This window comes from Anomaloglossus baeobatrachus, chromosome 8 (genome assembly GCF_048569485.1).
Source record: "Anomaloglossus baeobatrachus isolate aAnoBae1 chromosome 8, aAnoBae1.hap1, whole genome shotgun sequence".
NCBI lineage: Eukaryota > Metazoa > Chordata > Amphibia > Anura > Aromobatidae > Anomaloglossus > Anomaloglossus baeobatrachus.
Genome location: NC_134360.1, coordinates 186,377,964 through 186,450,052, shown reverse-complemented (window position 1 = coordinate 186,450,052; position 72,089 = coordinate 186,377,964).

The window sequence follows — 72,089 nt, the reverse complement described above, 5'->3', positions numbered from 1 at the left end:
GGCAGATGGCAGAGCAGGGCCACAGGCGACGGAGATCCAGTCGCGGGAGACCTTATGTGGACCGCAGAAGTGTTGTAGCCTGCCAGTGTCGATAGCGGGAATCCGGTCCAGAGGCCGTGTACAATCGGGGTACCTGGACCCTAGGGAGAGGACCGCTTCAAGCACCTTTCCAATTCACCAGCAGGGGACAAGATTCCAAATCTTGTCCCACTAGCAGCCCAGATAGATCAAGACGGAAGTCCAATGAGGGGGATAGGGCATCTGTAAGTGCCTGCTAAAATCCCAAGGGTCAGATATCGCGGACCACAGCTCCCACAGCAAACACACCGGGAGCGGACTCTTCCCGTTTCATGCGGACTAGTCAACACACAAGACACTAAACTGAAGTGCAGGAGGAAGGACCCCCTGTTCTGTCCACCGGTGTGCGGGACCCGAGCACACCCCTCCGGAGGCTACCGGTATCCGGTCGTTGGTTTACTATCTGGACTCTGTGTGATTTATTCAAAAACAGTGAGTACACCGGTATCATCTGGTCCAGCCCTGCAGACTGCGTCCCATCACTCTACTCCACCTGCACCTGAGCCCCGGGACAATGCCTCCCCTACCCGTGGAGGGGATACCATCCTGCTGCCCCACTCCATCAGTCCCGGGCACCCCATACCAAGGCAGCGGCGGTGTCACCAACAATCACCGCGACCCACGGGTGGCGTCACTGACACAACCTCCCCAATATATATATATATCCCCCTTTTCACTTGCAGGTGACAGATGAGTGCTCAGGCCCCAGATCTGGTTTCCCCTTGAGCCACCGCAGCGAACCGGATCCGAGCGTCCCGAGCAGCCCTTCCCCCTTGCCGCGGTCTGTCCCCTACCCGCAACAAATTTAGATTGTGAGACCCAATGGGGACAGTGTTGCTTATGTATATAAAGCGCTATGGAATTAATGGTGCTATATAGATGAATAAATATTATTATTTCCGATTCTCCTATACACAGGAGTGCTTGTGCTTGGCAAACAACTCCTGGATTCTCTATAGAAAAGCCGCCGGCTGATATATTGGCCAGAAACCTATCTCAGGAAGAATAATGCAATCAGCAACACAAAATCAGAGATGTACTATACTATCACCATATCTCCTGACCCGCAATCGGCTGGTACCCCCATACATACAGTTGTGCTCAAAAGTTTACATACCTCGGCAGATTTTTTTGCTTTCTTTTTTCAGAGAATATGAATAATAACAGAAAATCTATTTTTCCACCCATGGGTAGTGGTCGGGTGAAGCCATTTATTGTCAAACTACTGTGTTTTCTCTTTTTTAAATCATAATGACTGCAAAAAACATCCAAATGACCCTGATCAAAAGTTCACATACCATGGTGATTTTGGCCTGATAACATGCACAGAAGTTCACACAAATGGGTTTGAATGGCTAATAAAGGTAACATCCTCACCTGTGACCTGTTTGCTTGTAATCAGTGTGTGTGCATAAAAGCTGAGTGAATTTTTGGGATCCAGACAGACTCTTGCATCTTTCTTCCAGTCACTGGTGTTTCTGGATTGGGCAGCATGTAGCAGCTGACAGGTTCACTTTAAAGTTGTATTATTAGTCTATAAGTAACAATATACTGAACAAAAATATCAACCCAACACTTTTGTTTTTGTTTGCATTTTTCATGAACTGAGCCATAAGTTTAAAGACTTTTTCTATGTTTTTCTGCTGTTTAGAGAATAGTGACAAGTTTTGGTCTGGAGCCTCACTTTTCCATCTTGACTCTTCATTTAAGCAAACTTTCCTTTCTTTTGGTGTCTCATGAGTTTATATCAGTTTTGTTGATAGCAGCTCTTAGCAGTGCATGTCAGCTGTAGCTGCTTTGAGCCCACACCCCTTTAGGTTTAAATATTGAGGCTTTCCTAGCAGTCCTTGCTGTTGATAGAATTCTTTCTATTCTGGCCATCCTGGTGGAAGTTGCTGATGGAGTATTGCCCTGTGCCCATCCAACTTCTACTTTGGAATCTGTCTGCAGCCATGGATTTTGGTGCTTGCATCCCTCTGTTTATCCCCCTGTCTGTCTTTCCTTTTCCCTCCGTGCAGCGGTGGGACTAGTGTCTTCTGCCAGCCATCTCACTAGCCAGGGATGTTTGCAGGGCTAGTGAGGGATTAGATATTTGGCTCGGTGATGAGTTGAAACACCCTGTATAGGAATGCTAGGGTTCTCAGGTAACAGCTTAAGGTGAGTTCAGGAGTAGGAGGTGTCCCCTCACCCTTCTACCTAGCCATAGGGTCCACCATTGTTAGTATCCTTGATTTCCTCCATTTGTTTGTGGTGTTTTTTGTAGTGCTTCAAACGCCCATTGGTCTGAACGTATGTGTCATGCGATGCATATGGACTTCTCCTACTTCATGCATGACAGTTGGACTCACTAGCGATCAGCAAGTTAACTTGAATTTTTTGGGAAAACCCCTTTAAATTAAACGAGCTAACCTTTTTCTGATTACAAGATATATGTACTTTCCCCATTTTTCTTATGTATAGGTTTGGAAATTGTTCATGTGTCAGAGGGGACTGCATTTCCATTTTAAACCAGGTTACCCTGTCTGCAGCTCCATAAATTTTAATAAATAGTTAATAAAGTAATTCAGATAGGAAGTGTGCATAGATTAGACGGCTGTGGGAAACATGCCAACATCGCATATCATGTTAGAAGTGTGCTGAGTATTGTCACACAAATTAACTCCGACAATACTGTGTAGGATATTTGGGATATGCTGTAATGGTATTACATAATTCATCAAATCCCTGTGGGATGAGGAGGACAATTTATAAAACCAGCAGTGAGTGCTCAGGGTGCATTTTCATATTCTCTTTCTAAATCACAAAATGATCTTGCTGAGCTTTTTCCTACTTTGACTTTTATTTCCACCTTTAATTTTTTACCTGGCCGAGAACTGTTGTTCTATTACCAGAGGGCACAAATGGGAGGAATTGTCTGGGCTAAATTGCAATTAGGAAGCCCTGAGTGAGGCTGGCACCAGTTAACTTGGGATATTGGAGTGAAAAGGCCCATAATCAGCCTTCGGTCATGTAGAACAATGCATAAAATTAAATTGACATTAATGAATAATTGTGTAATGAAAATGGAAGAGGAGAGTTAATTGCATGTTACAGTGAGTGTAATGCCTAGATAACCTTGCATTTAATGCTATTCTTAGCCTGGCTGCCAAGACTTCTACCGAGCCTCTCTCAGCAGGAAGTCATTAAAAGCTGTGAGCAGATAATGCCGGCTCGGTGAAACCTAAGTGGCAACAATATAACAAGAGTTTCTTTCAGACCTTACTGTTTCCAGAAAAAAAGGGCATGTAGGGGTAATTTGTACACATCTGAATGAAAACAGGAGACCAGTCCAATCTATTTGAAGCTTGTCCACTTCTACTGGAAACTATTATCAGGGGGTTATAAAAACCCAAGGTCAGTGCTTATTAAAGACTAGCGTTTACCTGCAGCGCTAGAGGTAGCGGCACCCAGCTGTCTGCTTGCACTGACATACTTTTCCTAATCTTGCAGTGCTGCAAAGTACCACTTGACCCTTTTTGGTTTTGAAGATACATGAAGGGCAATCCCATGGTCATAACATTCCATCAAACCCTTTTTTCTCTTTTTTTGGGTAAAGTGTTTCCTGGCTATCTACGCTAAGCTATAGTATAAATTAAAAATGTTCTAATCATTTAAAGTGTCTTCATCTAAGTACATGATTTTGGCTTTGCATATCCTTTTTTTTTTAATTACAAAATTAATTGACTAGGTGGAGAAAACTGATCCATCTGTTATGGTACCTGGGACGTAATATGAATGCTACGAGAAAGAAAGAAAGATATAAAGATATACGTCTGCAGTGTACAAGGCCTATTCAACTCAACCATGTGAACATACTAAAAATATACATATATATAGACTAGTTGTAGCACCCGGCATTGCCCGGGATAGTAACTAAAGGCCCCATCACACGCAGCGATATCGCTTGCGAGCTTACCCGCCCCCGTCGTTTGTGCGTGATGGGCAAATCGCTGCCCGTGGCACACAATATCGTTCGGAGCCGTCACATGGACTTACCTGTCTAGCGACGTCGCTGTGGCTGGCGAACCGCCTACTTTCTAAGGGGGCGGTTCGTGCGGCGTCACTAACCGGCCACCTAATAGAAGCGGAGGGGCGGAGATGAGCGGCAGTAACATCCCGCCCACCTCCTTCCTTCCGCATTGCCGGCGGCTGCAGGTAAGTTGTAGTTCGTCGCTCCCGTGGTGTCACACATAGCGATGTGTGCTGCCTCGGGAACAACGAACCTGCAACCTCAACAATCAAAGGTTTTCTGAAAATGAACAACGTGTCAACGATGGACGATTTGGTGAGTATTTTCCATCGTTAACGGTCGTTCGTTGGTGTCACACGCAACGACGTCGTTAACGATGCCAGATGTGCATCACAGAATCCGTGACCCTGGCGATATATCTTTACATATGTCGTTGCATGTGACGGGGCCTTTAGTCTCTGTCTCTCTCCCACTCTCCCTAACTATCTCTCTCTATGTCTCTCTCCCACTCCCCCTCTCACGACCAAAATCATGTTAACTAATACATAAGCTGTTTTATATTAAGAATGTCCTTCATTGAATAGCAACCAATCAGAGCTCTTATAAAGACCTGTAGCAAAATAGAAGCAGAGCTGTGATTGGTTGCTATAAGCCACCTGATAAATACCCAGGCTAACTGTCAAAACAGACAATATATTACGGCAAACATCCAAACAGTTTCTGTGTGTGTGTCTTTTTCTGTGTATGTGTGTCTTTTGGTGTGTCTGTATCTTTCGGGGTGTGTCTTTCTCTGTATGTGTCTCTTTATTTGTATGTGTCTTTCTGTCTGTGTGTCTCTTACTGTCTGTGTCTCTTTCTGAGTCAGAAGAAACAACGAAAAAAAGTATATATTCAGCTCACCTATATAAGTGCATGGTAATCCTGCTGGAGTGCAGCATGGTCCGCTGTGCTGGCCAGTTCAGCTCAGAGTAGAATTCAGATAAGAGGGAGGAAGTTGGACCTGGCACATGTACAAATAGTGAAAAAAATTGTTCTTTATTTGAAAAAGTTAAAAACACAAACACACCAAACGCAGGGTCAAAAAAGAACATGGAAAGCATGACATGTTTCGGACTAGAGTATTAAAAACAAAAAAAGTCCTTAGTCATATTTTTCTAATATAGAAGAATTTTTTTACTATTTGTACATGTGTCGGGTTCAACTCCCTCCATCGTCTTTTTCTTTGTGTATCTTTTTGTGTGTGACTCTTTCTGTGTGTATGTGTCTCTGTGTGTGTCTCTTTCTGTGTGTGTCTTTTTCTGTGTCTGTGTCTTTTGGTGTGTGTCTTTTTTCTGTGTATGTGTCTCTTTCTGTGTGTGTTTGTGTGTGTGTGTCTTTGTGTGTGTCTCTGCCTGTGTGTGTGTCTTTCGGTGTGTGTTTTTTAATGTGTGTGTCTCTTTCTATGTGTGTGTCTCTTTCTGTGTGTGTGTCTTTCGGTGTGTGTCTTTCAGTATGTGTGTCTCTTTCTATGTGTGTGTCTCTTTCTTTGTGTGTGTGTGTCTCTTTCTGTGTGTGTGTGTGTGTGTCTCTTTATGTGTGTTTGGGTCTCCTTGTGTGTCTCTTTCTCTGTTTATAATAAGAGTCTATAATAACAGATTCATTCCCAGCTCCATTGACTTTAATGTAAGCAGGTTTTTTGTCGAATAACTATAAAGCATGGGGTTCAATTTTCACCTTAATCTATGATGTTCCCTGAATGAAATGAGGAGGCTGTGCAAAAGTTCGTGATTGTAAATGCGATGGTGTGGAATCCTCTAGCGGACAAACACACACACATACAGTACAGACCAAAAGTTTGGACACACCTTCTCATCTCTAGAACAACTGTTAAGAGGAGACTTTGTGCAGCAGGCCTTCATGGTAAAATAGCTGCTAGGAAACCACTGCTAAGGACAGGCAACAAGCAGAAGAGACTTGTTTGGGCTACAGAACACAAGGAATGGACATTAGACCAGTGGAAATCTGTGCTTTGGTCTGATGAGTCCAAATTTGAGATCTTTGGATCCAACCACCGTGTCTTTGTAGAAAAGGTGAACGGATGGACTCGACATGCCTGGTTCTCACCGTGCAGCATGGAGGAGGAGGTGTGATGGTGTGGGGGTGCTTTGCTGGTGACACTGTTGAAGATTTATTCAAAATTGAAGGCATACAGAACCAGCATGGCTACCACAGCATCTTGCAGCGGCATGCTATTCCATCCGGTTTGCGTTTAGTTGGACTATGGAGAAACGGGGCTCAGTGGGTGCTCTAGTCCACTTCTCGTGGTCTTCATCCCTGCATGTTGGCGCTCTTTTGAGAGCCAGCCCTCATGCAGGGATTGGCTGGCAGACCACTGCAATGCCACAGCCCTGTTAGTTGTGGAATTGCAGTGATTGGCCGGCCCGCACAGCGTGACCGAGCCTTTATACCGGCCGGCGCGCTGTGCTCTGCTCATAGCCATCCAGACAGTCAGTGCAGGGAGAGTGTCGCTGCTTCAGGGAAAGGTTTGCGGCCCTTTATAGCTATTTCCGTAGCAGGGCTGCAAACAGTGTGACCAGAAGTCCTTCTCAGGACTATTCTAGTTGTATACAGGCAGGCAGGGTATAGCCAGGTCGGAGTACAGTAGCAGAGTCCTTCTAGGACTATTGTTGCTGTATACAGGCAGGGCAGGCAGGGTATAGCCAGGTCGGAATACAGGCTAGTGACCAGAAGAGTCCTTGTCATTACTATTGTAGCAGTATACAGGCAGGCAGGCAGGCAGGGTATATAGCCATTCCTAGTGGTGACCGTATACCAGCCTTCATCATATCTGGGGCTGGTGTACACAGTCTAAAACAGTCCAGATAGTGTCAGAGTTCTCATTAATTTTTGCTCCTAAGACCTGTTAGGTTCTTAGTGCGTCCGTGCTTGCATTTAAAAACCGCACGTGTGTGCCTGTCGGTGGCAGCGTACAGGTGCACTTGTGTGCGTTTTTACCAAACTATTATATAACGCACAAGTGTAGTGTATAATACACGTCAGTCAGCAGTGGCTGATAGTGTCAGAGTTCTCATTAATTTTTGCTCCTAAAACCTGTTAGGTTCTTAGTGCGTCCGTGCTTGCATTTAAAAACCGCACGTGTGTGCCTGTCGGTGGCAGCGTACAGGTGCACGATTTGCACAAACTTGGATATAACGCCCAAGTCTAGTGAATACACGTCAGCACAGCATTGCAAAATGCGCAAGGGCGTTGGCAAGGAACAAGGAAGTGGACGTGATGGTGGTGCAGGCAGAGGCCGAGGTCGTGGGCAAGCTCTAATTTCGCCACAACAAAGGGCCACATCTAGTCGCTCGCACGTCCTGTCTCAAATTCTTGGGGACCGCAGCAGTACACCGCTCTTGAACCAAGACCAGTGTCAACAGGTTGTTAGTTGGATAGCGGATAATGCTTCCAGTCAGATTGGCACCACCACAAACACTCTGTCTTCCACACGGTCAAGTGTCAGTAGCCGTGATACTGCACCGCACATTTCAGAACCTGATCCTCCTTCCTACCACAAGGCTGAGTACACGTCCTCGGACATTAATGATCCCACACTTGGACACTCGGAAGAGCTGTTCACGTTTCCATTCGCACATTCTGGCCTCTCGCCAGCTCCTGTTGAAGTGGGTCATGAGGAGATCGTATGTACAGATGGCCAAATATTTGAGCAGCCACGTTCTCACGAAGTTGGCAACGTGTCTCAACAAGGGGTGGACGATGATGAGACACAATTGTCAGGAAGTCAGGAGGAGGAGCAGGGTGCGGAAGAGGAAGACGACGTGGTGGATGATCCAGTAACTGACCCAACCTGGCAGGAGGATATGCAGAGCGAGGACAGCAGTGCACAGGGGGAGGGAGGCGTAGCATCCCAACAGGCAGTAAGAAGCAGGGTGGTGGCTCCAGGCAGAAGTCAGGCAACCGTTCCCCGGAACAACAACACGACACAAGGTGCCTGTACAAATGTTAGGTCTTCCCGAGTCTGGCAGTTTTTTAGGTTGGCTCCAGATGATTCTAAAAAGGCCATTTGCAACACCTGCCGTGCCAGCGTCAGCAGGGGTACCAAAACTAGCAGCCTGACCACCACCAGCATGATCAGGCACATGTCAGCCAAGCACCCGACTTTGTAGGAAGTACAACAGAGTCGAGGAGCAGTGCTTGCTGATGTCACTGCTACGTCTTCGCTGGTTGTGCATGCGAGCCAATCCCCTGTCCATGCTGCCTGCGAACAAGCCTCCTCCGGTCCTGCACCTGCAGTTGCCTACGCAGAAATAACACCATCATCAAGCACGTCCTTGTCCCAGCGCAGCGTTCAGTTATCCATTCAGCAAACCTTTGAATGCAGGCGCAAATACACTGCCAACACCCCACATGCCACAGTTCTAAATGCTAACATTTCGCGACTGCTTGCGCTGGAAATGTTGCCTTTTAGGCTGGTGGAGACAGAAGCATTCCGCGACCTGATGGTGGCAGCTGTCCCACGTTACTCGGTCCCCAGCCGCCACTATTTCTCCCGGTGTGCCGTCCCCGCGTTGCATAACCACGTGTCACAAAACATCACACGTGCCCTGAACAACGCTGTTTCACCCAAAGTCCACCTAACCACAGACACGTGGACAAGTGCTTGTGGGCAAGGCCGCTACATCTCGTTGACGGCACACTGGGTTAATATTGTGGAAGCTGGGACCCAGTCTGAGCGAGGGACGGAACACGTCCTTCCCACACCAAGGTTTGCAGGCCCTACCTCAGTCAGTGTTTCACCCACACTCTACAGCTCCGGAATGTCATGCTCTTCAGCCTCCTCCTCCTCCTGCGCATCCTCATCCACTGTACCCTCCACACCAGTCCCAAGCTGGAAGCACTGCAGCACTGCCTCGGTGAAGCGGCAACAGGCTGTGCTGAAGCTAATCTGCATAGGTGACAAACCCCACAATGCAGAAGAGGTGTGGACAGCTCTGAAACAGCAGGCAGATCACTGGCTCACACCTCTGAACCTAAAGCCAGGAAAGGTCGTGTGTGACAATGGCCGGAACCTGGTGGCGGCTTTGAGGCGAGGCCAGCTGACACATGTTCCATGCGTGGCCCATGTGCTCAACCTCGTGGTTCAGCGGTTTCTAAAGTCATACCCAGAGCTGTCTGATCTGCTGGTAAAAGTTTGCCGCCTGTCTGCACATTTTCGAAAGTCACCTACTGCTTCAGCCGGCCTTGCCGGCTTTCAGCGCCGTTTGCATCTTCCGGCTCACAGACTGGTGTGTGATATCCCCACGCGTTGGAATTCAACTCTGCACATGTTGGTCAGGATATGTGAGCAGAAGAGGGCAGTTGTTGAGTACCTGCATCACCTAAGTCGTCGGGAAATGGGTCAAACTCCACACATAACACCTGAGGAGTGGAGATGGATGTCCGACCTATGTACCATCCTCCAAAACTTTGAGGACTCCACCAAGATGGTGAGTGGTGATGACGCCATTATTAGCGTCACCATACCGCTACTCTGCCTTCTAAAACGGTCTCTGCTCAAAAACAAACATGATGCATTGCAGGCGGAGCGCGATGAGTTGCAGCAAGAAACAGTAGTGGGTGTGGGTGATAACACACAGCCCAGCCTCGTCTCATCACAACGTGCAGTGGAGGACTATGACGAGGAGGAGGATGAAGACATGGAGCAAATCTCCGGCCAAATTGAGGATATGACATGCACACCAGTCATATCCTCGGTTCAGCGTGGCTGGCCAGAGGACAGGGTAGATGAGGAGGAGGAGGCGGAGGAGGAGGAGGAGGACAGCATGTTCAGTCATCGTGTTGGTCAGGCTACTGAAGTCCTGGCTGTTAAGAGTCTGGCGCACATGGCTGACTTTATGGTAAGCTGCCTGTCTCGTGACCCTCGCGTTAAGAACATCTTGGCCGACAATCATTACTGGTTGGTAACACTGTTAGACCCACGCTACAAGGAGAACTTTATGTCTCTTATTCCCGAGGCGGAGAGGTCAACCAAAATGCAGCAGTTCCGGAAGGCCATAGTCACGGAAGTAGGCAAAGCATTCCTCTCACAAAACGCTAGCGGCATAGGTCAGGAATCAGTGGACAACCAAGGCGTACAGCCGAGAGAGGCACAAGTCCAATCCGCCAGAGGTAGGGGAACAGTCTTTAAGATGTGGGACTGTTTTCTCAGCCCCTCACGTACCACAGCCCCTGAGGTGCGGGGTAGTGCCACAAGAAATCCTAAGTTTGCCCAGATGCTCAAGGAGTACCTTGCAGATCGAACAACTGTACTCCGACATTCCTCTGTGCCTTACAATTATTGGGTATCCAAGGTGGACACGTGGCATGAATTGGCTCTCTACGCCTTGGAAGTCCTGGCCTGCCCTGCCGCTAGCGTTTTGTCAGAGCGTGTTTTTAGTGCCGCAGGTGGAATCATTACAGATAAACGCACCCGCCTGTCAACTGAAAATGCTGACAGGCTGACTCTGATCAAGATGAACAAGGGTTGGATTGGGCCAGACTTCACCACACCACCAGCAAATGAGAGCGGAATTTAAAGTTTGTAACGGGAATTTACCATGTACCTCCAGTCACCCATGGGTACACACTTCTGGACTTTGGATAATCGCTGGACTGCTCCTCCTTCTCCTCATGCGCCACCATGATGACCGTTACAATAGTTAGGCCTTTGTTTCAGGTATACCCCCAGTGGTAAATTTTTTCGCCCATTCTTTGCAGAATGGACATTACAACGACAGGAGACCCGCTCCTTTGCAATGGGAACAATGTTTTGAGGCCCTCATGCACGTCTCTATCCAGGGACAACGTGGAGCCTCCCAATTTTTGGCTGCCCTGCCAAAGGGCTATACTATAATACACCCACTTCCTGACAATGGACACTTAATGTTTTGAGGCCCTCATGCACGTCTCTATCCAGGGACAACGTGGAGCCTCCCAGTTTTTGGCTGCCCTGCCTAAGGGCTATACTACAATAGACCCACTTCCTTACAATGGGCACTTCAGGTTTACAGGCCATCATGCACGTCTCTATCCAGGGACAACGTGGAGCCTCCCAATTTTTGGCTGCCCTGCCAAAGGGCTATACTACAATAGACCCACTTCCTTACAATGGGCACTTCAGGTTTACAGGCCATCATGCATGTCTCTATCCAGGGACAACGTGGAGCCTCCCAATTTTTGGCTGCCCTGCCAAAGGGCTATACTACAATAGACCCACTTCCTTACAATGGGCACTTCAGGTTTACAGGCCATCATGCACGTCTCTATCCAGGGACAACGTGGAGCCTCCCAATTTTTGGCTGCCCTGCCAAAGGGCTATACTACAATAGACCCACTTCCTTACAATGGGCACTTCAGGTTTACAGGCCATCATGCACGTCTCTATCCAGGGACAACGTGGAGCCTCCCAATTTTTGGCTGCCCTGCCAAAGGGCTATACTACAATAGACCCACTTCCTTACAATGGGCACTTCAGGTTTACAGGCCATCATGCACGTCTGTATGCAGGGGCATTGGTGAACCTCAAAATTTTGGACTGCCCTGGCAAAGGAAAATACTACAAAGACTCACTTCCTCAAAATGGCCACATTAGACTCAGAGGCCTTTATGTACGTCTCTTCTCAGGGACATCGGAGTGCCACACAATGTTTTACGTAAAATCTTTCATGTATTGATCTCAAAAAGTAACATACATTAGCTCTATCTCACTATTGGGTATGTGCCCTTAACATTTCCGCCATGAAAATTCATTTTGGTGTCATTTTGGAAGGTTTTCTGGTGAGTCCGTAAAAATGGCGTAAAACGCGGACAAAATTGTTCACAGCTGTGACTTTTGAGTGATAAATGCTTCAAGGGATCTTCCCCATGCTGTTGCCATGTCATTTGAGCACTCTTCTGAGACTTTTGTGCAATTTTTAGGGTTTCTACATGCTGCCGGTGGTCATTTCACAAAAATACTCGGGTCTCCCATAGGATAACATTGGGCTCGGTGCTCGGGCCGAGTACACGAGTATCTTGGGATGCTCGGCCCGAGCCTCGAGCACCCGAGCTTTTTAGTACTCGCTCATCACTACTTATCACTAGTGTTGAGCGAGTATGCTTGTCACTACTCGGTACTCGCACGAGTATCACTGTACTCGGGCTACTCGGCGGGGACCGAGTAATTTCGCGATACTCGTGCTGTACTCGTGGTCTTCATGTTGGCGCTCTTTTTACAGCCATCCCTTATGCAGGGATTGGCTGGCAGACCACTGCAATGCCACAGCCCTGTTACTTGTGGAATTGCAGTGATTGGCCGGCCCTCACAGCATGACCGTGCCTTTAGCCCGACACTTCCCCGCTCGGCTACGGCCCCTCCCGCACTCCACTCCGCGTGTATATATATATGCACGCTTACACACACACGCACGTTTTTTTTTTTTAATTTACAGTTTTATGGTTTCTACATGCTGCCGGGGGTCATTTCAGAATAATACTCGGGTCTCCCATAGGATAACATTGGGCTCGGTGCTCAGGCCGAGTACACGAGTATTTTGAGATGCTCGGCCCGAGCCTCGAGCTCCCGAGCATTTTAGTACTCGCTCATCACTACTTATCACCAATTTTACTCTAGTCAGGGACTGGAATAATAAGAGTTGTGGCATAATGAAAGCTGTGGCTTGTCAGTAATTGAATGAGTGGGGGTTGCCAAGCTGTATCCCATCTTTAGGTCAACCCACTTTGTCAGAGCTTGGCAAAAATAGCGTGAGCCCACCAACACCAACAATCTCCAATTGTGCCAACATTTCGTGACTTTTCAAAGCCTTGTATGACAGAAATCGAACATAAAAGCTTTGCCGAATCAGGACACATGTCTTTGTAGACCTGTACAACTTTTTAGTTTTGCTTTAGTGCATCTCAAATTAACCAATTTTGCAATAGGCTTGATTTAAAAGGAATTTGTCACCCTCTTTGACCATTTTAAGCTCTTACTATGGGCATACAGGTAATAGGATGTTGAAAGTAGTCTTACCTGTATGCCCCATAGTAGATGCCTTGCTCTAGCAATATTACTTTAGATCGCCATATGCAAATTAGCCTAACAGGATACTGGGCGTTTTGCTTCGGCTACTGTGCGGTTGCTTCCCTGTAAGAAATCCCCACCTCTGTGCTTCATTATACTTCTTGTCACCTCCTCTCAGTGTCAAAGTCACAGCTGGCAAATCCCACACATGTGCAGCAGAGTGTGGGATTCAGCCTGTGTTCATTCACCTCCCATTGAATCTACTGCGCATGCGCTGGTGAGTCAGCTCCACTTCCGTTATTGGTGCACTGTTCTAAGTTGTCCTCCCGACTTCCTGCCTGTGGACATGTGGGCAGTAGTCAGACAAACAAACGCACACATATACCTGGGCGATTTTGCAGGCAGGAAGTTGGAAGGACAACTTTGAACAGTGCACCAATAACAGAAGTGGAGCTGAGTCACCAGCGCATGCGCAGTAGATTCAATGGGAGGTGAAAGAACACAGGCTGAACAACACTCTACTACGCACGTGCGGGATTTGGCAGCTGTGATGCTGTGACTGTGACGCTGAGAGCAGGTGACAGGAAGGATAACGCATCATGAAGGAGGGGATTTTTTACAAGGAAGCAACTGCCTAGTAGCCTGGTAGGTTAATTTGCTTATAGCGATCTAAAGTAATATTTGTGGATCAAGGCATCTATTATGAGGCACACAGGTAAGACTACTGTCACCATCCTATTAACTGTATGCCCATAGTAATAGCTTAAAATGGTCAAAGGGGGTGACAGATTACCTTTAAGCCTCTTAAAGGGATAGTACATATTATTCATATATTATCATCCATACAGTAATCTTGACATTTGCCATTAATGTTCTGATAAAGGTTTTAAAGAGTTAAGCAATGTGGAAGTCCAACTAATAAGCAACATGCAGGTAGTCACCAATGCCAATTAATTTGTTCCCCAGCCATGATTCCGAGTCCCTGTTTCCACCCTGCAGACTACGTCTATTCACTGCTGTGCAGTAACTGATTGCTGAGGACTCGTATAGTGATTTTTCGTGCACTGAAGTTGATCCAGTGAGTCATAGGTATTTATGGTCAGTTTCATCACGATTTGGACAGTGTCAGTTTTAACTATCCTTTTCTTGGCATTATATATATATATATATATATATATATATATATATATATATATAATTATTATTTTTTTTGTTTACACTGATAATGGTTTCTCAAGCTTCTTACATCACACAGTCCATGAAAAAAGGACAGCACACAAATGGCATCCAAATGCTGTCCGATTGTGTTTTTTTTTTTACAGATCTATAGACTAGCATTGGTGAGTTTGATCCGAGACCTGGATTAAAAGCAAACATGTTGCAGTGATTTTATGCAGGCCACTCAGGCTGCAAAGCATACGGACATGTGAACAGCTCCATTGACTATCATACGCACCTATCTGTGTGCTATCTGGGGAAAACCTATTCAAGAGAAAATTATGCATGAATTAGCCCTAATGGCTGCTCGGTAGTGTGCATAAGGCCCCTTTCACACGTCAGTGATTCTGGTACGTTTGTGCTTTTTTTAAGGCCCGTTTCCCACGTCAGTGAAAAACAGTAACGTTTTTCACTGGCGTGTAAAACACGCACATGTCCCTGCGTGTGCCGGGAATCACGGCACACGTGGGTTGTCTAAGTGCAATCCGGGCTCCGTTATCCGTGGCCCGTGATTGCACTTAGAAATCAACTCACCTGCGCCCGCTCCCGCTGTCCTCCCTGCTGCTTCTAAGCCGGCTGATTACTGTCGCGCATATTCATTATGCGCGACACAGCCGACCCGGAAGCAGCTGCTGCGGGGGTCAGCGCCGGCCGGATGCTGCACCGCGGGAGCGATCAGCACCATGGACAGCGGGAGCGCGCACAGGTGAGTTGTTTTCTAAGTGCAATCACGGGCCACGGAGAACGGAGCCCGGATTGCACTTAGACAACCCACGTGTGCCGTGAATCACGGCACACGCAGGGACATGTGCGTGTTTTACACGCCAGTGAAAAACGTCACTGTTTTTCACTGACGTGTGAAACGGGCCTAAGGTAGCATTCAGCTCAATAGAAGTACCTGTATTTTGCTATACACTTTAAACACCAGATGGGGCCATACTATGTAAGAATATGTGATAACTCTTTACTAGATCATGTTTTAACACCATATATATTGAAAATATTCCCCATATACTTCTGACTTTATACAGTAGAAATGATATGTATTAGTGAGGATACAGGCATGTTTTTTCATCTTCCACAGCTTTTTTTTTTTTTTTTTGCTTTAGTGGCATTTCTAGTTGCATGTTTGTGGTGTATGTAACTTTTTACTACTTTTTTCCTCTTTTTAATATATGTTGTAAGATGAGTTGCAGTCTTTACTGGTACTGTACTGGAGTACATATAATTTATTGACTGATTTCATAAACATTTTTTTCTGAAAATTCAGCACAAGCAATATTAATTCTACAGGTCATTATGACTGTGAGTGCCAAACATGTTTTTCATGATGAAGCATCATTTTTAAAAAATCAACAAATTCATGATGGCAGACCTGGTGTTTTTTTCCCCATTTAGATACCATGTTATGAGAGTCTAATGGAATGAGAGAAGAAACTCCCAATCTGTCCTCCACCTTAGATGTCATGACTGCTAGATACCATGGTTGCCACTGATCGCAGCATCGCAAGAAATTCCGTATTCAGCTCCACACCACTGGATCCAGCCTTCTAAGGGTGGGGAGGAGTGTTACGGTTGCTGTGGCACTGGAGACTATGTTCGAATTTCTTGCTACTGCACATGTGCGACTAGAGACTATGTTCGGATTTCTTGCTACTGCACATGTGCAAGCGCTGGAGACTAAGTCCTATCTTGGAGCCATTGCACATCTGCGGGTGACATCATCGCTGACACGAGGTCACATGTCTCTGACACCTTCTAAGCTGATTGGCCGCTGGTCATGTGCTTGTGACACGTGTTCACATGTCTCTGACACCTTCTATGCCGATTGGTCGCAGGTCATGTGCTTGTGACGCTTTGCTCGGTGATAGGCTAGCGTGACGTCATTGCTGTCATTCTGGCAGCGGATTGGCTCTGGTGTCCTCCATCTTGGATGAGGCACAGAGTCTATATAAGACCCTGACGCACGCCGCCCGGTGCTCAGTCCTCTTGGTTCCTGCATAGGAGTAGACGCTCTGTGCATGTCCCTTGCAGCACCTATTCTATCTAGGTGAGCGTTATCGGTAGGGTAACACTCTTGTACCTTGCAGCTTATGCTGTGGTCCGTATCCTCGCACCTTAGTGGAGCGGACATAGGCAGGTGCTTGCTGCACATGGTCTGACTGGGCCTTCTGGTTCTACTCTGAGGTGAGCGCTATCGGTAGGGTAGCGCTCCTGTACCTTTCAGCCGTACTGTTGTCCGTGTCCTCGCACCTTAGTGGAGCGGACATAGGTAGGTTAGGTGGTCGTTGCCTTCTAGGGTAACGCTCCACTACGCTGCCTCCTGCAGCAGTCCGTATCCTCGCACACTAGGGGAGCGGTCATAGGCAGGAGTTTCAAGGTAGCAGCCTTGCTGCTGTCCGTATCCTTGCACCACAAGTGGAGCGGACATAGGTAGGTGCCATATTGCACACACTACACCTAGTCTCTGTGACTGTTAACTGAGACAGGTGCTTTCACACTCACAGACTGTGAGACTTCTTTGCACTTTTATGTTGTATTCCTCACTCTTTTGCATTTCCACTCCTATGTTATGCTAATAAGGTAGTTGCTGTGGCTTAAACAGTATACGCCGCCATTGGTCTTGGTGACACTGTGACACAACAGTGTCAGTACCGCTTTGGTGGTACAGGTTTCCCCTATCCTCTGCCATACTCTGCAGCAGAGCTCTGCACGGTGGACCCTGACTGTTGGATAGCCTTCCATTCCCTTATTATCCGACAGCCCCCGTAACATTAGGACTGAGCCAAGGGTCTGGCAGAGATGGCAGAGTATCATCAATTACATCAGTATATACAGGTTCTTGAAGCAAGGCTCAAGACTGTAGAGGATAAACCTCAAACTTTGGTGTCTTCGCTACATGACCCACGACTTGCTCTACCCAACAGATACTCTGGCGATGCCAGGTCTTGTCGTGGGTTCATAAGCCAATGTCAGATTCACCTTGTGGTTAATTCCTCTCACTTCTCTACGGAGAGGTCCAAAGTAGGCTTTATTATATCCTTGCTTCAGGATAAAGCCTTAGAGTGGGCTACTCCCTTATGGGAGCGCTCTGATTTGGTTACTTAGAGACATCAAGACTTCCTTGATGCTCTTAAAGCGGTGTTCATGGGACCACAGGTTACCCATGATGCGGCTTTGAGACTGCTAGATCTGTCTCAAGGTTCGTTATCTACCAGCTCTTATGCCATTGCTTTTCGTACCTTGGTAGCAGAGTTAGACTGGCCTGAGAAGGTGTTAATACCTATCTTCTGGAGGTGTCTTGCAGGCTATGTCAAAGATGCTCTTGCTATTCGGGAAGTTCCTCCTTCTCTGGAGGACTTAATTACGGTAGCAACTAGGATCGATGTACACCATAAGGAACGTAGACTCGAGGCTACCTTGTCACGTCCCAAGCGTCGAGTTGGTTGAGATGCTGTGGTTCCTTCTCCATCTTCCTCAGCATCTGAGACATCTCCTACTCCTATGGAGTTGGGTTATACTACTTCCCGACCTCGTAAGGCGGGCTTTCCTATCTGTTAGATATGTCGTCAGGCTGGGCACTATGCCAACAAGTGTCCTAGCCGTCAGGGAAACTCCCAGGCCTAGTTACCATTAGAGGGGGGTTACTAGAGACGCCTTTCTGCACCCTCTAAGTGTAGTGTCCCAGGTCAGCTCTCATTCTCTGAGAATACATGGCCTATTATGGCTTTTGTGGATTCCGGAGCTGACGGGACTTTTGTGTCCTCAGGATTTGTAAAGAGACACAATATTCCCTCTATCATGTTAGAGGCTTCTATTCCTGTCCGGGTTGTTAATGGGACTATGTTGTCTGACTCCATTACATTGAGGACAGTTCCCTTGCGCCTTTCCCTGTCTCATGGTCACATAGAGGAGATTTCTTTTCTTGTTTTGCCTGAGGGCATAGACGACGTACTTCTGGGTCTCCCATGGCTTCGGACTCATGCTCCTCTAATTGACTGGGAGTCCAACAGCATTATTAGTTGGGGTTCGAAATGTCAGTCCCGATGTCTTCCCTTACCACCTAAGGTCGATGTGGTTGCATCAACTGATCTCTCTCCCTTACCTACACCCTATGTGGATTTCGCTGATGTGTTTTCCAAGCAGGGTGCTGAGACTCTTCCACCTCATAGGCCTTATGACTGTGCTATAGACCTCTTGCCGGGTTCTGTTCCACCAAAGGGCAGGGTCTATCCCTTGTCTATCCCAGAATCCGAGGCTATATCGGCCTATATAAAGGATAGTCTGGAGAGGGGCTTCATCCGCAAGTCTGTCTCACCTGCAGGGGCTGGTTTTTTCTTTGTGCAGAAAAAAAGAGGGTGATCTGCGTCCCTGCATAGACTACAGGGGTCTTAACGCCATTACTGTAAAGAATAGATACCCCTTGCCCCTAATTTCTGAACTGTTTGACAGACTACGGGGAGCTAAGGTATTTACGAAGTTGAATCTTCGAGGTGCTTATAACTTAGTGCGAATTCGAGAGGGTGACGAATGGAAGACCGCTTTTAACACCAGATACAGTCACTATGAATACCTCGTCATGCCTTTCGGTCTGTGTAATGCACCTGCAGTGTTCCAGGACTTCGTAAATGACGTGTTTATGGATTTACTGTTATCATCGGTGGTGGTACCTGGATGATATACTAATTTTTTCTCCCGACCTGGAGACACATCGGTTGGATGTGATCAGGGTTCTGTCACGTCTAAGGGAGCACTCTCTGTTTGCCAAACTCGAGAAATGTATATTTGAGCAAGCCTTTCTACCCTTCTTAGGCTATATCATTTCTCATGAGGGATTGGCAATGGATCCTGCGAAGCTTTCTGCAGTTATGGAATGGGCTGAACCTCATTCCTTGAAAGCAGTACAACGCTTCCTGGGATTCATAAATTATTACCGGCAATTTATACCACACTTTTCTACCTTGGTAGCTCCGTTAGTGGCTTTGACTAAAAAGGGCGCCAATCCTAAGGTCTGGTCTACTGAGACATCCCAGGCTTTTAAGGCAGTTAAAGAACACTTTTCGTCTGCTCCTGTCCTCCAAAGACCTGACGAGAATAAGCCCTTTCTCATGGAGGTGGACGCGTCCTCTGTAGGAGCTGGAGCAGTTGTATATCAAAAGAACAGCTCAGGTAGAAAAAGACCATGTTTTTTCTTTGCAAAGACGTTCTCTCCTGCTGAGAGGAACTACACTATTGGTGACAGGGAACTACTTGCCCTAAAATTAGCATTGGAAGAGTAGCGTCACTTGCTCGAGGGAGCCAGGCAGCCCTTTCAGGTCTTTACAGACCATAAGAACCTGACATATTTGCAAACTGCACAATGTTTAAATCCTCGGCAAGCTCGCTGGTCCTTGTTTTTCTCTCGGTTTAACTTCTCCATTAATTATCTCACCAGGAGTAAGAATAATAAGGCCGATGCACTCTCTCGCTCTATGGAATCATCTCATGAAGAGAATGAGGACCCTCGTCTCATTCTTCCATCCAGAGTTTTTCACACACTCTCTCCTGTAACGTTAGACCAAATCCCACCGGGCAAGACCTTTGTTCCGCCTAATCGACAAAATGATATATTGTCGTGGGCCCACACCTCAAAGGTGGGTGGGCATTTTGGTATTAGACGGACACGAGAGTTACTCGAGAGGTGGTATTGGTGGCCACACTTAAGGGGGCTTTACACGCTGCGACATCGCTAATGCGGAGTCGTTGGGGTCACGGAATTTGTGACGCACGTCCAGCCGCATTAGCGATGTTGCTCCGTGTGACACCGAAGAGCGATTTTGCATCGTTGCAAAAACGTGCAAAATCGCTCATCGGTGACATGGGGGTCCATTCTCGATTATCGTTACTGCAGCAGTAACGATGTAGTTCGTCACTCCTGCGGCAGCACACATCGGTATGTGTGACGCCGCAGGAACGAGGAAGCTCTCCTTACCTGCCTCCCGGACGCTATGCGGAAGGAAGGAGGTGGAACCATGCCACCACATTAGATTTGAAATGAAACCTCTACAACAGAATTCAAGTGCAGATTGTAACGTTTAATTTGAAGGTTTGAACAAAAATATCTGATAGAAATTGTAGGAATTGTACACATTTCTTTACAAACACTCCACGTTTTAGGAGGTCAAAAGTAATTGGACAAATAAACCAAACCCAAACAAAATATTTTTATTTTCAATATTTTGTTGCGAATCCTTTGGAGGCAATCACTGCCTTAAGTCTGGAACCCATGGACATCACCAAACGCTGGGTTTCATCCTTCTTCCGTCTTGCTTGTTTGTGGGTCTTTCCGTCTTAAGTCTGGATTTGAGCAAGTGAAATGCATGCTCAATTGGGTTAAGATCTGGTGATTGACTTGACCATTGCAGAATGTTCCACTTTTTTGCACTCATGAACTCATGGGTAGCTTTGGCTGTATGCTTGGGGTCATTGTCCTTCTGTACTTTGAAGCGCCGTCCGATCAACTTTGCGGCATTTGGCTGAATCTGGGCTGAAAGTATATCCCGATACACTTCAGAATTCATCCGGCTACTCTTGTCTGCTGTTATGTCATCAATAAACACAAGTGACCCAGTGCCATTGAAAGCCATGCATGCCCATGCCATCACGTTGCCTCCACCATGTTTTACAGAGGATGTGGTGTGCCTTGGATCATGTGCCGTTCCCTTTCTTCTCCAAACTTTTTTCTTCCCATCATTCTGGTACAGGTTGATCTTTGTCTCATCTGTCCATAGAATACTTTTCCAGAACTGAGCTGGCTTCATGAGGTGTTTTTCAGCAAATTTAACTCTGGCCTGTCTATTTTTGGAATTGATGAATGGTTTGCATCTAGATGTGAACCCTTTGTATTTACTTTCATGGAGTCTTCTCTTTACTGTTGACTTAGAGACAGATACACCTACTTCACTGAGAGTGTTCTGGACTTAAGTTGATGTTGTGAACGGGTTCTTCTTCACCAAAGAAAGTATGCGGCGATCATCCACCACTGTTGTCATCCGTGGACGCCCAGGCCTTTTTGAGTTCCCAAGCTCACCAGTCAATTCCTTTTTTCTCAGAATGTACCCGACTGTTGATTTTGCTACTCCAAGCATGTCTGCCATCTCTCTGATGGTTTTTTCTTTTTTTTCAGCCTCAGGATGTTCTACTTCACCTCAATTGAGAGTTCCTTAGACCGCATGTTGTCTGGTCACAGCAACAGCTTCCAAATGCAAAACTACACACCTGTAATCAACCCCAGACCTTTTAACTACTTCATTGATTACAGGTTAACAAGGGAGACGCCTTCAGAGTTAATTGCAGCCCTTAGAGTCCCTTGTCCAATTACTTTTGGTCTCTTGAAAAAGAGGAGGCTATGCATTACAGAGCTATGATTCCTTAACCCTTTCTCCGATTTGGATGTGAAAACTCTCATATTGCAGCTGGGAGTGTGCACTTTCAGCCCATATTATATATATAATTGTATTTCTGAACATGTTTTTGTAAACAGCTAAAATAACAAAACTTGTGTCACTGTCCAAATATTTCTGGCCCTGACTGTATGTATTGGAACGGCTTAAAAAAATGGTTTTATTCTGTCATTCTATGAAATGTAATAGAATTATGTTGGTCCTTTTAAAATAGGATGTTCTTAATTGTTTTTCTATTTTTAAAACCCTTTTAATTATTAATCCATCCCACAAAATGGCAGGAACATCACTGCTAATTGAGAAGATATTGAAGACATGTTTTCAGCATTTTTCTTGAGTCACTGACATTATGATATTAAAATTACTAAAAGGACTTTTATACAATTTACAATTGCATTATGAATTTCTAGGAAATGAAATCATGTTTGTGTAACCTCCGGAGAATTGAGGTCACATTCAGACAACGACTTCTCCAGGAGGTGTCGAGCCTTGTGCGGACCGTCCTCCCTTCCCATAGGTGGTGTCTTCAATGGTTTCATTTATCATATACTGCATTAAAAATGAGATGATACAAGCCAGATTGTTAGACAGCTGCATCATTGAATAAGTCCACGCAAACAAAAATGGATAATACATCATTAATACTTCATAAAAGTAATGGAAAATACCGGTACTTTACTTTTGACACCAATTCTCTCCAAGGAATGTCTATTGATTGAATATCCTTTTCCGTAGTGTCACTTATTTTTACATTATGTAAATTGCTTTTTAGGAATTGGTCTCAAAAAAATAATCTCTATCTTTATATGTGTCCACATGTGCTTAGCATTTTTTAAGGTCTTCTTGGGCCTCATGCACATGTGTGACGTGACCAGAGAGCTAGCATTGAGGCACATGGCCCATAAAGTACCTCTATGCAATACTATATTCTTCCTTAGATCTGATAAAACTGTTTCAAATGCCCAAGTAATCTGTGATAAAGTTTCCATATGCTTCTATAAGGCATGTGGCAGTGTAATTAGGAAATCATAGACCTTTCTGGGTGCTGTATGATGGATCTGTAACATAAAGATGCATAATATTGACCTACACATCAAGTCTTAAAGGGGGTTTCTAGATTCAGGATTCAGATGGCCTATTCTTATAATAAGGTATCAATTTTCAATCCGATTCTATATAATAATGGCTGTGCTTGGTGTTTAACCCTGATTTCAATACATAAATACTGAAATACCATGCAAAGTCATTATTATATAGACAGGGTCGAAAGAGGAAGCTATTCTCCTTGCGGAGACTGACAAACCATGTCATGCCAATGGTGAAGAGACTTTAAGCCGCAATGCTCCTCTGGGAAATAAGCATTGCGGATTAAAGTCTCCTCACCACTGGCATGCTGGAATGGTGTGTCAGTGTCCGCAAGGAGAATACCTTCCCTTTAAACTACGACTTAGCATCTCATACAGCCAGATCAGATCTCATACTTTGCACTTCAATGACGTCATAGTCATGTGACCAGTCTGTAAGCCAATGTCTGTACAACAGTCACACCAGACTGGTAACATGGCTATGATGTCACGGGAGGTCCTTTAACCGAGGGGGCACAGCAATGATCAAACTCGGAAGCAGAAGCGGCTGGGAGACAGAGTCTGCAGGACGCATCGCGGGACCTGCAAGTATAATGTATTTTACAGCCCCCCCCACCCCATCACATAGAACTGCAAAGCCCGAGTTCGGTAATCGGACTCAAGTTTGCGTTATCTCGATCCTGATCTCGATCTTTACAAAACAATCTGGCGAGGTTCCTGATCCCGACCATCGGGGGATCACCCATCACTAGTTATGTGCACTTGTTGCAGCTTTGGTTGCAGACAGTCTTCACCCAAATCTGTATATTCTGGCAGGAAAAACACTGAGGCAAAAACACTCATATTTATTATGTTTTTTAACACTTTTTTCAATGGTGAAGACACAAGAAAAAGCGCAGAAAAAATTGACATGCTGCACATTTTTTCTGAAATAAAATCTGCAAGGAAAAATATGCTGAGTGTGTGCACAACACTTCAGGAGTCTCATAGACTTTGCTGCCATAAGGATATCCTTGCAGATTTGTGAAAATCTGCAAGGAAAAAAGGCAAAAACGTGACAAAAACACACTGTCTGCACACAGCCTTACTAAAAAAAAACCCAATATTTACCACTAGAATTTCAGGTGTACAGCTCTGTATCCGGACCAGAAGAGGTGACATCCTGATAACCAGCCACACGAGGCCACTAATTAATTCAGGGCTGGTGCCTATTCATCGGGACATCACCTCTTTTGGCCCCCTTTGTAGAGCTGATATTGTAGCAGTATCGATTCTAGTTGTAATTATTGCTATTTTCTTTTAGATAGCTCCATACCCTTTGGTAACATTTCAAAAGGCGCCAAAAACGCCCATTGTTCTTAGGGCAGGTACATCATTAAATAATTCTTATTATACATCAACACTTACAGAATTAGGGCACAAAGAGAGTATGTTCTGAGTTTTACGCCAGATCACATTATCAGTGTATCTGTGTTGGGAGGTTTTGCGTATTCTCCATACAATAAAGGCCCCATCACATGCAGCGAGTTATCTAACGATATATCGCTGGGGTCACGGATTCTGTAACGCACATCCGGCATCGTTAGCGATGTCGCTGTGTGTGACAGCAAGGGACGACCCTTACCGATGGAAAATACTCACCTTATCGTCCATCGTTGACACGTCGTTCCTTTTTAAAAAATCGTTGATTGTGGAGGACGCAGGTTGTTCATCGTTCCCGAAACAGCACACATCGCTACATGTGACACCCCAGGAGCGACGAACTGCAGCTTACCTGCGGCCACCGGCAAAGCGGAAGGAAGGAGGTAGGCGGGATGTTACGTCCCGCTCACCTCCTCCCCTCCGCTTCTATTGGGCGGCCTCTTAGTGACGCCACTGTGACGCCGCACAAACCGCCCCCCTTAGAAAGGAGGTGGTTCGCCGACAACAGCGACGTCGCTAGGCAGGTAAGTACGTGTGACGGCTACAAACGATTTTGTGCGCCACGGGCAGCGATTTGCCCGTGACGCACAGACGACGTGGGCGGGTGCTTTCGCCAGCGATATCGCTAGTGATATCGCTGCGTGTAACACCCCCTTTAGGCTATGTGCGCACGTTGCCTTTTTTTTGTACCCATAAAGATGCAGCGTTTTTGGTTGCGTTTTTGTGCATTCTTGTCTCCGTTTTTTGCTGCGTTTTTGTTCCTGCATTTTTCTAATGCATTGTCTATGGTAAAAACACACAAAAACGCAAGAATTAATGAACATGTTCATTTTTTTTAAGATGTCAAAAACGCAGCTAAAAAAAAAAATCTGTGTGCAGACAGCAAAAATGAAAAGTTATAGACTTTGCTGGGGAAGCAAAGTCATGCAGTTTTGAGCCCAAAAATGCACAAAAACGCGGTAAAAAAAAGCAGTGTGCGCACATCTCGTTGAGGTCACGGAATTTGTGATGCACATCCCGCCGCTTTAGTGATGTCATTGTGTGTGACACCTATGAGCGATTTTGAATCGTCGCAAAAACGTTCAAAATCGCTCATCGGTGACATCACCCCCTCTTCCCAATTATCGTTGCTGCTGCAGTAATGATGTTGTTTGTCGTTCCTGCAGCAGCACACATCGCTATGTGTGACGCCGCTGGAACGACAAACATCTCCTTACCTGCGTCCACCGGAAAAGGAGGAAGGAAGGAGGTGGGCGGCATGTTCCGGCCGCTCATCTCCTCCCCTCATTTTCTATTGGGCGGCGGTTCAGTGACGCTGCTGTGACGTCGGTGTGACACTGAACGAACCGCCCCCTTAGAAAGGAGGCGGTTCGCCGGTCACAGCGACGTTGCTGCACAGGTTTGTGTGTGTGACACTGCCGTAGCGATAATGTTCGCTATGGCAGCGATCACCACATATCGTGCCACCGACGGGGGCAGGTGCTATCGCACATGACATCGCTAGCCGATGCTAGCGATGTCGCAGTGTGTAAAGATATGCTTTATTGAGTGAGTTGATATCAGTTTACCATCCAAATTGGGAAACACTGCCTCACTAATTATTTTAAAATATCTTAGGCCCGTTTCACACGTCAGTGAAAAACAGTGACGTTTTTCACTGGCGTGTAAAACACGCACATGTCCCTGTGTGTGCCGTGATTCACGGCACACGTGGGTTGTCTAAGTGCAATCCGGGCTCCGTTGTCCGTGGCCCGTGATTGCAGTTAGAAAACTACTCACCTGTGCGCGCTCCCGCTGTCCATGGTGCTGATCGCTCCCGCGGTGCAGCATCCGGCCGGCGGTGACCCCCGCAGCAGCTGCTTCCGGGTCGGCTGTGTCGCGCATAATGAATATGCGCGACAGTAATGAGCCAGCTCAGAAGCAGCAGGGAGAACGGGCTGCAGAGGACATCGCTGGACACCGGGTGAGTTAAAATGATTTTTATTTTAAAAGCACGTTTTTTTCTGGCACGTGTTTCACGGACCACACCACTGCGTGGTCCGTGGAACATCAGTGATGCCAGAAAAAAATGGACATGTCTCCGTGCAGCAATCACGCACACGCGGGTACGCCGCACGGAGACACGTGCAGTGAAAAATCACTGACGTATGAGCAGACCCATTCATTATAATGGGTCTGCGTATGTCAGTGATTCTGGTACGTTTAAAAAAAGCACAAACGTACCAGAATCACTGACGTGTGAAAGGGGCCTTAGATGCACTCCAGCAGCATTTCTTGTTTTCTATATAGTGCAGAATTGGCTAATAAAGCACAACATCGCTTTTTTAATTTCCCTGCTGGAGTGGTGCTTTAAATGTAAGTCCCATGCCCTCCCCTTTTATACTCATCTACCATTTTTCTTCATCTATTTCCAGTGTCACTCCAGTAGGTCTCCTATGATTTGTTACCTGCCGACACCTCCAGAGTTTCATGGAGCGCATCGGAGGTAACAATTCAACACAACTCTACGAGAGCCTTATTCTGGACCCGCTCTGGCTCACATAGACTTACATTAAAAATAGCTACAAATGGCAGCCAGGGACTGACTTCAGGAGGTTTTAGTACGGAGAAGTCCTGCCTTTGCTTCATCAGCAACCAATTCCTAGAGATGAGCGGACCTGTGGATGTTCAGGTTCGCCATGTTCAGTTAGATTTGAAAAAAAAGTTTGGTTTGGGAACTGGACTTGACCCAATCTTGACCCTGGACACCAAAGCCCATAAAAGTGAAAGGGGATCTTAACTTTTGTCCTGAAAAATGGCTGTAAAATGGTCACAGTAAGGGCTAGGGGGCTGCAAAAGGAAGCAAATTAGGGGTAAGAGCTGGACAGTTATACATATTGTGTTTCCCCAAAGATAACACAGCAGTCAGACTCTGTGTCAGCATCTGTGATTGGTTGTATACCAGTTTGCTGTATTGTAGTGTAAAATTAAATAAATAATTTAAAAAAAAAAAAAATGACATGAGTTCCCTCCTTATTTTGACAGCCAGCATGGGTAAAGCAGACAACTACGTGCTGCAATGCCCAGTTGTCTGCTTTACCTTGGTGAGTTATAAAAAATAGAGCTCATCTAACACCGCCTCTTTAAACTATTTAAATAAATAATTAAAAAAACAGCTTGGGGTCTCCCTTCATTTTTGATAATCAGCCAAGGTAAAGCTAACATCTGGGCCTGGTATAATCAGGGTGGGGGGAAGACCCATGGATATTGCTCTATTCTATCCTAAAAATAGATAGCAGCCAGCAGCCGTCCCAGAAGTGGTGCATTACATTAGTTGCCTTGTTTCGGTGGCAATCAGGATAACATATAGGGTTGATGATAGCTGTCATTCGCGTTATCGGTCGATGGAGCTATGTGACTGCTTTTTTTTTGTACCGAGTTGATATTTTTATTGATTGTAATTGGGAGTACATAAGACGTCTTTATCACCTCTTACGCATTTTTTTGGTTGCCAATATCTGACATTTTGATTATTTTTTTCTCATTACTCTGTATACCACATAGAGATACCCAATATATGTTTGTTTTTTATTTATTTGTAATGGTTGAGAATGGGGGAAATTAGAATCATGTGTATATATATATATATATATATATATATATATATATATATATACCATATTTTTTCACTAGATTTCTCTGTTTTGAATCTCTGATTGTCTCATTTCGTATACTATAAACTGCAATTCCACATTATTGCAGTATGGAGTAAAAATCACAGTCACCTTTGAATGCTAGCCAATGACTGTTCATCATAGGTATACCAACAAGTTAGACATATCTTTCAGCAGACCTACAATCGGCGTGCCATAATTACGTTGCAGCGGTGGGGCAATGGTAATTTGGAATTGTTCATCTCTGGCATTGCATTCCAAATACTGTTGCCAGAGATTGATATTGGCATTAAGGCATTAGTTCAACTTGCGTTTTGCACAGCCGAGTGCAATCTGATAAAACACCGGCCTGCATTTGTGCCAGTAGGACAGTGTCCACCTGCAATTGATTTCTCGTGCTGATATGAAGCGCACCATGCTGCGTTTGGCAGGGAGTCTTGGCTCACATGCACCAATACAAGTCTATGGGTGCATGTGAAACATCGCACTGCACTTGGATGTCATCTGACCTCAGTGCGATATATGCAGAGACAGGCAGTGGAGGAGAGGGAGAAGGCAGTGCTCTCTCTCTCTTCTCCGCAAGATCAGATCACAGTCGCATGACCCTTGGCTCACACTCGCAGAAGAGGGTCATTAGCATATCGCTTCCGATGCTCTTGCATTGGCAGCTATGTGTGACGCCCCTGGACTAATCAGGTCATCACAGGGTACTGCACGCTCTTTATCTCCCAGTGCAGGACTCAACCCCTCATGGTTCTGGGTCCCACCTTGCAGTACTGCCTCCATCAGCATACACAAATCCTAATTACACCTTGCATCACACCCTCTCAGGCACACTAGTGGGCTGCTAAGCTGGAATAGGGCCGCCCACCTAGGGGTCAGGCAGGGAGGTGGGAGGTGACGAGTCAGTCTGTGGTAGCCCTCGAGCTGTGAGGAGCTCGAGGAAGCTGGGAGTTGGAGCTCCCAGGGGAGAAGTGGACTAGGTTGCAGAAGGTGGTCTGGACCCAGAGAAGTCGGAGACCTGGTCGTGGGATATTGGGACTGGGTGCCTGGCTGAATCTAGGAGGATGGTCAGCAGCTGCAGTAAAATAGCCGGGCTGGGGCCAAATGCACGTCGGTGTACTGGACCCTAGGTCGGGGAGAGGCCTCAAGCAACCTGGCAATTAACCTGAGGAGGATAGGGCCTTTATGGACTGTCCCCATGAAGCTCAGAGATCAGGGGCACTATCGCAACGAGGAGGATAGGGCTTAACAAGCAAAGCAGCCTACTGAAATCCCAAGCGTGAGCCCCTGAGAGCAAGCTCCTCTGCTACCCATAGCAGGGAGTGAGGCCCGGACAGCTTCAAGCTTACGGACCACTTGGACACTACTAAATTACTGTGCATGGAGGCAGAATCCGGACCACTCAGGCAGTGCTGCAGGGGAACGGGACCCAGACAAGTTCCCCAAGAGGGCAGCGGCACCCAGAGACTTGGTTTACAACATTGTCAGCATCTGCTTCCAGCCCCAGCTACCAGCAAGCCTGCGCTCTCCCCTGCAATCCATCCCACTATCCAGAGTCCCGGGGCCTTCCCTACCCGTGGGGGGGTAACATCATCTGGCTGCCCCACTCCATCGGTGGCGGCGGTACTCCCTATTATTGCACACTACAGGTGGTGTCACGAACTATACATCTCCTGTACATAACCCCCTTTTTCATTTAAGAGTGACCCTGAGCCCCCGGGTCCGGAGACCCTCCGAGCCACGAGTAGCGATACCCGGATCCGAGTGGTTTGACCGCTGCTAGGGGCGGTACATATGTGCAAGTGGAACCAAGGTCTTAGAAAGAGTTAATAGCAGAAGTCGGACCTCAGATCCACTCACTGCCATTAGAAGCAGATGATGGCTGAATAACATAGCCATCATCTGCTGGATTTAATGCAGGCTCCGTTTCTGAGCCTGCTTTAATGACATGGACCATACATATACGACGTAATGGCTCATTATGTGTCAAGAAGAGCTTATTATATTTATCTGCTCATGTTTATGTCCTTTTAAACATCGTCCTGAGTCTCCAACTACAATAAAACTGTTACAAATATTTGAGGCACTCACATGTAATAAAGTTAATTCTTATCATTTTACATCTTTCTTATACAAAGTCCAGACTGAAAAAAAAAAATGTTATGTTAATTATTTTCAAATCCTAGTTAAATGCAATGGACTAGAAAGGGCAGCATGCTGCTGACTCCATCATTTGGGAAGAAGCATTAATTTAAAACGTTAACTTTCAGAATACAAAAGGTAGTTTGTTCAAACGCTTCTCCCCTGGGTGTTATGAAAAGGCTTTAAGGCGTGAACTCTTGAATCTGCCAAGAAGAATTTTGAAAACCAGATGCAATGCTGACCTTGTTAGTGCATTCGAAAATATAACTGTTAAATGTTAATAAACCACATATTCTGTATTTGAGGTGGTAATGGAATTTGGACTGCCTTTCACATCCTAGGGAAGGTTCCTCCTCAGCAGGGTTTGGTCACCTTTGCGAGATGCCAGTAGATCTGTTGGATCTGTTGAGAAAAGGTTATTACATAATTGACAGGGCAAATATAAATTCAACTCTTTTTTTATTATTTCAAGTGGAAAAATATGTGAAAATAGACAAGACTCTTAAGTTCAGGCATTGTAAAAATAATTTGTAGAGTAAAAATACCTTTTATGTAATCTCTTTGCCATTTGCTTCGGTAACGTGTGAGGGTGTGGTGACCACAACTGAAAATTGGGCATAATTGTTGACCATATTGCTTTTGGATAAACTTAAAGGGGTGGTTCACCCATATTTTTATTTTCTAGATCGATATTATATTGAGAAACAATGTTTCTCTCAAATAGCTTAAGTTGGCAATAGAGGCTGTGAGAAGCGTGCAGACCGCTGTTCCCTATGCCTGACCTCCGGGCTCCGTGACCTCGGAGATCCGGTGACATCACGTCAAGTTCCTGCTAACGTCTCATCATTGCGGCCGGCCCCAGTCTTCCTGACTCACTGGGCTGTGGGCAGTGTTTCACCGTTTGTCACAGCCCAGCGTGTCTCCTGCTTGCAGCGCTCTGCTGTGAGGGAGGAGGGAGCAGATGGACTGTGACGAGCGGTGAAACACCACCCATAGCCCTTCACTCACGGATACTGCGGCCGGCCCCAGTCTTCCTGAGTCACTGGGCTGTGGGCAGTGTTTCACTGCTTCTCACAGCCCAGAGTGTCTCCTGCTTGCAGCGCTCTGCTGTGAGGGAGGAGGGAGCAGATCGACTGTGACGAGCAGTGAAACACCGCCCACAGCCCATCACTCACGGACACTGCGGCCGGCCCCAGTCTTCCTGAGTCACTGGGCTGTGGGCAGTGTTTCAACGCTCATCACAGCCCTGTGTGTCTCCTGCTTGCAGAGCTCTGCTGTGATGGAGGAGGGAGGAGGGAGCTGATGGGCTGTGACAAGCAGTGAAACATAGCCCACAGCCCATCACTCACGGACACTGCAGCCAGCCGCGGTGTGAGGAAATTGACGTGACGTCACCGGATCCCTGAGGTCACAGAGCCCGGGGGACAGGAATGAGAAACAGCGGTCTGCAATAGCACCTCTCACAGGCACTATTGCCAACATAAGGTATTTGAGAGAAACATTGTTTCTCAATATAATATCGATCTAGAAAATAAAAAATATGGGTGAACCACCCCTTTAACTTCACAAATTTCAAATCATTTTTTAGTTTACTAATTTTAGCCCTTATAGTAGACTTTTTATATCAACATTGAATATTAGATATCTTAATTATTTTACATAACCCACTTATAGTTTTTATGATAGACTTATAGGGGCATATTTTCAACTCATTTTGGATTCGTATCACATGGACTCCAGACTCAGCACCTTATAGTATTCTATGAGTTTCAAGTCATATAAGTCTATAGGCCCCATCACACACAAAGATAAATCTTTGGCAGATCTGTGGTTGCAGTGAAATCATGGACATATTGTTCCATTTGTACACGGCCACAAACCTGTCACTGATTGTCCACAATTTCACTGCAACCACAGATCTGCCACAGATCTGCCACGGATCTGCCACATATTTATCTCTGTGTGTGACAGGGCCTTAAGGGGAAAACGTTTCTCCTTAGGAAGACTTACAAACCAATCTGGTTGTCAGTGTTGAGGAGTCTTATAGCTGCAATGCTCCTCTGGGTAATATCTGTCAGTCTCCATAAGGAGAAAAGTTTTCCCCTAAGACCCCAGTATAGCTTCTCATATAGCCAGATCAGACCTCATACTTTGCACTGACGAGGGACAATCATCCCGAAACACAGTGTCTGCTAATTGAGGTTCTGATCTGGCATAAATCCTAGGTCATATGAAAAGGCTCGTTAAAGGGCCTTTTGTGACTTTTAGGATTGCTACTTCCAATAAGTGGCGCTAGAGTTCATCTCCTTCCTCCCTGAAGAGAAAATTTGAGTAGTCATATCAGTGCATCCAGCTGTCATATACAGGCACATACTTGTGTTGTCTTTTCTCATAAGAAAAACTGTTCTATTCTCTCAGTATACCCCTACCCATAGAAGCATTGTTTCCTGGTCAAATGTATCACCCTACACAGATGTATATGTCTGTAGAGCCAGTGTTCTATTGCTTTCCTCAGCAGGGATGCCGTCTTACTTACTGCCAAGTCCGGCCCACACTGCCCTCTCTGGCTTCCCTTCGGTCCTCCACGTGGGTCTCTGTAACGCCCCTGTAAACGGGTCGTTACAGGGTATTAAATGTTACCCCATTTTTCCCGGGCAGGAGGAAGAAGGGTCCCCCACAACACACACTAACATCACACTGGCAGGAAGGAGTTAACAGCATTTGCAGCATGAAGTTTGTTCTGAGTCCATGACTCATCCTGTCTCCTTAATGAGCAGGTGGCTGGACACAGGCAGGTTCCCATGACAACCAAGGGGTGGGGGGGCCTGAAAGAGTGAGTTTAGTGCAGAGCACACAGAAGTTTTGGGCAGAACGTCAGGGGCTGCAAGGGAGTGCAGACGTCCAGAGAACAGCTCCTGTTGAGGAGATGCCACGAGACTAGGGCTGATAACACCTAGAGGAGGGGAATGGAGCTGAGGACTGGGGTTCCCTGGAGAAAGTTGTACTCGGTGGCGGTTGTGTTGTTCCGCTAACGGTGATGAGAGAGACAGACAGGCGGTGAGTTCCCAAGATGCTCTATGCCACGGGGACGGCACTAACGCACCGAAAGGGAGAGACCCCCAGAACACCTCACCGGACACCCCATCCTCCTACCTGCCCGGGACCAACCAAAGGCTACAGGCGGCGAGGACCAGCACCCGGGTGCGATGTGAAACAGACTTTAAATAAAGAACAACTGGAACCGCACACCGTGACCGCTGTGAGTAATGCCGCCGCACTGTGCCCCCGGTGTCCCTGAGGACTGTTGCCCTGGGTTTCATTAACCTCCCGGGGCTCCCCCGCTCCACCCATGGGGAGCGATTCCATCCGGCTGCCCGTAACACCTGCCCCATAGAGAGACCGCGCAGCGGCGGCTGAACACCTGTCCGCAAACCACGGGTGGCGCTGCAAGCATCCCCCGTCCCCGACCCATACCATTTCCTGGGGGAGAGAGATGGCAAGCCCCCCCAGGGACCCTGTTACCCTCCTTCCGTCCCCCTTATAACACCGGACTGACGGTCGGATTTTACTTTTTATTGAAACCCGCCGGGGGTCACGGAAGCCGGGTCGGGCCACTCACAGCCTTACCCCGAATACCACCAGCCCGGTGACCGTGCGAGCCCTGCAAGCCCCGGCGTGGGCGTTTCATCTCCTATGCTTCCTCCTTTTGGAGTGCACCTAGGGCACGCGTGCACAGCTGCCCTTATCTAAAAGGGCCAGCATGCCAGGAGGATTTCTTTTCTCAAACACAACTTTACTGATCTTCAGCAGAGTTTTTAATACAGGTTACAGTCACTTTAAATCCTTCCTCTCTATCTCTTCCTTTGGTCTGTTCCGCTCAGTCTGTGCCTTTCTTTCTCTGTGCACTCCTGCACTGCACTACTGTTTCTTTTACTGGCTGCATTCTGTCACAGCAGACTGGTTCTACCCTGACTGATATCTAGTGTCCCAGCTCTGCACTCTTCCTTCATCTGAGGGTCCCGTGAACCCCTGTGTCGTCCAGCAGGCTGCCAACAATGGACCCACTCATAGAGGAACCGGTTCGACCCCGGCACCACGCACACTCCGCACCTTAGGTAGCCATCTTCTTCTCTCTCTACTTGCTGTCTTTCCCAGAAACCTAGTTCCCAAGCTCTTTCAAGGGGCTAAACTTTTCCTTAATCCCTGGTGTACTTGCTGTGAAATGCAGCCGAGCTACCCGGCTATTTACACTCCACCAGCACTGTTTATCTATCCTGCACTTTCCTAACTCTGCTGCATTCTTTATATCTATACACCACTCTGCTGTCCTAACCATCACTAACCTAATGTTACGAACACCTTATCTACCACTTCCCTACTCCTACTCTCTTGTCCCTACATTGTACTAGTACTTTATCTAAGCATTCTTACTCTTTACAAAATATAGTCTTTCAATAATAACATGTACAAAACACATTATATTCTTAAAGGCATATAAACACACATTAGCAATAACTTAGCATTAATGGCGACACTATACCCTTTTGGCCACTAGATGGCACTGGCCATACTTACAACATAGCCAGCCTAAAATATAATAAAACATTCTAGTTGGGGTCTTCAGAGGGGAATTCTTCTCACACCGACCACCTCCTTACATGTCTCTCAGCCTATCATTGAGAAGCATTGGGTATTTAAGGCACTCTCCCACTAGGGAAGGTGCCAGAGCAGCGTGGTTAATTATTTAGTGCTCTGTTCCCTTGCCCACTGTCTGTGTTCATGCCAGTGTCCGTTTTTCTATTCCTGTTTCGCAGTCCCGTCGGTAACTCTGGTGCCTTAGCATCCTGGCAGTGCTATCTGTATCAGCCATCCTGTTGGTCCCTGTCTACACTAGTGACTCTGCCTGTCCATCCTGGCCATGCTATCTGCCTCAGCCATCCCAGTGGTAACTGTCTACACTAGTGAATCTACCTGTCTGTCCTGGCTGTGCTATCTGCTTCAGCCATCCTGGTCGTAGCTGCTATCTACACACTAGTGACTCTTCCAGTCCATCCTGGCCATGCTATCTGCCTCAGCTGTCCTATTGGTCCCTGTCTACACTACTTTTTGCCAGCCCGCACCTGTGTACAGTTCTGCCCTGGAAATCCCCTGCCACAGTCCCAGTCACTGCCCTGGTAGTGGCACCTGGTGCCTGTCTCACGGCGGACGCTTAGTCAATTCTTTCCCACTAAAGGGTGAGCCAGGGTCACCACTGTAGTTCAGAGGGTGCACTTCAATTCACCGCCTTACCATCACCTGCGGCGACCGTTACAGTGATCTTCAATATGATTTTATACTGAGGTGCTATATGACAGTCTGAATATTCATTCCAATACACCTTTATGTAACTAAATCCATATTGTGTTCAGCCCCAAGAAGGTGCTTCTCCACATCTAGCATTTCTATATTTTAAGCCTAGTTCTACTTTTTTTAGAAAAAAATTAAGCAATAGGCCAAAATGGAATTTTTGGACAATACTTACAAATTAATGAATAATAATATTAATAAATAATAATCATATAAAATACTTTTTGTGGAAAAAATTTCATAAAGATTAGTTTTTGGAATAGTAGACTAGGTTTACAGTAGCATATATAAAATCATCACTTTCATCCAGAAAACTTGGATACTCTGTTCATCACTTGTCATCCGTGTGCAATACATATACAATCCATTTTTTACAGCAGCTATTATCAATTTACAAGACCAATTACAGTTTTCTACGTTACAGAATTGCAATGTATCCTTAAATAACAGATGCTATATTGTAGCTTTTTATGATATCCAATATTCCAATACTTTTTTGCGCACCCATAGACTTAAATGGGTGAGTCTCCTCCGATTTACTGAAGAAACTAGTGCAGGTTTCATGTTCACTGCAGCATTTAATAATATGGAATGCAAAAATGTCAAACTGTTGCCTGTGGGCTAAATATGGACCGCAGGCTGATTATATTTGGCCTGTGATGCCAGGCACTCATCATTCTGTTTGGAGGACTATGTGAGGCCCATAATTCTGCATGGAAAACTATATGTCAGGCACATTAATCTGTATGGAGGACTATGTGGGCCCATTATTCTGTATGGAGGGCTATGTGAGGCACATTATTCTGTATGGAGGACTATGTGGGGCACATTATTCTGTATGGAGGGCTATGTGGAGGCACATTATTCTGCATGGATTGCTATATGGGGGCTTTATTATGTATGGAGGGCTATGTGGGGGCCATTATTCTGTATGGAGGGCTATGTGGGGGCCCATTATTCTGTATGGAGGGCTTTGTCGGGCTCATTATTCTGTATGGAGGACTATATAGTGCACATTATTCTTTATGGAGGACTCTGTGGTGCCCATTATTCTGTATGGAACAATACATGGGGCTCATTATTCTGTAGGGAGGACTATGTGGGGCCCATTATTCTTCATGGAGGACTATATGTGACCCATTATTCTCTATGTGGAACTATGTGAGGCAAATTATTTTGTATGGAGGGCTATGTGGCGTCCATTATTCTGTATGGAGGGCTTTGTGGGGCTCATTATTCTGTATGGAGAACGATGTGGGGTTCATTATTCTGTGTGGAGGACTATATGGGGCACATTATTCTTTATGGAGGACTATGTGGGGCCCATTATTCTGTATGGAACAATATATGGGGCTCATTATTTTGTATGGAGGACTATGTGAGGCACATTATTCTTTATGGAGGACTATGTAGGGCCCATTATTCTGTATGGAGGGCTATGTGGGGCGCATTATTCTGTATGGAACAATATATGGGGCTCATTATTCTGTATGGAGGACTATGTGGGGCCCATTATTCTGTATGGAGATCTGTTACAAGGGGGACCCGGGGAAGCGTACCAAGATGGTATATGGACAGCTTCCGCCGGTCAAGGTCCACTGTGCGGTGTAGGGGACCGCTGCTATGGTTGGTGAAGAGTGAGCGGGTTGCTGCTAGCGATCGTCTGTTTACGTCACAGACGATCTGCGTACACCGCCCCGCCCTAATGTCGCGGGCGGAGGAGGGGACGCTGCGCTCTCCCACTGCTCGAGTCCGGCTGCTGCTGCTGCTCGGTGGTGGCTCGAGCGATGGGCCGGATCCCGGGGACTCGAGCGGCGTTCCTCGCCCGTGAGTGAAAAGGGTGGGGATTGATTGTGGGGATTTGATATTGTCCGTGACGCCACCCACGGTTGTGGTGAGATTGGTGACACCACCGCTGCTCTGGACGGGGATCCCGGGAGCGATGACAGGGAGCAGCCTGGATGTTAGTTCTCCCCTCCGTGGGTAGGGGGGTTGGTTGTCCCGGGGCCCGGTGATGGGGTAGGGATGGATGTCAGGCGGGTTACAGGGCCTGGTGAGGTGCAGGGTCACGGGGGCAGCGCTGTGCCGCATGGCACGGTGGTACTCACTCAGCCAATGATGTACACAGAGTCTCCGGTAAAACAAACGGCTGGATGGACGGGTCCCACAGACGGCTGCGGTGTTTCTCCTCCCGGCAGGTTGATGGTGACTGCCTTTCCCTGCATCTGTGTAGTGTAACGGTTCCAATGGGTTCCCACCGGTAACCCGCTCCCCAGCTTGAAGGTTGCTGAAGGAGCCCTTTTTGCCCGCAGGCTCCGGCCCTGGGAACTTTAGCCTTGGCGGTGACTGTGTTTCCCTCTCTCGGTTGGACGGTTGCCTTCTGTCGGGACTTGGCTTCTGGGAAACCCAGGAGGTTCCCTTCGCTAACAGATTTGACAAATTCACGGCGACTCCCAGCCTTGTCGGGGTCCGCTAGCCCCTGCCGGATGGTGCTGGCCTCTCTTTGCGCATCGGTCTCGGGCTTGTCCGTAGCAGTTTCTACGCATTGGGTTGTAAACAGTCCCCACGGGGACAACAGTGCTTCGTAGCCAACGGGCTACCACAAACAAAACTGTAGGGTCCCGACGGAGACTTGCCGTAGGGTCCCAACGGGGACTGTCAGCTGGGTCCCAGGGGCCATCCACAACACCTGGCTCCGGTACAGCTTCCTCCTGCAGCTTTCCCACAGTCCACCATCGAACAGCACGAGCCCCCAACACCACCCTCATACAGGGGTGACACTGTCCCACAGGACTCCATTTTCAGCTGCCGATGATGCGGGTACGACTGCTCCTCCAACCGGACTCCTTAGCCTTGAGGGCCGTCTGGAATGTCAGCAGAGTCCCAATGGGGACCGACAGCAAGGTAACCGGGAACCGCTACCATGCTTTAACTTTTCTTTCTTAATCAGCAATCCCACGGCGCAGCTGCCTTTGCTGCCGCTCCCGGTGCGGAGAACTTTATGCTTGCTCCGGTTCAGGCGGGGTGGGGGAGGGGCCCAGCCTGAGTCCCCCCGTGCCGGCTACGACCGGTACCTTCGGTAATGAGGGACCCCGCTGTGACATGGCCTGCTCTGCCTCCTGGCAGCTGCATCCCCGCCGTGCCTCCGGTGCATCTTTGCTGACGGGCTCAGCCTTCGCCTTCTTCCATGGAAGCGGATCAGGGTGGTCACAAGCTTCTGCTGCAGGTCGGTCCGCCGGGGCGGATTGGCAGGGTACCGCTACCGGTGGTGGTGGTAGCGGGCCTAGTGGCGGGGCAGCAGCAGCCAACATGGGTAGTGGGGGAGGTAGCAGGGCGAGCGGGTATGGACCGGGTCCCTCGGCCGCGATGACCGACCCACTAGGGGTACAGGGGCGTGGGTCACTCACCCTCCCTTCCAAGACTCCCTCCACCTCGCGTCTCCGTATGGCCGCCACCACTTCCGCCATGTCGGCCTCCCACTCCTCCAGGAGGAGCTGCATGCGGACCTGCAGACGGCTGCTTAGCTGGACGGTCCGGACTTCCACCCACGCTGCGGTGCCAGGCGCGGGGACCACGGTGTTGTCGGTCGGACTGTGCATCTTTAGCAGCGGCCTCTTCCAGGAACCAGTAAATGGCCGCAGGGTCCTGGCGTCCCTGCTTCCATAGCCGCGGGCTACATGCGGCCAGACGCCATCAGTCCCCCTTAGTATTTTTCCGGCTCCTCCTCTACAGGGTCGGGGTTTTGGCCTTCGCGCCTCCACTGCTCGAGGAGACGCTCGAGTGGGAATTTTTCGTGCCCAAAATGGCGGCTTCTCAAATTTTTCGGCCGGGCACCTCCGGCGGTCACAAGGCGCACCTCTACCAGACGGCAGAGCGGTAAGATCCTGTTCGTGACGTCAAGTTGTCGCGGGCGGAGGAGGGGACGCTGCGCTCTCCCACTGCTCGGGTCCGGCTGCTGCTGCTGCTCGGTGGTGGCTCGAGCGGTGGGCCGGATCCCGGGGACTCGAGCGGCGTTCCTCGCCCGTGAGTGAAAAGGGTGGGGATTGATTGTGGGGATTTGATATTGTCCGTGACGCCACCCACGGTTGTGGTGAGATTGGTGACACCACCGCTGCTCTGGACGGGGATCCCGGGAGTGATGACAGGGAGCAGCCTGGATGTTTGTTCTCCCCTCCGTGGGTAGGGGGGTTGGTTGTCCCGGGGCCCGGTGATGGGGTAGGGATGGATGGCAGGCGGGTTACAGGGCCTGGTGAGGTGCAGGGTCGTGGGGGCAGCGCTGTGCCGCATGGCACGGTGGTACTCACTCAGCCAATGATATACACAGAGTCTCCGGTAAAACAAACGGCTGGATGGATGGGTCCCACAGACGGCTGCGGTGTTTCTCCTCCCGGCAGGTTGATGGTGACTGCCTTTCCCTGCACCTGTGTAGTGTAACGGCTCCAATGGGTTCCCACCGGTAACCCGCTTGCACCTGTGTAGTGTATTGGCTCCAATGGGTTCCCACCGGTAACCCGCTCCCCAGCTTGAAGGTTGCTGAAGGAGCCCTTTTTGCCCGCAGGCTCTGGCCCTGGGAACTTTAGCCTTGGCGGTGACTGTGTTTCCCTCTCTCGGTTGGACGGTTGCCTTCTGTCGGGACTTGGCTGCTGGGAAACCCAGGAGGTTCCCTTCGCTAACGGATTTGACAAATTCACGGCGACTCCCAGCCTTGTCGGGGTCCGCAAGCTCCTGCTGGATGGTGCTGGCCTCTCTTTGCGCATCGGTCCGGCACCACCGGGCCACCGTCCGTCCACTGTCCCCACGGCTAGCTCCAATAGGCCTCTCCCGCAGACGGCCACCACCGTCCGCCAACCCCGCTGATCCGTCCGGGCCACACACCCGGACCACCCTCCGTCCGCTCCTCTACCACTTTCCTTCCTCTCACTTTCACCTCCCAACCCTATCTACAACTGACTCTTTCTCCCGCCTCCAGGACTGTGTACTCCTCGGTGGGCGGGACCAACCGCCTGGCCCACCCCCTGGTGTGGACATCAGCCCCTGGAGGAAGGCAACAAGGGTTTTTGTCTGACTTTGGTGTGCCTGACCGGGAGTGTGGGGTGTGTTGGTGTAGTACCTGTGACGTCCTGGCTTGTCCAGGGCGCCACACTAACCCTTGAGGGTTGTATGGCGGGGGGCTCACAGCTCGGTGTACCTGTTGCACGGGGGAAGCTCAGAGGTGCCCACGTACGTGTGCCAGCGGAAGTCACGGGAGTATGGCATGAGGGTACCACAGAGGTGCCCACACACGTGTGCTTCAAGAACCAGGTGAGCCCGGCGGAGACTCGAGGAGCTCACCTGGGGCAGGAACAGGACCTGCTAAACGGGGTACTGCCGGAGCAGCAAGAGCAAAGCCCACAAGAAGACAACAAATGCCTGTACAGCGGCATAGCAGCACGCTGCCAGTCATCCATCAATAGAGGACGGTCACGCGCCACCATATTGGCAGGGGGAGCTTTTAAGGAGGCGTAGCTCCACCCAAGGGCGGGCGCGAGGCGGAGATGACGGTCTTAACCCAATCAGGGTCCACGACGTCCCAGCCCGGCCAGTCAGGATTCACCACGTCACTAGCCTCGTTATCAAGCCGTGTGACGTCAGTGGGCGAATCAGGACATGCCACGCAGTGCACATGCTCACCCTCCTGCCTCTGGGATATAGAGGCGGGATCCTCAGTGTGCAGAGATAATGGAAGTCTCGCTGTTTCCCTGAGCAGCTAACCTCTGCACACTGCGCAACCTCTCAGACCTTCAGCGCTGCTGAGCAGGAGGGCTCGCAGCAGGCAAGGAATGGGAGACCACTTCACTCCTTGCAACAGGGTAACCACTAGGTGTCACCCATCTGCTGCCTCTCTGAGCAGGTATCTCCTGCACACTGCACAGTCTCCCAGACTTTTGGTGCTGCTGAGCAGGGGGGCTTGTGGCAGGCAAGGAATGGGAGACTGCATCATTCCTTGCAACTGGAGAGCCACGAGGTGTAACAGAGATCTATATTGGGCCCATTAGTCATTATGGAGGACTATTTGGGGCACATTATTCTGTATGGAACAATACATGGGGCACATTATTCTGTATGGAGACCTATGTGGGACCTGTTGTTCTATATGGAAGACTATGTGGGGCCCATTTTTGCATATGGAGGACTAAGTGGGGCACATTATTCTTTATTGAGGACTATTTGGGGTTCACGACTAGGTTGGCCTATGACTTTGTCCAAATTTTTAACATTGGCCCTTTGTGCATTTGAGTTTGAGTCTAAAGCATAAAGGTCTCCTTACCTGAGAAACTACCTGATGATAGCCTGCAGAGCTGCCTGGTAACTTAGTCAATGATCAGTGAATTATGTAATTAAAAATCCCATATTCTTGGAAAACAGAGGATTTTTAATAACAAGTAAATCGCAGTTTCTTGATTTACAATCACAATGTAATTGTAACCATTTATCACATTGAGACAATCCCTTTAAGACAGCCATGTAGTAAAACATCTGTGTCTCCATGTATCTGAAGTGTAGTGTTAACAAAATAGTGATAGCAGATGTAATTGCTCATCTTGTGTGTATCCTAGCAGACAGGCTCTACAAATCCCCCTGATAACATATCCTGTAAGGATGCTTTCCAACTTCCAGTCTGCAGAGAGGTAACTTTTAGATGTGTCCCACTTGACCTTTGCCCAGAGAACGCTTACCAAGAAATAATTAGAAAGATAACCAGAATGACTAAATCCTTAGGATGAAACTAATTGTAAAAGAGATATCTTGTGGCACACTATCTACTCACACAGGCTGTACTCAGACATTGGTTAAACATAACATTCATTGTCATGAAGTCAATCTTATTTTAAAATGCAAAACATGCAATAAATCAATCTCTTACAATCTCTTTCTCATTGTGTCTCTCCCTTTTTTTTCTCTTTTCTTATTTATGCTTTTCTGCCTTTCTTGGTGTCGCTCCTGTGCTGGCTCAGTGTCTCCCTCTGTCTGTTTCCCTTACCTTGTGTTGTGTTATTGCAGTGATGAGACTAGTGTTTTTGCTGGCCTTCTCACTAGCCAGAGTGAATTCAGGGCAAATGAAGGCTGAAGGGAAAAATCGCAATACGGTCTTATGCGGGCATCATATAGGACAATAAATCGTGCGATTGCATAAGCGATCGCACCCGCCCCCGTCGTTTGTGCGTCATGGGCAATTAGTTGCCCGTGGCGCACAAAGTCGTTAACCCCATATCACACGTACTTACCTCCCAGGCGACGTCGCTGTGGGCGGCGAACATCCTCTTCCTGAACGGGGAGGGACGTTCGGCGTCACAGCGACGTCACACGGCAGCCGGCCAATAGAAGCGGAGGGGCGGAGATGAGCGAGACGTAAATATCCCGCCCACCTCCTTCTTCCGCATTGCCAGCGGGACGCAGGTAAGCTGTGTTCGTCGCTCCCGGGGTGTCACACGGAGTGATGTGCGCTGCCCCGGGAGCGACGAACAACCGGCGCGCAGAAGGAGGAACGATATTATGAAAGTGAACGACATGTCAACGAGCAACGATAAGGTGAGTATTTCTACTCGTTCATAAGTGTCACACGGTTCGATATCTCTGACAATTCCGGATGTGCGTCACTAACGACGTGACCCCGACGACATATTGCCAGATATATCGTACCGTGTGACGCCCACATTACCCAATGTACATATCAAAGTAATATGGGAGTGTGCTCACTTTATTGGGTTGTGTGTCACACAACCAGAGTTAAAGCATGTAATCTGCTGCTGCAGAGTCCACACACTTAAAAAGCCGAAGCAGATCAGGAACAAAGTTGATGTGAACCTATTACTGCACTGCTGAAGCTATGACATAATTCCAGGAAGATTAAATGAAGGTGGTTTTATTCAACACATTTCGAAGTGTCACCCTACTTCGTCATCAGGAATCCACTGATATAAATCTCCCGATGGATTTCCTGATGAAGAAGTGGGGTGGCGTTGAATAATTCAATCTTCCTGGATTCATGTCAAATCTTGAGCAGCGCAGTAATAGTTCTACATCAACTTTGTTCCTGATCTGCCGGGGGAAACAAGGGCCTAGGCATGTGACGGCGACAGGGCAAAATACCCATATAGGGACATTAGCAAGTGTAGGGTTCAAACTCCGGTGAGTTGCAGGAGGTGTTCCCTCTCCCTATCACCAGAGCCTTTCTTCTAAACCATTTCCATTGTTATCCTTGTGTTATGCTGCAAACTGAGTATCTGTACTTTCTTCCATGACATCCATTATGAGAGGTTATGTCATATTATATTTTCAGATTATAGAAAGGCAAAAAGCTTCATACTACCCTAGTCTGATGTTCACTTTGGTTCTTTATGGCCGTTATTCACTTCTGCTTGGTCAATTCACCGCTTTGCATTGTGGGTGCCTCAACCACTTAGTACAGGGGTCCCCAACCTGTGGCTCAGGAGCCACATGTGGGTCGCGAATCTGTGATCTGTGGCTGGTGCCTATCATCCAGCTTGGTGCACAAGTACCAGGGCTAGCAAACAGCTATGAAGAGCAGGTCTCTAGTCACTTTTGGAGTAGCCCAACATAGAAGAGCAAATCTAAATGAGGATAAGGAATGAACCCCTGGATTTTGGTATACTGCCTTGGTGTGATTTCTGTGGAAAAGCTTTAGCTGTGAATATACCGGTAATGGGGCTCTGGGTGCCAATACTGGGAGGGAGCAGGAGCTAGATGTGGCTCGCGACCCTCTCTCAAAGCTAAATGTGGCTCATGACCCTTTTTCATGGCTCTCAATGTCAGAAAGGTTGGGGACCTCTGGCTTAGTAGATGCCACAAATATCAGGAGATTGTGGGGCCCAGGATGCAGAACAAAGAAGAGTAAGTGATGTGGTTGTCATGATGCTAACGCATGCCAGTAAATAACATTGCAGTGATTGCATATGTTTTACATGAAATCATTAACATATACAGTAAAAGCAAATTTCACAACTTACAAAGATTCCTTGATTTGCTTTCCACCTTCTTAAAGATATATTACCCCAAGATTCAGCTACTTTCTCGGGGACCAGCAATCAGCACTTTGTAGTTAAATTAAGCCTAGAATAAATATGGAGAAGTCAGAGAGTCTGGTGACTGATTCAATAGCAGCAGATTGTTAGGAACACTAATGTTCTTTTAAAAATGTTTTGAACTAAAGCCAAGCATATTTCTTTTGTTTAGACTGAAATAAATTGCTCTAACACTTGAGTAAAATGTTTTATGTTACATTGCAAAGTTTAAAAGCCTGACTTCTTTTTTTTTTTCGAGAAACTTTTAAATCCTGGATGAGCAAATTGTGGAACTCCATATGTTTCTGAACAACATTAGCCGTGATTGCTTTGCACCATGAGTGATCCAGTTGTACGGTGACTCATACGCTGTAGGTTGCCCGTCACGGTGCAAAAGATTATTTGTTAGAAGTAGTTTACGATAGAACTATGGTTTAACCCAAGGGAGAGATTACAGGTGCATAACAAAAAGGCTACAATTCCTTTTTTACCCTATGGAAATCTCAAGATTAATACCCAATTCCCATAACATTTTGTGGTCCTCTCATAGGAGAAGCCTCTGCTTCTAACATTGCCATCTGCCTGCCATTGTCAATTATACTCTAACCAGAGACAAGGTGAATTTGAGAGACGAGTTCATGTGTACATGGGAGCGGATTGTGGTAAGGTGATATTGATATGCTGTAGTGGCAGGAACGTATTGAACACAGAAGTCTGTTCAAGAAGTAATTGAAAAGGGAGTCTGCTTTAATTCCAAATTTACGCATAATGTTGCCTACTCCCACATCGCCATAATTATCTCCTATGTTGTGTAGGGAGCTCCAGATTTCTGATGAGGGCACAGTCGTCGTGGAGAAGATGATGAAACTGCATTAAAATTGGTCTGAGACTATAATTATTTTCATGAGTTTTTCATTATCTCTAGAACAATGATAAGAGAAAGCTTATGGTAATTTAACCTGTAAAAGCCCATCCCGAGCCCTGCAGTATTACAAATTTAGTTTTGAAATGAGGCTGACAATTGAAGCTTAATGGGTTGCTCCGGGACCACTAATTTTAGCATCTGGAGGTGACTGGTGATAATGGCGTCACATCAGCAGTTGCCCGTCGGGTGGTGTGCATGACCAGTAGGTATTGATGCTATTCTGGAAAGCATATCTTAATGCAACTTTATCATTGCCACTCGATCTCCAAAGCATAAGTTAGTAACTCTTTAAGTGCACAACGTTTATGTGATGCTTGTCACCATTGAATTGTGATACTAGTCAGTAGGTGGCGCTGGATGGAATACTGGACACTATGTGGCGTAGTATGAAGTTAGTCACTAAATGGTGCTGGAATTACTAGTGTACAGAGTGAGCTCAGAGAATAGTCAGACAATCCGGGATAAGTAACCTGAAAGACACAATAGAACACAGGGAGCAGGCAGAAACGAGGTCAAGATACAGGCCGAGGGTCAGGATACCAAGAGAGTATGTATAGGATACAGGGAGCAGAGAGAGACGAGGTCAGGAGGTGGTCCAAGGTCAGAAGCCAGGAGGTAACGTCAAGGTCAAGGGGGGCTGGCAGAGCAGAGTCAGTAACAGTCCAGGGTCCAGTAGCCAAGATCACATAATCAGACACGAACAGGAGCTGAAAGCACTTACTGCAGAACCGGGAAATATGACTGGTGTTTTGCCAGGTGAGCATGCTCCCTAATAAAGGAGAGCAATTACCCGAAATGAGCAGCATGTGAGCAAGCTCCTCGCAGCACCAGCGAAGGACCTGGAGCAGAGAAGCAACCCATCCACAGGAGAGCAAAGCAGCAAAGCATCTCAAGGCAAAATGCTCTGCGCGGATTAACAGGCAAATACAGGAGAGCATAACAGAACGTCACAGCACAAAAGATGTAGCGTAAATCGGAACCGTGACAGTTTAAATATCAATTAGACACATTTGGCTCGATTCATCATTTGCTTTTTTTTTAAGTCAGTTTTCTTTTTTTGGCATCCGATATTCATTGTTATTAGAGATCAGCGGACCCATAGAAGTTCGGATTCTGAGGGTTCAGCCAGTCTTTAGATAAAGTTCTGTTCTGGACTTGGACTTGATCTGAACTTCATTGGAAGTCACTGATTGGGCAGTTTGGGTCTCCACCCACATTCAGCCAGCCATAAACCGAGCACTTCCGGGGAAGAGAGGGCTGATTTTTTATTTTTGTGCACACTACATCCGATAACAAGTTATTACCAGCAGTGCGAACCATTCAAGCACTGCAAGCATCTCGCACTAGTCTGAGCACTGAACATACCGGAGTGGTTTGCATATGTAAAGCAGCCGAACTCCGAATCCGAACACTGATTTTTTTGTAACGACTGTGTTTGGTATGACCACAGATCTTTAAAGTTTGGGTCCGCTCATCTCTAGTTGTAATTTTTTTGCTTCATTTTCTTTAAAAAATTTTATGAACACTTTGGAAAACCATAACAAGTCATTATCATTATAAGTGATACATGGCTACAGTCAAAATGCCTTTTTCAGCTTCTTCACAATTTTTTTATGGACAGGGCAATAAAGTGCCCTATTTTCACAGACTGCGCTAGAATTTCTGGAACGCTGGCAACCCAGGACTGGAGTAGAACAACCATTAGTACATGAATACATCACCAAGCTTAGTACAGCAATGAACTGTAATGTCATGTCAGACCCATATATAATTGTATCACATGAACCAACAATTCCCACTATGTCCTTAACAATGATAAGTAGATGATGGCTGGTAATGACAATTCCCAGCATCAGACTGGGGACCATACAGGAACCACAGTACTGATGAGACGTAGTCAGTATCACAAATAAATGTTTACATCCAGGTATATTATAGATGACATATTCTCTTATTGGAGTCATTTTTTCTGTCTTCTCCATCTTGACCGAATGCCGTGATTACTTTCTTCTCATCCACATCATGTCTCTAAAAACTTATCTCTTCTCTGTCCTTCTGGAGTATTTCTCAACATGGTGCCCTTAAAAATAACGACATTTATAAGGCTCTTGAATATAAATGTCACCTATATTTGTGCCCATGAATAAATGAATACGTCTCACTGTGCTTTCTGCACAAAATATTACCCCCACACTGTCCCTGTTATGATACATGGCCTCATGGTCTTCACATTTTCTTACTGGGCCCACTCTTCACACTGTCCCCTCACATTGTGCCCCCCTATACTTCTCAGTCTCTCTATATTGTGCCCCCACCTCACAATCCCCCCACTACCCAGTCTCTATAATATTCCCCCTTAAATCTTTATTCCCCTATACTATCCATTCGCACAATTCACCACCTAATACATTTATTTACCATACAGTCACCTAACACTCTCTCCAACCCATTAATGACGTCCAACTCGTTTCTCCCCCTACTATGCCCTCACACACATTCTACCCACTCTCCTCATGCTGACTCCTTACACATTCCCCCACCTCCTTCCCTCCCTATGTGGTATTCTCATAAATTCCCATCCAGCTCCCTATACTGTCTCCTTACACATCCTTCCCCCTCACTCCCCATGCTGTCTCCTCGAAATCTTTACCATCACCGCCCCCCATATTGTCCATTCACAGGTTCCCTATAACAACATTTTATCTACTTCAGTTTCACTGGAGAGCTTTCTGTACTGATGTTCACTGTCTCAGCAGCGTGATCATGTGACCTGATTACGCTGCTGGCGTTATCCTGACCCAGACGTCCTGAAAGTCAGGGCTTTAATTGCACTCACACCTGAAAGACGCAAGTATAATTTAATTCAGGGAACCGGAATTTTACACCTTCTCTGAGATGCCTTTCAGCTTGACACCTGGCTCAGAGAATAGCCGAATCCCACTTGGGGGCGGAAAAATGCAGCCACCGGAGAGACACCTCAGACCTCTTCATCTAGCTGTGCCCAGGTCAAATACCCCATCTGTTTCCCTTCTAAAAACCAACCTAATACTAAAAGCTAGACAAAAAGGGGAATAAATGCAAAAATGATTTGGGTCTATAAGTCATAATGTTATATTTTAATTTAAAAAAAATCCTGTCTAGAGGCCTTGCAGTGACTATAGACCTTGTAGTCCATTAAAAGTGGTCCAATCTCTCCGGTTTGGTATTTCAATCACAATGGTTCTCAGATTTACTTTATGGTGCTCATAGAAAGGGCAAATACGTTTTCTATGCAAATATTCAGGGAGAAATAAAAACTATTCCCACATTCAGAAAACGTTTTTTTGTAGGGGCTAGTGGTGACTTACAAGTACAAATACTGCAAGATTACCGTATGTTGTGTTATATGCACAATTGGGAGAAATGTTATGCCTTTAAATGCTAAATGCTGTCATGTGTTGAAACTGAGGAACATCTGGTGAACTGTTTCATGTTTGCTGAGGACAGCAGAAATGACATTCTTGGATATCATCCTGCAGGACAACAATATCTCAGCCATTTTCTTGATTCGCTGCATTTGACTTGGGGTGAACAATGTGATACACAAAATCACTCCTCTGAAATACCTCTAGGCCCCCTTCACACATCTGTTTAAAAAAAGCATATATTGCATTGTCTGTTTTGGAAGCCCATATGGCCAACCATGTGTCCATGGTGTCATCCGTGTGACATCTGTGTGCCTTCCGTATGTCCATGTGACACATTCATGTGACATGTCCGTGTCACATCCTTGTGACCTGTCCCGGAAAAAAATGCATTATACTGATATGAATGTTTTTGTATGTTAAAAAATGTGCCAAAATAGATAGATAGATACATAGATACATAGATAGATAAATAGAGAGAAAGAGAGAGATAGCTTGTACAGCTATTTAGCAGAGTTAATAAATTATTTTCGTAAAAAAATGACATGGGGTTCCCCCTAATTTTCATAACCAGCACAGGTACAGCAGCCGCTGCGGGCTACAACCCTCAGCTGTCAGATGTACCGTGGCTGGTTTTGAAAAATAGAGGGGATCCCACGCTGATTTTTTTTTTTTCTTCATTATTTGAGCAAATATTTTTTTCTAAACCAGCTAAGGGATTGCAGACAACTGGGGGCTGATCTTTTAAGGGTGGGAAGGGCCATGGTTATTTTTTCCTTCCCAGCCTAAAAATAGCAGCCCACAGTCACCCCAGAGGTAGCGCATCTCTTAGATGCGCCAAATCTGGCGTTGTACTTTGCTCTTCCCATTGCCCTGGTGTGGTGGCAAACGGAGTAATATATGGGGTTGATTCCAGCTGTGAATTAACGTCTGGCATCAAGCTCTGTTATTAGTAATCGGTGGGCGTTTAGCAGACACCTCCAATAATAATCCAGTAGAAAAATAAAAAATATTAGTTTGAACAAACACCCCTCATCTACAACCCTCATTGACCAAGTTATTAAAAATGTATTTTAAAAAAAAGTCCACCATAATCCATAGCGATGTCCCACAATGTTCCCCAAAAGCGAATCTGAAAGACATAAAAAGAGAAAATGATTAAAGAAATAAAGATAAAAAATACACTCATTCTCCAATTTATTTCACTGCAAAAACCCTAATTCAAGGTCCGGTGTAACCCAAAAGGTTAAAAAATTCACCTTTTAATATAAATATAATTAAAAAAACAAAAGTACTAAAGTAATCCTGGCAATACGTTAAATGCAGTCCATAGTGGAAAAATTAGATTACGTGTTTCGGCTTAAAGAGCCTTCATCACCAGCCCTGAAGGCTCTTTAAGCCGAAACGCGTTATCTGATTTTTCCACCATAGACTGCATTTAACGTATTGCCAGGATTACTTTAGTACTTTTGTTTTTAATTATATTTATAATAAAAGATGAATTTTTATCCTATATTTCAATGTGATCCTTTGCTGGATTTTTTTTGCTGTTACATAGTCAATGAAGAACAGATCATTCCTCATTGGCAACGAGAGCAGCCACATCAGCTTCATACACTGTACTATGTGAGAACCACTGTAGTGAGCTGAGATGGCCTCATGAGGTCAGCCCAGGTCACTGCGGCGGGTCACACAGTAGTGTTTGAGCCGCAGCAGGCATGGACGAGTGGTGACAGTGTTTTTTAAACTTATTTGTTCGAATAATTAAAAAAATCAGTGTGGGATTCCCTCTATTTTTGAAAACCAGCCAAGAGACAGCTAACAGCTGAGGGTTTCAGCCCACAGCTGCTGCTGTACCTGTGCTGGTTATGAAAAATGGGGGGAAACACACTTAATTTTTTTCTAAAATTTTTAGTTAATTCTCCTAAGCTATCTTTCTCTATATCTATTCATCTATCTATCTATCTATCTATCTATCTATCTATCTATCTATGTATAACTTTTGAAGCTTTGCACATCTTTTACAGATAATAAACTTATTTATTACAGCAAGGTCGTTTTTTTTTCCGATACATGTCACATGGATGCCATCCATGTGATGTCCATATTTGACCCGCGGAGCTGGAAAAAAAAACTGATTTGTCTCTCACATGGACACACGGGCCCGTGTGAAAGCACGGACGTGTGAAGATCCCTATTGACCTTAATTAGTATGCCAATGAACGTGCTATCGATACGTGTGAAAACAGACACTACACGGAATGTAGACACAGAGTTGTGAAGGAGGCCTTAGGTGGGGTTTGAAAATCATACCTATAACCTAATACTGTACCTCTTTTCCTACTGTTTATCTATCATAGAACCACACAGAAGTATTTTTCAGAATACTTTAAATTTTGGAAACTAGAATGTAGAGAGTCCAGCTCACCCAATTCATATGGAGACCTCCTGAACAAGACGGTGCGTGGGCAGGAAGGATTCGGCAAATATCCACATACCAGAAAGTAGGAAGATGTCCAGCAATCACGTCCCAATAGTATAAAAAATAAAAATCTTTATTTAATCCATGTTAAAATACATTACTCCATCCGGAGATTAAAAAATCCAATTAAAAAAATTAGCAAGAGGAACGCGTTTCAGACTACATGTGAATAAGGACATGTAATCTTAAGCGCGTTCCTCTTGCTAATTTTTTCATTGGATTTCTTAATCTCCAGATGGACTAATGTATCTTAACATGGATTAAATAAAGATTTTTATTTTTTATACTATTGGGACGTGATTGCTGGACATCTTCCTTTTCCTTCAAATTTTGGAAGTGTTCAATCTTTTGGAATGGGGCACCATACGACAGTCAGTCCAGGAAGTACCCACAGCTTCCAGAATCTGAGTCCTAGGCATTAAATTTGCTGGGGTCGTGCACATTATGTTTCTTATTTGTAAGCAATTAGTAATATTTCTCTTTCAAAAAATGCTATATATATATATATATATATATATATTTTATACAGTACCGACCAAAAGTTTGGACACACCTTCTCATCTCTAGAACAACTATTGAGAGGAGATTTTGTGCAGCAGGCCTTCATGGTAAAATAGCTGCTAGGAAACCACTGCTAAGGACAGGCAACAAGCAGAAGAGACTTGTTTGGGCTAAAGAACACAAGGAATGGACATTAGACCAGTGGAAATCTGTGCTTTGGTCTGATGAGTCCAAATTTGAGATCTTTGGATCCAACCACCGTGTCTTTGTAGAAAAGGTGAACGGATGGACTCTACATGGCTGGTTCCCACCGTGAAGCATGGAGGAGGAGGTGTGATGGTGTGGGGGTGCTTTGCTGGTGACACTGTTGGGGATTTATTCAAAATTGAAGGCATACTAAACCACCATGGCTACCACAGCATCTTGCAGCGGCATGTTATTCCATCCGGTTTGCGTTTAGTTGGACCATCATTTATTTCTCAACAGGATAATGACCCCCAAACACACCTCCAGGCTGTGTAAGGGCTATTTGACTAAGAAGGAGAGTGATGGGGTGCTATGCCAGATGACCTGGCCTCCACAGTCACCAGACCTGAACCCAATCGAGATGGTTTAGGGTGAGCTGGACCGCAGAGTGAAGGCAAAAGGGCCAACAAGCGCTAAGCATTTCTGGGAACTCCTTCAAGACTGTTGGAAAACCATTTCTGGTGACTACCTCTTGAAGCTCATCAAGAGAATGCCAAGAGTGTGCAAAGCAGTAATCAAAGCAAAAGGTGGCTACTTTGAAGAACCTAGAATATAAGACATATTTTCAGTTGTTTCACACTTTTTTAAATATTTCATTCCACATGTTTCAATTCATAGTTTTGATGTCTTCAATGTGAATCTACAATTTTTAGAGTCATGAAAATAAAGAAAAGTCTGTGAATGAGGTGTGTCCAAATTCTGGTCTGTACTGTGTATATATATATATATATATATATATATATATATATATATATATATATATACACACAGATATACATATATATATATATATATATATATAAAAAAAAATATATATATATTTTTTTCCTATATCCTTTTAAATAACACTTAGTAAATAATTGATTTGAAAATAAAATAAACCAATATAAACCTTCCAATTGTGGTAATATCAAATTATCAAGTGCGGCATGATATAAATATGGGCCACATGGTTCACACTATAGATCAGTCTATAAAAGAAAAGCATAAAATGATTATAGCCTTCCACATAACCAACATGTTTGTTCATTTAGGCACAGAAACGCCTTCCAACTTGGCCAAACAATTTGTATTTGATGCAACCTGTACTTATTTAGCTTCAGCCTGTTGTTATTTTTCGTAGCATTTTTAAGGCGTCTGTTGCTCACCATGTGGTTCAACTTTTAGCACATCGCACACAAAAAAGGCAACCCTGCCAGCGATTATAAAACATGGCCATCAGCTCGAAGCATCTTGTGTTGAACCTCACAAAGATGCTCCCAAGCTGTCCGCGATTAAAAGAAGGAGGAGCGAAAAATAAGACATTATTATCAAGGAAAAAAGAATACCAAGCCAGAAAATTGAGGCAAACTGCTGGGCATACCCAGGAGAGGTCATTATGAATGAAGACTAGTGAACAGCTGTGAATTCACACACCGCTCAGTATTTCCTTTTAGCCTTTTTTTTTTGTACACATATGAGGTTTGGTACGAAACCAGCGAGATTTACAAACCGCTCCAGCTCCATAACTTCAGGCCAGCTAGCATCGAGCTTTGCGGAGGTCTTCCACACTCTATTTGAAGTGCTCGTGTTTGACAAGTTTGCAATTAAATAAGATGTTTAGTTAGCTGGGAATGTCTTTTGTGGTTTTTGTCTCGCATATACAAAAGGCGCAGAGCACAGAAAGGTCTGCCGCTCAAAGAAAAAAACAGGAATTTGGCAAACGTTTCCTAAATCAGAGCAAATTACTCAAATACAACAACAACAAAATGTGAATCCAGTTCTGCCTTTTACACATGTCGGCGGTTTTTTTTTTACAATTCTACATCAACTTTTTGCCTTCTGTCATTGTACTGAATATGGCTGTGATGAAGAATGTCTTGTCTTGTTTATAATGCCCTTGTGATATACAAAAAGGAAACCTGCTTAGCACTTCTCTGAACATTTACCTGAAACTTTTTTTTTTGAAAGCTGATTTATTGATGGGGGATATATCTGAATATTAACTGAATTTAGGCAAAATGGCAGTGTGCAATACTTGGCAATTATTGTGTCCAGATAATTCACGGATAGCGGCGAACCGGACCCCCTAAGTTGTCCCTTAAGCTAGGGGGCCCTATGCTATCCCTATTCTCAGGGATATCCCTAATGGTGGGGATGCATGAGTCACCTTACTGGCCTTACTCCTGACCAGTTGTGATCTGATTTCCTCTCCCCCTCCCCCAAGGAAGGTATGGAGCAGTAATGTAATGAAAGTCACAGGTATAGACAAACAAGTGAAGAAACAAATCTCTGTCACACAGCGTGCACACACATACATAAATGCAATAAGAGATCCAGGAACAAACACAAGAGAAGGAAAGAAGCTACAAAACAACAGGGGTAAACTTCCAATAGATACATGTGACGCCCTGGCAAAACCAGGTAGTCACACACAAATAGGCCCCCGCATTATACCATCCCACACAGGGTCACATACAGCCGACTTGAAACCCTAGTCCCCCCCACTAGGTTAGAAAAGGCACACCAGTGGGCGGGACCAGGCAGATGGAGAACGCCCACCTAGGGGTCTGGATAACCCGGGGAGGGAAAAGAGTCAGTTCAGTTGAGTTCAGTGGAGTAGTGAGAAGGTGAAGCTCAAGTTCAGAAAGGAAAGGCGTCGGGGGTTGGAGCCCCGGCGTACTGGCTAGGTGGCAGATGATGGTCCGTGTCTGACAGGAGACGGGAAGACGGCTGCCGGAGATCCGAGGTGAACCGGGTCAGAGCTGGAGCCCGCCGGTACTGACACTGGAGAACTGACCCGGAAACTGTGCACTGAGGGGGTACTTGGACCCTGAAGCCAGGACCGGAACCAATAGCCTAGCTAATAACCAATTGAGGGCAGGATTATAGGTCCTGTCCCAACCAAAGTCCCAAAAGCAGACAACAGCCCACCGCAGGGAATAGGGCATCCGCCAGGGCCCGGAAGATCCCACGGGCCAGCGTCAGCTGGCATGGCTCCCAACAAAAGGACCGGGAGCGGACTCCCGTGTTTCACACCGGGAAGTCCACTACACAAAACACAGAGTGCAGAGGAAAGTGACACAGACCATCAGCCCGGGTGTGGGACCAGATACACCTGACCGCGGCAGCCGGCCACCAGCACCTTAGTTTACCATTGGACTTGTGTGATTTATTTAATCGTGAGTAAACTAACATCCTCCGGTCTGACCGGGCGCGCCGGCCCCTGCAGTCACCATCCTCGGCATAGAGACACTGGGCCCCGGGGCTTCCATCCCTAGCCACGGAGGGGTTAACATCCAGCTGCCATTCCATCGCCCCCGGGTGCCCCACAACAGCAGCGGTGGTGCCACACTTCACCACACACCGTGGATGGCGTCACAGACAGTTTACGGCAAATCCCGTACAAATACATCCCCTTTTATTTGAAGTGTCCGTGCGACCCCCGAGTCCGGTAGAATCCGTCAAGCCACACTGCGGATCCAGATCCGAGCAGCCTGGCTGCTGGCACGGGGGCGGCACAGACACATAACTCACAGGCCAACATAAAAGAAACTATAGCTAGCATGGGTCTGTAAATGGATAAAGGAAAGCCAAGGGATGGCAGGCAGGGCTCCGCTCTACTTTACTAGACTGAGCTTGTGTTTGTCTTTCACCGCTGTTGAGTCAATATTCACTGCTCCCCATACCCTTAATCCTGCCCACCTCTCAGCACTAGCTTCAGTGCAGAGAGGAGGGCAGTATTTTTGGCGTGGTGATTAGTGAATATTAATTTTCTTTATTAGTGGGCACACAGTTAGCCCCCGAGCTGACTCCTACTTCTGTGGCCCTACTCCTGTCTCCTGTGACCCACTCCTCCACCCTTGCTCCCCCCATAACCAGGTACATATGTGACGCCCTGGACTAGCCAGGTAGTCACAAAAATACCAACATACACACCCCCACCCTAGGCAGTTACAGCAGCCAAACACAAAACCCTTGTTGCCTCCCTCCAGGGTCTGATGTACACACAAGGTGGGGCGGAGCCAGGCGGTTGGCCCCACCCACCGAGGAGTACACAGGCCTGGAGGTGGGAAAAGCAGACAGTTTAGTTCAGGAGGTGAAAGTGAGAGGTCACGTACTGCAAGTGTCTGGGTTGGAGCCCAGGCACTGACAGCAAGGTTGGCAGACGGTGGTGGCCGTCTGCGTCTGCAGGAGTTGGTGGAACTCCACAGAGCCATAAGGACTGGGGTCGGGCGTCGGCCCGCCGGTACCGGACCAGGGAACGGAGTGAAGCTAAGCACACAGGCAGGGCCATCGGACCCCGACCAGGCTTGGGCCAGCCGTCAATAGTCAAATCCGAATGTGACAGGAACCCCAGGGGTTTCCCAACTACCAAGTCCCGATTGAAGGCAACTGTCCACCCAGAGAGGATATACAGCCACCGCCACAGGCTAGAGATCCAAGGGCCAGCGCCTGCGGGCAAAACGGGCTCCTACGGCACCTATACGCCGGGGAGCGGACTACCGGTGGGCAACCACAGGAGTCAAGAGCATTCTCAAAGGTGCAGGGAAAGACAGCCACCATCAGCCGTCCGGGGAGAGCACAACAACAACGCTGCAGCCGGCTGCGGGACCCGTCCATCCGGCCGTTTACCAGAGACTCTGTCAGTGATTGTCTGAGTAAATACACCAGTGCCGTCCAGCACCACGCCGCGCAGTCCCTGCACCCCAGCCATCCGGCCTCACCGTTACACCATCGGGCCCCGGGATCACCAACCCCTGCCCATGGAGGGGACAACATCTCAGCTGCACCCTACCATCTCTCCCGGGATCCCCGTTACCAGCAGCGGTGGTGCCCTTATCACCACGACCCGTGGGTGGCGTCACGAACAATCTCCCTAAACATACCATCCCCATTTCACTCACGGGTGAGGAGCGCTGCTCGAGTCCCCGGGTCCGGTCCACCGCTCGAGCCACCGAGCAGCAGCAGCAGAAGCCCCGGACCCGAGCATGGCGAGCACGTCCCCTCCGCCCGCGACAACTTGGTGTCTGCGAACAGGATAGAACCGATCTACTTACCAGTAGAAGTGCGTCTTGTGGTCCCCGCTGGCGGCGTCCGGCAGAAAAATTTGAAGCGCCGCCATCTTTGGCGCGAAGATTTCCCGCTCGAGCGTCTTCCCCAAGCAGGGAAGGCGCGAAAGCGAAGCCCCGCCCCCCAACAAGCGGAAATGGTAGAAAGAACCAAGGGGGGGCGGGTGAAAGCCTGCCTAATGTAGCCGAGGGCATAAAAAGCGGGGACGCCAGGACTCTGCAACATATCCGGTTCCTGGAAGTCTGCCAGCAAGCATGTCTGTCCCGTCCGGTGATGCCGAGATTCCCGAGCCCACGCCAGGAACGGCGGCGTGGGTGGAAGCCCGGACCGCACAAATGTGCTGCCGCCTTCAAACTCAGGTCCGGTTCTTGATGGAGCGCTGGGTGGCCGAGATACAGGAAGTGGCAGCGGCCGTGCGGAGACGTGAGGTAGAGGCAGTGTTGGAGGAGTGGGTAAGCGACCCACGCCCCTGTGTCCGAAAAGGACCGGCCGCTGCGGCTGAGGGGCCCGGCCTGCGCCTGCTCACCCTCCTGCCTCCCCCGCCATCCATACTGGTTGTTGTTGCCCCTCCGCTTGGACCGCTAGCCCCAACACCGGTAGCGGAATCAAACCCATCCGCCCTAGAGGACCGACCTGGGGGCGTTGTCTGTGAACGGACCGCATCCCTCCCGCTGCCATGGAAGATCCCGCAGGAGGTGCCCGTCTGTGACAAGAAGTCGTCGGCACCGGAAGTGGCCGCACCCGAAACTGTCCCGGCTCCAGCAGTCCGCCCGGCTGTGGAAGAACCGGCCGCTGTGGGCCCGAAGGCCCAACCTGTGAGGCCAGCTGTCCCTGAGTTCCACGCCTTGGCTGAGGTTGCACCGGGCCACCACTGCAAAGCAGCAGTTCAGGCCGCGTCACCGCAGGACCCCCACAAGAGAGTACCGGTCGTGGCCGGAGTGGGTGCGGTCCAGCGGGGCCCGACCCGAGCGCAGGGGTCTGCCAATGCCCCTTATTGGGACAGGGAACCAAGCCAGTTGAGCCGAGAGATTGCCGCCAGGGAGCAGCAGAGGGCCGAAGTGATGGCACGAGTGATTAAGGAGAAGGATGCACTCCGCCATGCCACCTTTCGGGTGCGGGGCCCGGTGTATGAGGGCCAAGTCCAGCAGTTTGACATGCGAAGTGGGTTCGGTTTCATCTACGAGCCGGGCCTGGAGGCTGAAGTGTTTGTGGCCCGCCTCGATGTAAACTCACACCTGCCCATGGGTCACCCAGGTCACGATCTGTTGCCTGGCGACCTGGTAACCTACACACTACACTGCAGGGAGAGGGGCTGGTTCGCCCTGGACGTTAAACAAAGGGAGAGCCGCGGTGTGCAGATGCGGCCCCAGCCCCCTCCTCCACCGTGCCGTCCGGATATCGAGTTGGAGGAGGTCCTGGATGAGTGCGACCTCAAATAGTGGCAGCGGTTCTCCGTTGCAATCAAGTTGCCCCCGTTGGGACCCTCAGCAGTTTGAATGAATGAAAAATAATCCAACCGAAGCTTCATCTGATTGTCTACTTGATTATTCCGGCTGTTGCCGGCCAGTTGTCTCCAGAGGGACCCTATGTGTTTACCGTATGCATGAGAAACTGCTCATGGACATGGCTGAGAACTGGCAGGCCACCCACGAACTTGTGGGCATGTAAATAGTGTTGTGGGCTGGTTTCCATCCGTGCCGCCTCCGGAGAGGCAGATTGGAGGAAGGGCCCGCAGCAGAGGAGGCTGGGGCCCGGCCACCACCAGGACTGGTGACCATCCTCCGGGGGTCAGGGGTCCCCCTGGACGTGGGGTCCCCTGAAGTGACAGCCGGTTGCGAGACACCATACCCGTTCCCGCTCGGGTAACCTGGATCTGGACTGGGGTAAAGGGGTGCTGCCCATTTCTTAAGGGCAGCATCAAGGATCAGGTTATTTGGGTGGGAGAGCGGATGACCGTGAACCCGTCCGTTTAATAAAAATGTTTGAAACGTTAAAGCAATGCACCTCCCGTCAGGGAAGATTTGAAAAATATGCATATGTTGAAAGTTTTAATATGTTAAATTATCTTTTACAGTTTCTGAACAAAAATAAAACCGGTGATGGATGGGCAGCCCGCGGACGGTCTGCATTTTACCAAGGGGGAGTGTGACGCTCTGGACTAGCCAGGTAGTCACAAACATACCAACATACACACCCCCACCCTAGGCAGTTACAGCAGCCAAACACAAAACCCTTGTTGCCTCCCTCCAGGGTCTGATGTCCACACCAGGTGGGGCGGAGCCAGGCGGTTGGCCCCACCCACCGAGGAGTTCACAGGCCTGGAGGCGGGAAAAGCAGACAGTTTAGTTCAGGAGGTGAAAGTGAGAGGTCACGTACTGCAAGTGTCTGGGTTGGAGCCCAGGCACTGACAGCAAGGTTGGCAGACGGTGGTGGCCGTCTGCAGGAGTTGGTGGAACTCCGCAGAGCCATAAGGACTGGGGTCAGCCCGCCGATACCGGACCGGGGAACAGAGTGAAGCTAAGCACACAGGCAGGGCCATCGGACCCCGACCAGGCTTGGAGCCGCCGTCAATAGTCAAATCCGAATGTGACAGGAACCCCAGGGGTTTCCCAACTACCAAGTCCCGATTGAAGGCAACCGTCCACCAAGAGAGGATATACAGCCACCGCCACAGCTAGAGATGCAAGGGCCAGCGCCTGCGGGCAAAACGGGCTCCTACGGCACTTATACGCCAGGGAGCGGACTACCGGTGGGCAACCACAGGAGTCAAGAGCATTCTCAAAGGTGCAGGGAAAGACAGCCACCATCAGCCGTCCGGGGAGAACACAACAACAACGCTGCAGCTGGCTGCGGGACCCGTCCATCCGGCCATTTTGGTTTACCAGAGACTCTGTCAGTGATTGTCTGAGTGAGTACACCAGTGCCGTCCGGCACCGCGCCGCGCAGTCCCTGCACCCCAGCCATCCGGCCTCCCCGTTACACCATCAGGCCCCGGGATCACCAACCCCTGCCAACGGAGGGGACAACATCTCAGCTGCACCCTACCATCTCTCCCGGGATCCCCGTTACCAGCAGCGGTGGTGCCCTTATCACCACGACCCGTGGGTGGCATCACGAACAATCTCCCTAAACATACCATCCCCATTTCACTCACGGGTGAGAAGCGCTGCTCGAGTCCCCGGGTCCAGTCCACCGCTCGAGCCACCGAGCAGCAGCAGCAGAAGCCCCGGACCCGAGTGTGGCGAGTGCGTCTCCTCCGCCCGCGACACATACAGACTATAATACACACACCCCACTTTCCTCCAAAATTTGGAGAAAAAAACGAGCCTTATAGTCTGCAATATACGGTACATCGGTGTTTCCATCTAAATCTCCGAATGACGGGATTCAGATGATACACTGAGAGATGTTTTCACTATAATGAAGGATATTATCCACTACACCCAGTATAAAGTGGAACGGGGCAGTAGTCGTGGGTGAGGGATTGACTACAAATGCCCCAGCAAGCCACTTGAAAAGACTGGTTGGGTCCGTGAACTTGTGTAGTGTGGGATGTTCGTCCATGCAGGCCACATATTGCTGCTGACGTTGGCTGTTCAGGACCAAATGATGACTCGATTCCGCAAGAAGATCACAGAGCACAGATTTAAGTATTCAAATCCAGACACATGACAGTTAGTAAGATCGGAAACAACCCAGGAGCCTAGAATGTGTCTTGATATGCCTTGTACTGTAGAAATGTGCTGAAAGGTTTGTACCTGCGATCTGGGGTATGAAGTTGTTGGTAAAAATGAACCATTGAGTAAAGTACCATAGTAGCAGAGTAAAGGGGGCTTTACTCGCTGCGACATCGCTAATGCGGAGTCGTTGGGGTCACGGAATTTGTGACGCACATCCGGCCGCATTAGTGATGTTGCTGCGTGTGACACCGATGAGCGATTTTGCATCGTTGCAAAAACGTGCAAAATCACTCATCGGTGACATGGCGGTCCATTCTCGATTATCGTTACTGCAGCAGTAACGATGTAGTTCGTTGCTCCTGCGGCAGCACACATCGCTATGTGTGACGCCGCAGGAACGAGGAACCTCTCCTTACCTGCCTCCCGGCTGCTATGAGGAAGGAAGGAGGTGGGTGGGATGTTCCGGCCACTCATCTCCACCCCTCCGCTTCTATTGGGTGGCCGCTCAGTGACGTCGCTGTGACGCCGCACGGACCGCCCCCTTAGAAAGGAGGCGGTTTGCCGGTCACAGCGACGTCGCCGGGCAGGTAAGTATGTGTGACGGGTCTGCGCGATGTTGTGCGGCACGGGCAGCGATTTGCCCGTGTCGCACAACAGATGGGGGCGGGTACCCACGCTAGCGATATCGGGACCGATCTCGCAGCGTGTAAAGTAGCCTTTACTCTGGACCCTATCTGGCCTTTATTCAGCGTTGTCCTTTTCAGAAGTGCATAAAACTGTGGTCGATCTCACTTTTATGCACCCCTGAAGAGACGGACTCAACCGGATCATAGAACAGACTGAGTCCAATATGATTACATCTGCCTCATTATAGTGAATGTTCATCAAAGGTTCTGTCTGAATTATGTATTTCAGAGATTTACATGGTAACCCAATTTAAGTGCTCAGCAGTCAGCCCAGAGCACAAGATAAATTTGAGTCGGCCTTACTCCGATCTTTGGGAGGGATAATGAATAAATTAACAGTAAGTTAAACATTTCTTTTTACTTTTAATGTCAATCACCATGCAGTAAAAGTCATGATATGGCTTTATTCTTTGGATTGGTGTGATTAAAGTGATGCCAGATTTATATAGTTTTTAAATGTTTGGCTACTGTTAGTGATAGGCGTACTCACACATACCCAGGACCGGCAGGACTAACTGGGTTAGAATAAAACCTCAGATCCAGCCTTGGATTGGTCCTTGATATCTGGTCAGATCCCAGTCCCCATATAAATCTATGGGGACCAGAATCCAGCATTTAAAAAAGGTGGTAGAAGTGATAGTGGGATAAGTGCAAGCAGGCTGTACTTACTGAGGCTCCGCTGCAGCCACTCATTTGTGGCACCCTGGACTAGCCAGGTCGTCACAGGTACTGCAGAACACACCCCCCACCCCGAGACAGGCACATCAGCCAGACACAAAATCCTTGTTGCCTCCCTCCAGGGGCTGATGTCCACACCAGGTGGGGTGGAACCAGGCGGTTGGCCCCACCCACTGAGGAGTTCACAGTCCTGGAGGCGGGAAAAGGAAGTCAGATCAGTTAGGGAAGTGCAAGTGAGAGGAGGGAAGTAGTGGTGAAGGAGTAAACTGACCGTGTCCAGGTGCGTGGCCCGGGCACTAAAAGCAAGGTTGGCAGACGGTGGGGGCCGTCTGCAGGAGAGGCGAATCAACGCGGAACCGTAGGACAAGGGTCGGGCGGTGGCCCGCCGGTACCGAACCGGGGAGCGAAGTGTAGCCAGCACACATAGGCAGGGCCTATAAACCCCGACCAGGCTTGTTGTCGCCGTTAAGAGGTCAAATCCGTCAGTGACCGGAACCCCAGGGGTTTCCTAACAGCCAAGACCCGATAGAAGGCAACCGTCCAACCAGTAGAAGGAAATACAGCTACTGCCACAGCTAGCGTTCCAAGGGCCAGAGCCTACGGGCAAAAGGGCTCCTCCGGCACATATATATGCTGGGGAGCGGGTTACCGGTGGGAAGCCATCGGGACCGAACATACACAAAGGTGCAGGGAAAGGCAGCCACCACAAACTGTCCGGGAGAAGCCACAGCAGCCGGCTGCGGGACCCGTCCATCCAGCCGTTTGGTTTACCAGAGACTTTGCGTACATTTGTGGCTGAGTGAGTACAACCGTGCCATCCGGCACCGCGCTGCGCAGTCCAGCCGACCCTGCACCTTGCCAACCCTGCCTCCCCGTCACCTCACCGGGCCCCGGGACCACTAACCCCTAACCATGGAGGGGGAAAACGACATCCCAGCTGCTCCCTACCATCGCTCCCGGGATCCCCATCACCAGCAGCGGTGGTGCCCAACTTCACCACAACCCGTGGGTGGCGTCACGGACCAAATCCCCACACCAACTATCCCCTTTCACTCACGGGCGAGGAGCGCCGCTCGAGTCCCCGGATCCGGGCCCACCGCTCGAGCCACCGAGCAGCAGCAGTGCCGAACCCGAGCGCGAGCGAGCGCAGCGCCCCGCGTCCGCGATACATTCACTTCCAGGGCCGCTCATTACCTTCATTGCATATGCAGTGCTTTTCCCACCCACTGACATCTGTGGTTGGTTGCAGTCATTCACGTCACCACCATGAATGGCAGCGTGTCAGCTGACTGCTTCCAATCACATTAACTTTCCTTGCCCTGGTCGCTAATCTAATGCTCTTCAATGCTTTTACATTGCAGAGCATTATATCAGTGAATGGCACACAGGCAAGTGGCCTGTCACAGGCAAGTGGCCTGTCAAGAAGGTCCTGCTGAAGGCAGAACCTCACAGAGCTCCATACCTTGGTGACCCCATGGCCATTTCTTGGCTTGGAGTCACCATGGACCATTGGTACAAAATGTGGGTGTTATACCAGTGTGTCAGCTATGATACATAGCTGATTATTCCTTCGGTGCCGCACATGAGCCGGCGTGATTGATATGGCGGATTGCGGGACTACACCTCTCATGGCTTTGTGAAGGGGTTAAAAATGTATGTAGTACCATAAAAAAGTTTTCCAATACTGAATTTAAGGACATATTGGTGGGTTCAACTGCTGGGCGTTTTGAGCATCCAAAATAAAGGAGGGGACTTTTCCCTGTATACCACCACCCACTATACTAGGTATTGCAGCACAATCACATCTACCTCGAATGATCTGTGCTGCAGTGTTTCCTCAGTTGGCTACAAAAACAACATTATTTCACATCTCTATCGAAAGTACAAAAAGTAAAACACAATCTTTTAATGTTTTTGTATAGATAGGTCCAACAATAACACTTCTATTGCTACAGAAAGGTTACATGCCGTCATTGTAAAGAGTTTCATTTGGATTATCGCTAATTTAGGCTTTATGCACTATGGCTTATAATGTACCTCGATATGACTCTGACTTCATAAAGTCAGTTGGTTTTATACAGATTCAGTAATCATAGTATTCTCCATTGGATGCCTTTTTTCTTTGGAAATATTCTCCCTTAAAGCATTGATTCAAGGGAATAATATTTTCCCTTGGAGCAATGTTCCTATATGTTGCATTAAGGTGGCACCATATGGTAGAAGAAGAAGCGCCTACAGCTGTGTAGCATTGGAACCTAAGGGATTTCGCAGGAAAATGCAAAGAAAATATTTGCAATGATAAACAAATAAATATATAGATAATCCATCTAATGTACAATTGAAGAAAAAAAAAAAGTAAAATGTCTAAAATATTTTCTGCTCCCGCCCGGAATATAAAGAATGGTATGTTAAGAGTTCATTTCTTTCAAGAAGAGATTTATGAAAATACCACCAGGACATTCAATTTGTAAAGGAGAGCATTTTCACAAGCAGATTCATGTCATACTGTACATGCACCTCTAACACTGCGGTCAGTGATGCGTGACTAGTAAGGCTCGTTAGTACTCACACAGAGTTATTTAACAGTAGATTTTAATAATTTCTAGCAAGCAAACATCTAGAATTAACAGACCGTGAAAGGGAAAAGGCCTAGAGTGACAGGAAAATGCTCTCGGAGGCACTCCCTTCTTCAGGAGTGCGAAGGTCTTGTAGCCTCAGTATGTGGTGTACGTGTATATGTATATATAGAACGCATTCAGATGGTTGTGAGGGTTACATCTGGTATTTCTGTGTATCATTAATTTACACATTTGACAGCAGTTCTGCAATAGCTGATTAATGAAATTATTTCATGGTGTTTATAACTGCTGACAGAGCACTTGGCAGTTGATTAAGCTTCTTGGGTGTAGGTGACTCTTTCCTTGGCAAGGTGGAGACCATCCAAGCAAGTATTGGTCTGTAGGACTTAAAGGGAATCTGCAACCATGTTTTTGCTACTCCAAGAACAGTGTTATATAGTGCCAGAGACACTGATTCTAGTGATGTATCACTTGCTGGGCTGATTGCTGCAGTTTTCATAAAATAATTGTTTTAGTTACTGCAAATCTAGTAGTCCCCTGAAGGCTGAGATATGCATATACTCACTCATACTACTGATTGATAGTTTTCGGTGTACACTTTGCATAGGCAGAAAGCTGCAAAATCAGAGGTGGGGGCAGGGTTATTTTCATGCTTGGGCAAGGCACAGCGCAACACAGATGATGCAATGGGAATGGAAAGTGTAGGAAGGTCCTAACGATATGGAGAGGGGAGACAGGTCACCTCCTGACAGTAGCAACTTGTGTCTGAACCATGAGCTCTCTAATGTCCCTGAACGGGTCCTTCCTCCCATCACCGTCACGTGCATAGTCCCTAGTAGAGATGAGAGACCCCAATGTTTGGTTTTCGAACTGAACACCAACTTAAAAAAGACTTGGGTTCAGAGTTCAGATGCTTTACGTGCCAACTTAACTTGCATGAGCAATGCTGTGCTTAGGTACGCTTGGTGCTCAGCCCTGTGCAAGCTACTTGCAGTGTTTGAACGGCACACACTGGGGGTAACAACAGCGTCATCACATGTAGTGTGTAACAAAAAAAAATTGAAAAAGCCCAAACACTCTCCCCGGAAGTGATCTGCTTATGGCTGGCTGTATGTGGGCAGAGACTCAAACTGCCATTCAGTGATTCTGAACCTCCTTGGACCAAGTTCGGACCAGTGGAGGTTTGGTTCATTTGCTGCCAGCGAAATTAACTTCCAAAGGTTTGCTCATCTCTAGTCGCTAGCTGTTTCTCCACTCACCCTGAATAGTGGAAAGGCCAGTAAATGCGCCCGCCAGACTTCACCACTGCAATAGTTGCAATAGTCAAACACTGGGGAAGAAAGACAGACAGGGGAACATAGACAAAAGGATGTACACCAACACCAAAGTTGCAGGCAAACACCAGGGCTTTAAACAACAGAACTCCAGCAACTTCCAGAGACTTCCTCCCTCCAAAGTGGTCAATTTAGAAATTAATTCTATAACCGTCATCAGGTGATGGAACATGTCACTATTTAAAGTGGAGGGGAGTGGTCACAAACCCGCTGCACTTGAGATTGGAGTAACAAGGAACTACCAGCAAGGAAAGAGTCATTAACCCTTGATGCACTGAAAGAAAGCATATACTGTACATTTAAAACACAGTTTCACAAGATAATGTGAACCTCAGATCTCAAACTGTCAAAGGTCTTCCAAGAATGGGAGACACTCGTGACAGTTATACAGAGGTCATGAATATGGAGGACTACATGGCAGCAGGTTTACTAGTCCTCCAGTGATGATTTCCTGTTGATAAAAATGTGGTTTTATCAAAACTACAGAAAGTAGCCCAGTAAGTGACAGCAGGTGGAATCAGGGACTTGTCTGTACATAATGATTTTCTCAGATTAGATGTCAAAATCCAAGATTACACATTCCATCTTAGCTTGTATACTAGCACAGATTGAACTCTTTGTATAGCCCATATATTTGCTCATAATGATGCAAGATGTCTGCAAGATCATGGTTAATTTCTGATACTGTTCTACATCCATGGATATTTACTGATTCCTATAGACACTGAAAGGTTGCCTGTAAAAGGTTTTACAGCCAATCCCTTTTGGCTCAGTTTGCCATAATGGGGTATACTAAAAAGTGTCATCAGAAATGTGTACAGGTATTTGCAAGAGGTTATTGACCTAGTGGCATTGGTTTGGCTACCAGGGTAGCAGGCAGCAGCTGCTATGAGGCCCCTGGGACTCTCCGCTCATATACATGTAGGATGCAGCTAATGATAGGTGTGGATGGGAATATAAATAATGAATTCAATTCTCCTTTGACACCACACAAAAGAGAAAAAAATACACAGGGGACAGAGCAAAGATTTAAAAAAAAAAAATCACTATCCTGACATACCCTAGAAGACAGGTCCCCATTTAGGGTTTTTGTATGAGGTTACATGGTTCCATCATTGCCTTTTTAGTGCCACTTTTGTTTTTACAAACTCTCCACGTGATTTATTACGGGGCATAGGAATACAGGGTGCAAGTCTGTTGAATCAGACCTTGCTGCCTATAGCAGGAAAGCACATAGACCACCTTCAGTGTAAGTAATGACATTTACTAATCATATTAAATCCTCTGGTCCCAGTAGATCTTCTTCCAGTTTGCATCGGACACAGATCAGTGTTTCCTTTGTTAGCATGTGACCACAGCAATGATTTGGCTGACTGCTCATTTCAATAAGTAAGCCAGCACTGTCCATACGTAATAGGTGGCACTAGAGTTCAAGTCCTGTTCCTCTCTGAAGATACAATTTGCATATTTCATTTCTCAGAGGAGCAATGCTTGGCTTAAAACACTCCTTGTGTAGAGGGACATGCCAGTGTGAGTTGAGACATTAGCTCTTAGACTCATGTCAAAAACCTCTTATCCAGCCAAATCAGAGCTCTTGCTCTGCACTTATGAGGGGCTATACCCTGAAATACGTGTCTGTGAATCGAGCATCTGATATAGAGTTCAAGTTCTAGTCTTCTTTGAAGGGGCAATTGTCATGGATGTGTCACGGCCTGTCACGGAGGTGTCACGGCTGTCTGACAATCTAGTGGCAGTGAGTTTTAGAAAAACCCCAAGATTGGCTACATATGCTGTTATCTTACAGTGGACTCTGACCCTGGGAAACTGTCAGTTGTTCCACTTTTGCCAGCCTCTGACTTCCTTTACAACCCTCACTCTGGGGGGGGGGGTTTGGGTGCAGTTTATAGTTGTTCCTAGGGTTTGCCTAGGGTGAGGTATTCCTGCTCATCGACAGGTGTGGAACCTGTAGAGGGTTGGTGAGGGCAGTGAGGGTGAGCTGCAGGTTGTTTTCAGGGGTCACCACTTCACCCTTTCTCTAGTGATAGGTCATTCCTTTTCCCTTCCTTTGTATTGTACTATAAAGCCGGTATACCTTCTATCCCTGGCTGTGACAGCAATATTCATAGTTTGTAAGAAAAAGAAAATGACTAAAAGCCTCCACGCACATTAGACAGGTTTAACTGACTGATCTAATGACAAATGTCTTGGAAGAGAATAATCTGGTTACCAGAGTTTCACTGGTCGATCCTTTTGTTTGGTGAGGGGCATAAACCACTGCCAGAGGAGTCAAGCCTTCCTGTGTAGGTAGAAGTTGGGGGAGAGCTCTCTCAACACGTATCAATTTTCTTCTGACAATGATCTAATGTATATCGAAACCTATAGCTATTTGAATGAGCAATCAGTTCAGCCCAATTCATACACTGCACTGAGCCCGTTCTGCCACCGGACAAGGACCTGCTAGGATTCAGGACTGGATCTTGTTGCCAAAGTTTAAATAAAAACTATATCAGTAAGTTGCATCATTTATTAAAGGGGCATTTACACTGCAGGATAATCCTGAAAGAGTAGTGTTAAAAGCGCTTGTTTCATGATTATCTTGCTGTGTAAACACGCTGCGATTGACTCGATGAACGAGCATTTTGCAGCATGAAAGATAACCCAGATCTTCAAGGGTCATATTGCTTGAAAAGTAAGAGGTGATTTATATATTCTTTCAGTCACTGAACTCAGTAAAAATATCGAAAAAGTCCATCAAGTACAGTTTTTTCACAAACATTAACTCCATCGGCTTTTTCTTGCACCATACAGTGCTGGCCAAAAGTATTGGCACCCCTGCAATTCTGTCAGATAATATTCTGTTTCTTCTTGAAAATGATTGTAATCACACATTTTTTTTGGTATTATTATCTTCATTTATTTTGCTTGTAGTGAAAAACCACAAAAAAGAATGAACCAAAAATCAAATCATTGATCATTTCACACAAAACTCCAAAAGTGGGCCAGACAAAAGTATTGGCACCCTCAGCCTAATACTTGGTTGCACAACTTTTAGCCAAAATAACTGCGAACAACCGCTTCCGGTAACCATCAATGAGTTTCTTACAATGCTCTGCTGGAATTTTAGACCATTCTTCCTTGGCAAACTGCTCAGGTGCCTGAGATTTGAAGGGTGCCTTCTCCAAACTGCCATTTTGAGATCTCTCCACAGGTGTTCTATGGGATTCAGGTCTGGACTCATTGCTGGCCACTTTAGAAGTCTCCAGTGCTTTCTCTCAAACCATTTTCTAGTGCGTTTTGTAGTGTGTTTTGGGTCATTGTCCTGCTGGAAGACCCATGACCTCTGAGGGAGACCCAGCTTTCTCTCACTGGGCCCTATATTATGCTGCAAAATTTGTTGGTAGTTTTCAGACTTCATAATGCCAAGCACACGGTCAAGCAGTCCAGTGCCAGAGGCAGCAAAGCAACCCCAAAACATCAGGGAACCTCCACCATGTTTGACCTTAGGGACCGTGTTCTTTTCTTTGAATGCCTCTTTTTTTTCCTGTAAACTCTATGTGGATGCCTTTTCCCAAAAAAGCCAGGCTGGAGTTTGCCAAAACTTACCTGAGAAAGCCTAAAATGTTTTGGAAGAATGTTCTCTGGTCAGATGAGACAAAAGTAGAGCTTTTTGGGAAAAGGCATCAACATAGAGTTTACAGGAAAAAAAAGAGACATTCAAAGAAAAGAACACGGTCCCAACAGTCAAACATAGTGGAGGTTCCCTGATGTTTTGGGGTTGCTTTGCTGCCTCTGGCACTGGACTGCTTGACCGTGTGCATGGCATTATGAAGTCTGAAGACTACCAACAAATTTTTCAGCATAATGTAGGGCCCAGTGTGAGAAAGCTGGGTCTCTCTCAGAGGTCATGGGTCTTCCAGCAGGACAATGACCCAAAACACACTTCAAAAAGCACTAGAAAATGGTTTGAGAGAAAGCACTGGAGACTACTAATGTGGCCAGCAATGAGTCCAGACCTGAATCCCATAGAACACCTGTGGAGAGATCTCAAAATGGCAGTTTGGAGAAGGCACCCTTCAGATCTCAGGGACCTGGAGCAGTTTGCCAAAGAAGAATGGTCTAAAATTCCAGCAGAGCATTGTAAGAAACTCATTGATGGTTACCGGAAGCGGTTGTTCGCAGTTATTTTGGCTAAAGGTTGTGCAACCAAGTATTAGGCTGAGGGTGCCAATACTTTTGTCCGGGCCATTTTTGGAGTTTAATGTGAAATGATCAATGATTTGATTTTTGGTTCATTCTTTTTTTGTGGTTTTTCATTGCTTCCGCTTGCGTCTCCACCGCTTCCGCTCAATGGAACGCAGCGGTGGAACGCAAGGTCTCACATGAAGTTATGTCACATCCGCCCGGCGCACACAAAGCACCTACACGGTAGGATGTTTTGAATGAGACGCTGACGCGTCAGCTGACCCGCCTCCTCGCCGCACATAGACAGCTCACTAATCACGCATGCGCTTAGTCTATATGTACGGACAACAATTGCTTATCTGCTCTTAGAACATATAGCAGACAGCGGGGCTTGGGTCAGAAATACCAGATGATATGTACAGGTTACCAGCCAACTACAATCATACAACTAGATATTCAGACAGAACTCTCAGAGAAATAAAAGGAGGGTTCTTATTTATGAAAAAACAACTAAAATGCCAAATTCACAGATGAAGATAGATGGCCATAAGAGAGACTGGAGAGGCAAAAAATGTCAAAAAGATGACCTCAGGACCAGATACAGGGGCAGCAGGGGACTGGTAGCTCGACAGTTGAAAAGAAGGAGAAGGGAGAAAATCTAACACTCCACCACCACTCAGGCTGACTATCCCCGCTCAACCTACCTACCTGCGGAGGTCGGCACCCTAAAAGTACGGTGGTTGGCGCCCCCGCTCGTGCGATGACTCTCCCTCCTAACTAACAATGATCCCTACAGCTACAAAAAGGGTGCAAAAGATAAAGATTCATTTAGACCATTGGGAAAAACTGTATTGAGCCGAAAGATCCATCTACACTCTCTCTGAAGAATTTTCTTATTCCAATCGCCCCCTCGCTTCAGTGGTGGAACAACATCAATACCCTGAAAGACAATATGGCCGGTTTCGCCCCCATGAAAGGAGTTCACATGCTTAGCCAAAGGGGTATCATTCCCCAATCTGATGTCCCTAAGGTGTTCTCCCACACGCCTTCTAAATTCTCTTTTGGTTTTGCCTATATACTCTTGTCCACAAGAGCAGGTGGCCTTATAGACAACCCCTTTAGTTCGGCAATTGACAAAACAACGAATCTCATACTCCTTCCCTGCATTCCTACTCCAGAATTTATTCCCTACTTGTACCGCACTACAAGCCACACAACCATTACAGCGAAAGCACCCCTTTAGATTGCTCCTGAGCCAGTCGCAACCCGTGCCTTTCCTGTCAAAAAAATGGCTGTGTGTCAACCTATCCTGTAAAGATCTAGCCTTTCTGTAGGTTATCTGCGGTTTATCAAAAACAAATTTGCCAATGTCAGAGTCCATCTTTAGGATCGACCAATGCCTCTCCAATATCTCTCTCATGGCCCCTGAGCCATTGTTGAATGTGGTAATGAAGCGTACCATCTCTGCCGCATCCTCCACTTTCGGTGCAGGATACAGGAGAGTCGGTCTTCCAACTCCACTGACTTCTTTACGTGCCTGCTTGACAATCTTACTCGGGTAGCCCCTCTCACGGAATCTGCCCTCCAGATCGTCAAACTGTAGTTTACATTTCTCCTCATTAGAGCAGTTTCTCTTTATTCTGGAGAATTGTCCCTTAGGAATGCCCTTTTTCAAAGTGAATGGATGGGCGCTCTCCCACCTTAGTAGGGAGTTAGTCGCTGTCTCCTTACGGTGGGTGCTGGTGACAATATTCCCTCCCTCAGATTTCTCAATTAAGACATCCAAGAATGGTAGTCTTGAGCTGTTAACCTCAAAGGTGAAAAATAAGCCAAGATTGTT